Raw genomic sequence first — 72,089 nt, forward strand, 5'->3', positions numbered from 1 at the left:
CAGCCCCACACCTCCTTCCTTTTTAGCCACTGTCAACTTCTCCCATTTGAAGATGAACAAGTGTCCCTATTACTACAGAGAAGACAAATGATAGAGAGGGATGACTACGAAAAAGTCATCCATTGTGATCCCTCTCTGTCATCTGTCTTTGGGGCTACTATTTTGTATGAAGTTTTTCAAGCATTAACAGAAGGTTCCTTTCTTTGCAAAAAGAAAAGAAAAGAGGAGATGGATGACTAAAACAATCAGCAACATCTAAATGCTTGCAGAGGAGTAGAACTGCTCTAGGGGAGAAAAGAGCCAGGTGAAGAAAGATTGCAAGTCTGAAGAGGGACATGGTCGCTACATTGTTCATTGAGAGGAGTATGTGTGGTGCTAAAGATAACCATAAGTCTTTGACCCTTATCCTATTTTTGGTGTTGCATCAGTAGTTTAGACTTGCTTGAAAAAAAACCCCTTGCAAAACCTATTCACCATGGTACTACATGTTACATTCTCAATTATCCACAATGTAAGCTAATCACCACTGGCACCATATGATGTAGCCACGATAGCAAAGTCTTATGAGCCATCCACACTGACTAGAGGACCATCAACCCTACATTGATTAGAGGACCCATGAGAGACATCCTACCAAATAAAGGGGGGGCCACGAGAGTTACCTCCATAGGGGGGACCAAATCAATCATGCCATGATCCTCTATCCTTGTCACACCATAGGCTAATGAGCCTGATAGGGGACTAAGGGGGGGACAACCAATGTAAAGGCCTAACCATCTTGTGTAGCCAAGAGAATAAGGCACCAAGGGGGGGGTGTTGAGAGAATGGTGCCTACAAGAGCATGTGAACAAGGAGAGGTGAGAAAGGTCTGGCAAGGGCTACCACTCGAGAGTAAGTAGAATAGCAATACTGACAAAATATGAAGAGGGGAGAGGAGAAGAGTGGAGATGAGGAGAGAGGGCACAGCTAGAGAGCACACCACAAATGACTAACTGTACACTAGATTTAGTTAAAAATGTAGAATATATACAAACCCATTTAGGGTTAGGGCTAGGGCATCTAACCCTTTCCTTTATAGCACTCTATATGTGTTAGCGCTATGCACATGTAATCACAAGATGTTGAGCGTGGTCTCTCAACACCTTCCCTCAAGATCAACATCATGAAGTAGGCCTTCCCTCAAGATGATGATTCTGGGGAATCGAAGAAGGACTGAGCATTACATTCCATCACACCCCTGTAATGGCAATGTCCTTTCTCTTAGTCAACCCAAGAGCTTGTTGGTGTTTCTCGAAAAGCTCTTTACCGAGTGGTTTGGTAAAGATGCCTGCAACATTCTCTTTGCTGGTCACAAATGCTACAGTGTGATGTATATATATGTATGTATGTATGTATGTATGTAGGTATATATAAAGATAGATATATCACAACACAATTGCAATTATCATGCCATCACAAAGTGCATCGTCTTGCACCAAGGACTGGCACATTATAGCACCTATAACCATAGCATATCAAAATCTTATAGAGAGATACAGGTGCACAATTCATAAATCTCGATGCAATAATGTTGCACCACAGTATATTGTTGTTGGCTTTGATTCATCAAAGTAATCTACTTCTGACAATCGTCTTCTAAGCCATATAGCCTCAATGCACCTGTAGTGAGGCTCTATATTCTGCTTCAGTTGAAGACAAAGAAACTGCTGGCTATTTATTTCACAACCATGATATAGCACCTTGACCAAGGAAAAATGCATATCCCTATGTTGATCTCCTGGCCTCATGATCTCCAACATAGTCATTGTCACACTAGGCAACCTTGGATGACTTCCTCTATATTCTATCCCAAACTGTCTCGTACCTTTGATGTATCTCAAGACTCTTTTGGCTGCATTCCAATGAGACTATAAACTGTGCAATTGAGCTTACTGTGCATAACAAATATCTGGCCGCGTGACAGTTAGATATATAAGAGATCCAATGAGCTACCCATAGTACCTATCATTGACGGTAGGCTTTTCTGAATCTTTAGTAAGTTTCAAACTCTGTTCCATGGGAGTGGCTACAATCTTGCAATCTGCCATATGAAACTTCTTCAGGAGACAGTCAACATATTTTAGCCGACTCATGAAGGTGCTATTTGAATCTCTCTTGAACTCAATTCCAAGACAATAGTGGCAAGTGCATAAGTCCAAGATCTTTCATGTCGAACTCTATAGATAAGTCTTGTTTTAGCTTTTTGATGAAGCTATTCTTGCTTCCGATCACAATTAGATCATCTACGTACAAAAGTGCAATAGTGATGTCTTCCCCTTGAACTTTGTAGTAGAGAGTATAATCTGCATTGGATTTCATGTATCCCAGATCAGGAAAATACTTTTCAATTCTGTTGTACCAACTTCTGGGTGCTTGTTGCTTTAAGCCATAGAGACTTTTCTTAAGATGGCAAACTCGATTCTCCTTTCCTCGTTCAACATAACCTGCTGGTTGTGGCATGTAGACTTTCTTGTCTAGGTAACCATTGAGAAATGCATTCTTGACATCGAGCTCATACACATCCTAGATGTTGAGTGTCGCTAGTGATATCAAGAACCATATGGAATCCATCTTTGCTTTTGGAGCATAAGTCTCATCATAGTCTTGACCATACTGCTCTGCAAATCCTTTTGCAACTAGTCTGGCTTTGTATCTTTTGATGCTTCCATCTGGATTCTACTTTAATTAGTATATCCATTTGTTTGCTATGGCCTTCTTTCCTAGTGGAAGGTTGCATAATTTCCAAGTATTATTCTTGTACGAAGAATCCATTTCTTCATTCGTAGCAGCTTGCCATTCTGGCTTGTCAACTGTGTCTTCAAAGTACATTGGCTCTTCTGTAGCCATGATGGTAGTCATAAGAGCATAGTTGGTGGTTTCAACCTGAATTGCTTTGCCTTTTTGAGCATATGTCAATTTGGTTGGAGGTTTGTTTTCCCTAGTAGACCTTCTGAGTTTTTGTGGTTCTTCTTGGGGTGTTTATGGCAATTCTTGCTCTTCTTCATCAACCTTTTCTGTGGATGATCGGCGCGTCTATCTCTTGTGTATTTGAGGATTTTCATTCTGATTCCTCATCAAAGATTACATCACTGGAGATAATGACCTTTCGGTTGATGGGATCATACAACTTGTATGCTTTTCTTTCTTCACTATAGCCAACCATGATGAATTTACGTGACTTTGCATCCAATTTCCTACGATGGTCGTCATGTATGTGGGCATATGCTATGCAACCAAATATGCAAAGATGCCCAATGCATGGCTTGTGTCCAGTGAATGATTCATACGGTGTCATACCTTGAATTGGTTTTGTCAAAAGCCAATAAAGCAAGTATTTTGCGGTGGCTATTGCTTCTGTCCAATAAGATGCTTCTCACTAAGCATTGTTCTAGCACTGTCTACTATTCTTCCTTTTAGCTCTTGCATTCTGCTGAGGAGTATATGCACAAGTGAATTTTCTTTGAATGCCATGACTTTTGCAAAAGTTCATGAATGCTAAAGACGTGTACTCACCTCCTCTGTCTGATCTCATGAATTTGATCTTTTGGCCTATCTATTTTTCTACCATGGCTTTGAATTCTTGAAATCTAGAAAACACTTCAGATTTCTCTCTCAGAAGTAGACCCAATGATATTTGCTGTAGTCGTCGATGAAAGTCAAGTAGTAAAGTGAACCCTTGATGCTACGGGTCTGGGCATAACCCCATACATCTATATGAATCAAATCAAGAATACCTCTTGCTCGAGAGGCGCTTCTGCCAAATTTGGTTCACTTTTGTTTGCTGAAGCAGCATGCTTTGCAAACTTTACCAAGAACTGTAGCTTAGGAATTCCAATTGCCATATATTGATTCCTGAGCTCTATCAAGCTTTTGAAATTGTCACATCCACATCTCTTGTGCCATTTTGTGGATAGTGGCATCTATTGTGGTCGAGCTGACATGCCATGCATATCTGGTACTACAGCTAGCATTCTGAACAAGTGTCCTTCCTTGACTACTTTTCCTACTAGCTGAAATCCTCTGGATTTGTCTCTGATAGTGCATTCATCTCCATCGAAGGTGACTCGATAGTTGTGTTCCATCATTTGACATACTGATAAGAGGTTCTTGCTAAGCTTTGGAACATAGAGTACATCTTTCACCAATCCTTTCGTACCAATGAAATTGTTCATAGGGACGATGCCTGTCCCTTGAACTAGATTCGATGTATTATCTACTGTGTAGATGGCATTCTTTGGACCGTCTAATGGTTTCATCTCTATGAACCATTCCTAATGCTTTGTCATATGAGATGATGCACCACTGTCGATGTAGCAAGGATCCTGATTTGCTTGGTCCAGTTGATAGCTAAAATACTTTGTTGAATTGCAATCAGTGTCTAGATACACTATTTCAGTCTTTTGAATTTCCTTATTTGCAAGGAACATATTTCATGTGCCATAATTGAGTTTTCTAGATTAGCAAATGCCTCTAGATTGAGGTTGCTAGTCGTAGACATAGTGCAAAATGAACTCAAACTATCTATATCAACTAGCAAAACAATGACTGTAGCAAGTGAAATCTGAACTATCGGTGAAGGTAGAACTGTAATATAGAATCCAATCTAAATTAGAAGGCTTGTGGCAAATGATGCCAAAAATATCCAAGAGGCTTTACAAGGCTCAAAATGATGTGCACAAATGCCAAAAAATAGCCTGATTAAAGGCTTTACAATGCTGGAAATGTAAAGAGCAAATGTGTAATAGTCTGCAATCTACCCATTGATACAATGTGCCAATACCACTGAAGACTACTCATTGATCCAAAGATGGTAGAGTTTCAGAAAATGTAATGAGTGTGAAACCGCATGTAGCGTAGGGACTGACTCTGAGTAGGAACTAGTCGAGAATTTTGGGCATGGCTTATATTGGCAACTTGGAGAAATTCAAGTCGTCTCCACTATGGCAATCTAGTCTACTCTGATCTAGATATAGACCAACCATCGATCAAAGAAAAAAACATCAAATAATTTCTTTTTCTTTGGTTCTTTTTATGTGGTGGGTCACACGCGTCGATGTAGAGGCTGATATGCGTGAAGGAAGTGGATTTGTCAGTGAGGCTCAAAAGTGAGTGATACTTGTGTCAAAATGTGTGTCTGATGTAATGAGCATGTAGAGCATAAAAAATTGAGCATTTTTTCTTTTTTGAGACCCTCAAATTCTTCCTAGATCAAGAGATACAACTTGATCTAGGTGGAGGGGCAAAAAGGGTGCAAAGTGATGATGCGGCCACTGTGTTCACATGTAGGGGTGTGCCTACCAAGGGGTGTTCCTTTGGGGCACTATGTGATGAGGTGCTACGTGTGGTCACATGCAGTGTGTGCACAATTTGCTTGACAGGGTCCAGTGTGCCTGGCAAGAGGTAGTGGTGCCTAGCTAGAATTGCTGACTGGGTAGTTGAAGTGGCAGGTGACTGGTCCTACTCAGGTGGTAGATAAGATGTTGTGGCAGTCGGCTACCATGTGTCATAATGTTGACCAAACCTTACTGAGGTGAAACAACTAAGGGTTAAATTGACTCGAGTTTAACTTGACCAATCTTATCCTCACCTGACTATACCCGGGTTATCTTGACCCAAGGTGGCTTATCTGCCATGTGACAAGATAAGGTGCCACATGTTAGTTGAATGGTAGTGCCTGTTTTGAGGTTTGGATATAAGAGTCAAAGAAATCTTTGAGATTCTGTCACTGTGGAATTCCGTCGTTCGCTACGTTGTGGGGCTGCGGTAAGCTATGGAGCTACAGGAGCCATCTTAGAGCTCTATTACTTTGCTTGGATGGAGCTGCTTCTTCAGGGAGCTATCGGTGGAGCATGCTAGCTTGACATTGAGAGGCTAGTTGAGCTGTTGCTGCAGGTCCGATGAGTCAGATGGAAGGCTAATCAAGAGGAGCCACTAGACATGAGGAGCCGCTATGGAGTCCGTAGAGAGGTCATTGGAGCACCCGTGTAGTTTGCTCATAGAAGACAGCTGTGCTAGAGCTCCTTGCTATTGGAGGCACCCTTGGCTCATCAAGTAGAGGCACCGCTCATTTGGAGCTTCCTTCAGCTAGTCATTGCATTGGAGCTTCCTTCAATCAGAAGGCTTAGGTACTAGAGACCTTGTAGGAGCTCATTAGTAGACTAGGATCTAGAGCCATCTCATGTGTTGCTACCTCATTGGAGAGGGAGCGAGGTAGTTGATGGTGCAATAGACAGTGGCATGCGGGCAGTTGTGAGAGTCTACTGGGCTAGAGAGGCATAGACAGGGCTGGAGCACAGCTACCAAAAGCATGAGGCTTGGAGGATGCGCATATGTGAGATGTTAGTGCTGTTGTGATGGACACTAGTTGCACATCCATGAGTGACTACGCTTGAGGTCGTGGGAGCCAGATTTTCTTACATAGCTGGACTTAGAGGAGCTACTTTGGAATGATATGCAGAAGGAGTTGGCTAACGAGCTGTTGATGGCAACGGCTAGAGTCAAGGGAGCCTCATAGTAGCTGTAGGCTATGGCGATTAGGTTGATGGAGAGGCCTTCAGAGTATCTCCCTTTAGTTGCTTGCTGTGTTGTAGGTAGTATTCTTGTCCGACATGCTAAAACCGATTGCTAGATGGATGGCCTCATTCAAAAAGAAGTTGTATGTACCCCAAAGCTTGTTTTTGTGGCCTCTTCTTGCTTTGTTTTGTTGGAGCCCGATTGTGCTTGAATGGGTGTAGTAGAAAACTCTTGTAACAAGGATCCGAGAGGGAGTAGGATCTCTAAGTCCTCTCTCAATCCAATAGATAGAGATCTATCTCTCTCCCAAACTCAATGAATCTCTCTCACAAAGGACTCTCACAAACTCTTAAATGAGATAAATAGAAATAATAGATGGAAATTCTCTTCAAATGAATGGATGGAATTCTCTCACCAATCGACAAAAATTCTCTCAACAGAAGTGAACGGATGGAACTCATGATCACTCAAGAGAACTCTCAATCTCTCAAGGATCACATTGCCTCAGCGGAAGGCAAGGGTGCTCTGATACCATGACAAAATATGAAGGGGAGAGAGGAGAAGAGTGGAGATGAGGAGAGACATTTTCTTTGGAATTGATATTAAATTGAATAGTTGGTAGATTTGCATCATCCTCAAAATCTATAGAAACTTCAAACATATATGATTGAGTTTGACAAGGGCATTTTAGAACATTCTACATTTAAATTCCTATGAACTTTCCAGCAAGATTTGGTCATTTTTCAAAAGTATACTAGATAGTTTGCATGAATTATTATTTGACATTTCATACACTTTCAAAATGTCATAAATTTATTTTGACAAAGGCATTTCAACAATTTTTGACTGGGAAGTTGATCCCTTTGTTGATAATTCATATGCATAGTTGTAAATGAGACTATACAGAAAGAAATCATAACAAAAGAGAAATCCACAAGGACTATGCGCTTTGTTCATCATTTGAGAATATTTGGTTCTCTAGCATATTCACATTTCTAGATAAACTTATTGTGAAGATAATTAAAATTGTTTTCACATAATAACAGACAAGTCAAATGCATGCACATGATACCAAACAAGTCAAAAGCATACATGTTGTATAATCCACTCAAGTAAAGATTAATACTCTCTAGAGATGCGATTATAATGAAACTTTTTCTTGTTTTGATTGTCATAAAATGAATTTACTGCCTATTTCATCTTTTACCCAACATTTTTAAGGATTATTTATTAGCACATTAAGAGAGTGATCATTATATGGGGCCAACACAAAGTAAAGGGAAGAAGATAGTACTCAATAGTGATGGTGCAATAACTACAATCATAGAAGAACTCTAGAAACTTGCATTGCACTACTCAAAAGGTCTTTCCATGAGAGGAAAAAACTAGAACTTTGGGGATTCCATCCTTGACAAATAGCTTGCATTGTGGTGAGTATTTCCTTGTAGACATACATGAGCAAATTTGGATTTATGGAAAAGGTTATGAAAGTAGAAGAACATAATGGAAAAAGAAATACAAGTACTAAAATGGCAAGATTCCATGAATGAGTACAAGTCTCACTTAAAAAAGCCTCCATCATTAATTTTCCTGATCTTGTAATAGAGAAAAAGCCTATAGGATGCAATTGGGTTTATAGAGTTAAATTTCAATGAAGATGCTATAGTTGACAAGTACAAGGCCAAATTGGTTGCCAAAGGCTATGCACAATATTATGGCATGAATTATGCATGATATTATGATAGGAATTATGATGAAACATTTGTATTGGTGCAACTATCATTTACATAGTTATTACCTTTAGCTTCTCATTTTAATCAAATAATATATCAAGTGGATGTGCTCTATATGCAATAGCCAAGACAAGGACCAATTTGCATGTTGTTTAACCCTCATATGAATAAAAACTTTCACCATCTGATTGAAAAATTCAGTCATTTTTTTCATATGCGGTTCAATCATCCACTTTTGATCCCTCACTTTATATATGGAATTCAATCATTCAATTTTGATCCCTAAATCTACATAAAAAAGACAAAGGAATTGTTGTTCTTGTTCTCTATTGGATGAATTATGTCATCATAAATTCAAATGTGAGACATCCTTTAAAAGCCAAATTTTATTTCATATTTGAGTTTGACTAATTAAGGATGTGGGAGTGTTGGTCCATGGGGAACCCTTCAAGCTTGACCAGTGGTCACTATGTACAACATGTAAATAGTAGATTCATTAATGGAATAGTTTTTTTAGAATTTGGGAGATTTATGGCCATTTATAGATAGGATGATGTTGAAAAAATACTGATGTAATATAATTAAGATGTATACATATATGGAGGGGATTTTAAAATTCAAATTTAGAACATCTATACAAATGGAAGAGGGGGGGAAATTATACCAAAGATGTAAATTTAAGGGTATGTTAAATGTGTTCTTGCTTGCACATGTTACATCATATTTTATAGAGTGACTACCTTGGACCTCAAGTTACTACCTTTGGGCCTTGAAGTTAGACCAATGGTCATGGGAGAGGCAAATCAAGGCAACACATGATACGTTAAATGTCAACAATCATTTTAGATGCATGAAGTTACTACCTTGGACCTCAAGTTACTACCTTTGGGCCTTGAAGTTAGACCAATGGTCATGGGAGAGGCAAATCAAGGCAACACATGATACATCAAATGTCAACAATCATTTTAGATGATCATTCTAGCACATTCATTCCCATCATTTTGATAGCCATATTCAAGGCATGGATTCAAGGATCTATTTGTCTAGAGATAGAGATAGAACTCAATCTATTGGGTTCAACCATAAGTGTGCAGATCAAGACGTCTACCATGCTAAACCCCTCATATCAGAGCTACACAACCAACATCAATATTTCCCTCAAGCTAAGTGAGAAAAGGAGGTTCAAGGAAAGAGTTCAAGATGCTGATTTTGGAAGATTACCCTTTCATACCTCACTCCTTGTTCTCAGGAAGCATATTGAAATGTTCCCAAGGATTCTTCATAGACAAGTTAATCTAAGTCATGGGAGGAAGATCAAAACACAAAGGGGCTAAAACTTATCTCAAAATCCTTTTGGATCACTTTGGTGCTCAATTTATCTAACTCCTTTTAGATCACTTTAGTGCTTAATTGTTCTAACTCCTTCTAGATCACTTTGGTACTCAAGAGAAGAAATTGAGAGGGCTCAACAGGAACCTTCAAGGTTGTGCTCATAGACAACCTTCATCATCATTATAGCATTAGTCCTAATCTCCAATTAGGACCAAGTTCTCTAATAGCTCATGGAGCACCATCCTCAGCATTGTTGGCTCTATATTTCAAACTTTAAGTGATCAAAGCTCAATATTCAAAAGTTGTTTAGTCAATAGTGTTAAATCTCAATGTTTGAGCATTGTGTAGTCAATTGTTTTGTAGATCATTCTAATGTTCAAAGTTGTGGTGTGAACATATTTTAAAGATAGAAGCTCAAAAGAGCCTAGACATTATCATCATAATACAAAACTATATTGAGACATCAATCACTAAGAGCTACTTAAGAAACAACATGATTGTTGGCAAAAACATGTGCCACCCATAATCAAGAGATTCAAATTAGATTCAATGAAAAACGTTTGTAGAAGGCATACCCAGAGTGAAGCAGATCTTGAAAACAACTTTGATGGCCTTCACATAGGCATAAAGCAAGGTTTTCAAAGACAAATTGGTACCGCATTCGTCAACCAAATCCAATGGCCAACTTTGGTGCTTATATTTTTTGCTCAAAGTTAATGATCAAAATTTAGCCTCCCAATCCCATTTTCCATCAAAAGTATAGATTAACACTCATAAGGACCTAACTTAGCAATAATTCTCTCAAGAGTCTCAAGAGGTCTCCACCTTAACCACACATATCCAAAGGCCGCAACTGTCAATGGCCATAGTGTAGCCATCAAGTTGAAGTCTAGGAACAATGAATCAAGACTCATAAGGTATATCCTCATGATGATCCATTGAAGGATCACATTAAATGACAATGGAGTCATGCTAGAATTACTTTGATATGGTTTGTAATGATGGGAAGGACCTTGTGGTAGACTGGATCAAGCAATATTGTCAATGATTGATCTATACCTTGGTAGCTTTTCCCTTGAAACTCCTTTGATTGAGGGTTGCTAGGTGGGAAACAGGTGCTTGAAGGTCGACTAGAGGCTTCTTTGAGGGTCAATGACCATAGAGTCTAGCCTAATAGTCCCCTAGAAAAGGGAAATTTTAAGCTCAAGACTTTCTAGCCTAAATTATTGTTGTGGCTGCTTTGTTGTAATTCCATCATGTGGGGGATCCCCCTCAGGTGGGTATTGAATCAAGAAACCACATAAGTCTTTGGCAAAGAAGAAATGGCTTAATTAATTTATCCATGGATCATGCTTTTTGAATTTTAAACTTGCTTAGGGCACATTGGATTGAAATTGGGTCCCACTTAATTGAACCAATTTTTAGTTTTTCCCACATTTGCTAAATGCACAACTTAGCAACCCAAACCCTAATTTAAAAGAGCCCAATAATTTCTTTGGCCTCATTGATCTAGATTTGGTATTGTATTTGGCTCATGCATTCAAACAATAGGAGTGTCACACCCAGAAAAAGAAGGTAACACACTCAAGCTTGATCACAACACACTATAGGAGGTGATGTATAGTCAATCAACATTCAATTTTAGATGGATGGGTTTTCCATATTTGTATGCCATTCAGGTTTCAATTAATGGGCATTTTCTATGACATGGATTCCCAATTTACCACATAATCCAAGAGGGTAAGGTGAAGGACCATTCAGAGAGAGAGAGAGAGAGAGAGAGAGAGAGAGAGTTGAGAGAGAGAGAGAGAGAGAGAGAGAGAGAGAGCTCAGAGAGTTGAGAGAGAGAGAGAGAGAGAGAGAGAGAGAGAGAGAGAGAGAGAGAGAGAGAGAGACATGGTTAAGTTTTATCTTTGCCACATGTCCTAAGGTTTAGGACCTTAGAGATGAAAGAGAGAAAGCTAAGCTTCTTTGCTGTAGCAACGACGGCGGTGTGGCACTATGAGGATGGCTATGGTGGCACGGTGGTTTGTAGGCGAGGTGCTGAGGAGCCCGAGGGTCATCATCATTTTGAGGGTGCATGGTTGGGTTTTTCCTCATGCAAGAGTCGGACTCGATTTGTTATAGGAGTTGCATTGCCCATGATGCCGTTTGGAGCTTCTAGGCTCACTGTGCATGTAGGGTGAGAGCTTAGAGCTCTCATGTAGGTCGTTGGTGCAGTTGGAGGCATTACTCCATGGAAGGAGCTTGCAAATCCTTCATTGCTGCCTCGATTTGGCAGCCAGTCTGCAAGAGCTCTCGTTTGGCGTTGGAGGCTATGAGCAGTCATTAAAGACCCGTGGGCTAATCATCATGCTAGGCGTGTGCTGGTGGTGGATGGGCTTGCAGTCGATGGCATTATGTTTGGAGATTCATTCGTTGAGTCATCCAATGGTGAGCTTCATGGGAGCCTTTAGGAACCCATCTACACTGTTGGCTATGGGGTTGTAGAAGGAGGTGGAGGCTGTAGTTCATTGTTGTTCCTTGAGTTGCCTACTCGTTGAAGAAGGCGTTGGCGTTGCCTTATTGCTGGTGGAGTAGCCCTTAGGCATTCCTTGCACTGACGGAGATCATTGGAACTCTGAAAAGCTGCTTCAGGAAGCTTTCACCTAAGGGTCGTAGGTAGAGCCTCCTTTGTTGCTGTGCAGGTCTACAGCCGAGATTTGGCAATAAGGTTGCTTGGAAGTCGGGTTGTGGTTGCTACTCTGAAGGTTGTGGAAGTCTTGGAGCTGAGAGCAATTTTGAGGGAGTTGTCATGTTGAAGTGGAGCTACTGGCACTACCGCTCATTTGTGAGCTCATTGGAGAGGTTTACAAAGTGTTGGAGATCCCCTACTACATTGTTGGCCGATGGAGATAGCACCACTGGAGTTCATGTCTCTACTTGGAAGGTTAATAGTTGTTGGGTTGGAGATGGCACTATTCTCAAACTCAGTCATCTTTGGCTGCTCTATGCTTTGTCTCGCTCTCTTGGAATAGGTGTTATAGAGACTATCAATCTCCACCAAAGGTCTAGATTATCAAGACATGGCCAATAACCTCTCTCACTCTTTCAATTTCTAAAACAAATATCTCTCTCAATCTACCTTTCTTTCTCTTCTATCTCTTTCTCACACTCAAAGAAAGAACAATGGACTGAAAATTTTTCAATCAAAATGAGAATTATACACAACTATGTCTAAAACTAATCTAAGAGAGCTAGACCTAAGCTCTGATACCATGTGAAATCAGAGGATCGAGCTCTCCTAGTCATGAGACAACATCCTAATACAACACTAATCTAAGGAGGATGCAACCTAAGTGCAAACATGATGAAGAGAGTGCTCATGACATGTACCTCAAGTCAATTAGGTTCCAAGATAGATTAGCTTGGACTCATAAAGAGAATCTTGAGATAGTGCAAAGTGCTTGATTGATATTACTTCTATTCCATACACTAGTTGGAATGGTGTAAACCCAATAGCTAGCTTGTGTGTGGTTCTGTAAGCCCATAAACTTCTGCCAAGTGCCTATCCCAATGCCTTTTCTTGGTGTCTACAAGCTTTCCCATTGAATTGCACAACAATCCATTTGTTTTCTCAGCCAAGCCATTACATTAGGGATAATATGGCATGGACATGCTATGATTTATCTTTAGCTTATGCACCACATCTTCAATTAGTTCATTTCTAAAAGAGGTTCCTCCATCAGTGAGAATTTCCAAAGGACAACCAAAGCATGAACAAATTTGATCAAAGAGAAATTTTGCAACTGTGCTTGCCTTGCTATTGACTCTAGCCTTGGCCTCTACCCACCAAGTCGCATAATCTGTGGCCACTAATAAATAATGCTTGCCCTGAGATGAGTGAGGGAGTGGTCCCACAAAGTCCAACCCCCACCTCTCAAATGGTCCATATGCTGGAACATTTTGCCTGTTGAATTGGAGATACATAGTCTTCGCACTACTGTTGCAAGAATAGAAGGATAGGAGGATGCCTATGCTCAATGCTTGGTACAGCTAGAAGCCTTGGATGAATGTAGATTACAGGCCTCGCAAAACTTGGAAGCTTCTCAAAAAATGCGCAAGGCCCATTTTGACACCAAATTACGCAAGAAAAAAGATATTGTAGAAGGATATTTGGTCATGAGATTTGATAGCCGTCTTGACAAGCGGCTAGACAAAAAGTTTATCACCGATGGGATGGACCATATCAAGTCAAGAAGAAGTTCACCAATGGAACCTATCAGCTTAAGGATGTTGATGGCATGGTGATACCCGGATGCACCAATGAGTATCGCCTTAAATTCTTCTATGCTTGACCACCTTGAGGGCCAGTAGACCCTCTCTGTCATTAGAGAGGATCTGCTGGGGGGGAAAGATGTGACGCAAAAAATTGATATTTTTTATTTGGCATTGGTATTGTTTCCTTCTATGTTTGATAAGAGTTTGAGTATCAAGTGATAGCCTAGCAGCTCTCACTTATTTCTATTTTCTAAGATATTGTATGGGATTGAGAGGATGAGTGGAATGGATCATTGTAAATACCATGTGTATGAATGATAAATACCTTGGTATGGGGTGAGAGTTATTTGTGTATGGGATATTATGGGGTTTTTAGAAAATAGGAAGAGTGACTCATATAAAGAGGTGGGCTCATGTTCATGTGTTCCAATAATATGAGAGAGGCCACATGCCAAGTGTGTGGAAGGCATGTGGAGGAGTGTGGAGTCAAGAGGAATCCTTCTAGAATTCCTATGTGGAATAAGGAGGATGTGGACATATCGAAAAGAGAGGGTCCCTATGGGCTTCATGTGGGGAGACTCTTGACTTTCTCAATATTTTAAGAGTCTTGAGCATCTTTTGATAGGGCACGTGGCTAGAGTAGCCACCAGTGACCCAAAAGCAATTTCTTTGGTTTTTGGAACGGGATTTATTTCTAACTAAATATGACTATATGTCGAAAGAGAATTATTTTGTTGATTTTTTCTAATGAAAAAGGCTAAGAGTACAATTGGCTAGCATTGTACATGCCCGGATTATGGGAGAAATATTGGGAAAATAAAAACATGTAAGTGTCATGAAATCTAAGTTGAGGCAGATGCTAGTTCAGGTGTATGAGTATGTATGTGATAGCATAACAAGAAATTCCTATTGTAGCAACAAGGGTTTTGACATTTTTGCAAATTTATTTTATGTGAGTTTTTCATTTAAATACAACTACAAACAACATAGGTAGTGGCTAGCTATGTTTAACATGTAATACGAAAACAAATATGTACTCCCAATGGAGTCCCAATGCAATCATCTCACCAAATTGCAAGAGCATTGCCTCGAGTATATCAATGGACCATTTATTCCAATCAGGCAAACCATCAAAACCCCTCAATTGCCATGCCATGGGCATGTATAATAGAATTACATCCGCAGTATAAGAGGTTTGAACTCCCTTCCTTGATCTCCGATCATGATTGGCATGCAACACCAAGAAATTTTAAATAGCCTCAAGTCTCTTTTGATTTATCTTTTTTCCTTAATGCATTAAACAACCCCACAACATCAACACAAATTATAGAAGATCCAATGATTGTATTTTGTACGATGACCTTCCCCTTCCTGTAATCCAAATCCTCCCTTCTCCCCTAAGGTTGGAATCTCCCAACTCCACAACCTCTCTATCCACACTTGAGGTTCGCTTATTTTTCCACTTAACCAATGCAGCTGGCTGCACCTCAACCTCCCTAGGACTCATTGTGAAAGGGGTAGTAGCTATCTTTCTTGCTTTCGTATTCCAAGTTATGAGAAAGCAAGCACTTTTCATGACACTCATAGTGCAATCTCTCAAAAGTAGGAAATTTACCCAAAGGAATATAAAACCACCAAGGACAATACTTTTCCTCCCACTCAGACAGCACAACCCCTATCTTTTCAATGTTGGTTTCCCATGAGTACATGCTTCTTTCACAATCCTCGTTTGATTCCACATATCCACAACACTCAGCATATAGTGAATCTTTCCACTAGCAGCCTGAAGTCAAGCATAAAGGTATAACCATAACTCGCATGACAAGTAAAATCATATCATCCACCTAAAACACCGAGTCATAAAAAACAACAACGAAATCATGCAAATGACAAGTTGACTCCAGAGAAAAGCCCCAAAAATGTGCATTTTTTCAAAATCGGAGGGACAAAATATACACTTCATGTCAAACATTTTTAAAAACTATTACTTTTATGAAAAAGAATGCATAAAATATTACTTACATTTTACGCCAAATCATAAAAATGTCTAGTATTATCAATTGAAAAAAGTGTTCTCTTCTTTAATTTAAAAAACACGAAAAATTACAAAGGAGAAGAAACTGCTTCATTCAACTAAGAGAGTCGTTAGAGCTTTTGCTTTAAAATGCCAAATGTTTTTCATGCAAGTGCCCATATATTTTTAATGCAAATCTATATACAAGTATTTCTACATCCTAAAAATCAAGCATGCCCACACATCGATGAATTCCATTTTTAAAATTTTATCACATTGTTTAAGCACCTCTAGATGATATGTTCCCTTAAGTCCATTGGTTGAAAGAATTTTTTATGAATTGACTTCCATATAGGTAACAACATTGCCCTCATGGATAAGTATACATTTCTAGAATACTTGTTGTACATAGCGTGCTATCCGAAAATTGATAATTGGCAAAATGATGTTACTTTAAGATCTAATACAATTTGATGAAACACTTCTAGTGCATTGTCTAACAAAACAACTTTTCTTTTTTATACACAATTGATAAAATGGTTGAATTTTAATATATTTGACACTAAGATGGGTAGGTATAAATGGATTCCATGACCATAGAGGAGATTTATCTGAAGCAAGCATATCTCTAGATTTAGATAGAAGCCCAATGACTCAAATGGTCAAATTGTAAAAGATCGTGATTAGTACAATTTATTATTTACTCTATTTCGGTCTATTGGTTCGATTGAGAGCTTTAGTCTTTGCAAAAATATAGCTTTTAGTTTAAAACGGCTAGATTTGGAAGCATGAGTATGTTAGCAATGACATATGAGCATAGATCTCTTCAAGTTGGAGAAGGGTTGGAATGTGCTACAATAGCCCAAATAGTAGAGGGTCTTGGACGTGCTATGAGTAGGGTGTTTGTCTTGCAAAGTGGATATAGAGGTGAAGAAAGATCAAGGGCTTTTAGGCATGCGAGGTGCAAAGGGTGGCAAGGGACCTATATTTTAATGAATAAATATTCATTGTGGAGTATGTCTTTTAGGCCAGTGAATTGGCATTGCCTCCCTAGGTATTCACTTCGAGTTGGAGGAGGAATGTTCATAGTCACTTGCACATCGAAGATCCAGAGATTGGTCGATAGGAGAGGGAATAGGAAGAATTATGTCAGCGTGTGGGCTACATTTAATAAATTCAAATAATATTTTCCCCCCTCTTAGCATATTCACCCGACGGCGAGGTATATTGGTAGAGGTCAAAATTTTTAATGAATTTAGTAAATGTTTCCCCCTCTCAACATAGCTCACCAACGAGGTATGTTGGCAAAGGTCAAAAACAGTTGCCCCCTCCTATAAAAACTTTGATGGATTCAATTTGCCTCTCTGAAATTTGGGTGGATGACCTCTATGAAGCTATGTTGCATGGGCAAGTTATAGTTTAGATCTATCATGGTCTTCAAGTTGTTCTTAGAACTAAGCAAGGTCTTCTTAGCATGGTGTTTTTGGTTGATATTTAAAACACATTATTCTGTCATGTAGTTGGGTTTTGGGCATATAATTTTGGACCACCTCTAGCATAGCTCTCCGGCAAGCTATGTTAGAGGGCGATGTAAAAATATGTTCATTAAAAACATTTGATCCTCTCCAGCTTACCTCTACAGTAATCTAAGTGGAAGGGGGATGGAAAAAGGTATCCATTATAAAAAAGTTGACCCCCTCTTGCATAGCTTTCCAACAAGCTACATTGGGGGACAATGGAAAAATGTATCTATTATAAAAATGGTGACCCTCCTCCAGGATAGCTCACTAGCAAGGTATGTCAGAGGGGATGTCAAATTTTCTCTACCATAGAAATTTTGATCCTCATCGACATAGCTCACTAGTGAGCTATGTCTTGTGGGGGAAAATTTTTTAGGAGTGGAAATTTTTAAATAGTAAAAAATGTTTGGATAAGCTACACACTCAATTGTGGGGAGGAGAAGTTCAAAATTATTCCATTTGCATTATCTTCATGTGAGCATGTTAATAGGGAGGGATGGAAAGAGAGGGAGAGAGGAGGAGAAGTTCAAACTTATTCTATTTGCATTATCTTCATGTGAGCATGTTAATAGGGAGAGATGGAAAGAGAGGGAGAGGGGAGGGAAAGGAAAGAGAGAGAATAAGAGGGAGGTTACTAAATTTAAAGGTCTCTTTTGCTAGTCTAGATGGACTTTCTCATGCTTTGATCAAACTAGTCTTACTAAGAATACTAAAGTTATTTTTTGAATTGGACGGATGCTTCCAAAATTTATCTTTAATTTGATTCAAGCATTAAATTAAGAGTTCTATTTGGACTGTTTGAGCAGTATTAAAAAGAATTTAAGAATGGTGATGACCAGATCATTAGATAAGCTTGCTATGGAAACTACAGCAGCAACAAATAATTTGCATTATGTTGAGACCAATAATGGAGAGAAACGGGTGCAGGAGACTAATGATGATTGTAAAGAGGTACAACTAGAGAATGTTACAGTTGGGGTGATCATTTCCTTCACTTGGTCTATGAATATTTCTTTGACTAAGGGTTCAATAAATGTAGTCAATGTTTTGATTTTTTTTTTCAATACTACTCTAACAAATAATAATTTGTTGTAGCCAAATATTTCAAAAACTACATCATCTGAGATGATGACTTTGTTGATGATGATTTGCATGATGTAAGTTCAAAATAAGAAATCCCAGCTAAAGAAGATGCGAAGGGTAAGAAGGAGAGGGAAAAAAAACTAATTGAGGAAGACACTTTTACTGAGATACCAACTCACTAAAATCTATGTATTCAGGATACTTTAGATTAGAGGACAAAGATTTCTTTGCTCTAATGTTTTATTTCAAGTTGTGGTACATGCATGCTTCTCTTTGAAATCCGTGCTCTTGGTATAACAGTTTTCAAGAAAAGTTATTGTGAAATGTAATTGAAATTTCACATACGTATCAGGATTTACATTGCCTGAGAACACTTGTATTTGGTGTTCATGACCACATTGGTTCTACATTATAGAGATAATTTATTTCATGAGATATTGGTTCAGATGGAGCATACTTTGACCCCAACATTGCAGCAAGAGATTATGTTGGCAAGAAAACGAGTGGTTTGGAGGTAAACACTTCCTTACCTTGTTCTTTCTTAGATTCATACATGTCTATGTAAAGTATAATACATTGCTTAGAATTACAAAACTGTGTTTTTTCTTCTACGAAAACTTCATTCAAATCATTGAAGTTCATCCTTGCAGTGTCAAGATAAGTAGGTATATGTCATCCATAGACAAAGAAGAGGCTTGTTAAAAGAAAATATTTCGATAGATGTACAAAAAAAATCAACTATCTGAAAGGTCAAATTTTAGACGATTGTGAGTAGAAAAATTTAATGGTTTACTTTATTTTGATCGAAATATGAATAATGAAGATGAAAACTGTTGTCCTTTTCAAAAATGATGTAAATGTAGATTCTAGAATCCACCTTATTGTTGTGATAAAGTTGAATGGATAGAAATTTTCGTCAATGAAACAAACTTTTTATCCAAAAAAAGAAAATTTCTAACATGAATGAAGGCAAATGTCATTCCATTAGAGGAAAAACATTTATCAGGTAAAACTTTCATCGATGGAAAATTTCCATCAACAGATTTTTTTCTGTCGATGGAAAAAGGTCGTGAGGGAGCTTGAGAGCATAGAGAGTCATGAGGGAGCTTGAGAGTGTAGAGAACTTGAGAGAGTCATAGTGAGGGAGAGAGCTTGAGAGATCTTGAGAGCATAGAGAGCTTGAGAGAGTCATGAGGGAGCTTGAGGAAGCGTAGTGAGCTTGAGAGAATCATGAGAGAAGGTCGTGAGAGAAGGTCGTGAGGGAGCTTGAGAGTGTAGAGAGTCGTGAGGGATATTGATGAGGGAGTGTAGTGAGCTTGAGGGAGTATAGAGTCAGCCGTGAAGGAGCTTGAGAGCATGAGAGACATTAATCATAAGAGATAGGGAGATGTTGAGAGTAAGGGAGAGACATAAGAGAGATTAAACTAGATTTGTGGTAGGTAGCCTTTGCGGTGTGGAGCACATAACTACTACTAAGTCAAAATTGAACCCGAATCCTAGCATTTTATGAAACTTTTAAAGGGAAAAAATGACGAGTAAAAATATGGACATGAAACACGACACAGGGTCATTTACAACCCGATACTCCTTGCGAATCCCTAAGATTTTGAGCATCGTCTCTAAGCTCTTTGTATTAGAAAAAGACTCCTTGAGCTTTTGAGCATTGTCTCTAAGCTCTTTGTATTCCACAACCCTTGAGCCCTTGGCTATGATTGCAATGATCATAGCCTCACAGAGGTTTCTAGCATTGAAGTACCTGCAGAGACAAAGTAACATGTTCAGACTTTCATTGTCTTTAAATCAAGTCTCTACAAATCATTCATGGAATCAGCCCAACAAAGACATTGGCCAAAGACTAAAAAACAAAAGCAAACTCAGTTGGCATAGTTCAGGGATGGAAAATCTCCCCAAAGCATAGGCTTGCAATGGTACCTGCTTTACTTCTACTTTTGTTAGGGACCGGTACATCTCAACCCGAGAAATGAAGTGGCCAAACTAGCCTAGATCATGGTGCTAATTATCATCACATTGATAACACTTTTATATGTCACGATGCTCATCTTACATTTCTCCCACTAAAGTGTAGGGGACGTGTTGAAATTTTGAGTTTCTTATGGCAGCATTGTTTTAGAGACTTGAACTGATATCTTGACGGGGCTCATCTTGGAAGGAATCAATCCCACCTCATGTAAATAGGATGTTGTTCCGTCAATCATCAAGGTGCTGGAAGACTTGCAAAGTATGGCACATGGTCTTAAAGCCCAAGAGCAGGATGGAGAGGAGTTTGAGGAGCCAGTTACAAGAGGGGCAGGTATGGTTTTGTCATGGAATATTTGGGTTTTACGGTCCTAGTGAATTTCCTGGTGCGCAGACAATATTAGCCTCGTGAAGTCTGTAGTAGGGGTGGTGATTTGATAGATTTCTTGCAAAAACCTACGCAAGGGATGGTGGCTTAGGAGCCCCATGTTAACTACCTTTAACAGCAGCCTTCTCTCATCTAAAGACTTTTGCAAGAAAGTCAGGAGTGACAAAAGAAGCACACGCTACCCTTCTAGTGGATGCGGATGCTGCTACTGATAGCATGTGATCAAATCGAATGAGGGAGAAGATAGATAAGGTTATGGGATGTCATGGGCTACCAACACATGGCAAAAGGCATAGTTTCCAAAGGCTAAAACATAGGCACAACTTTGGTGAATGGCAATGCGATTGGGTGCTCCAAACAACATAGGCGAATTTGTTCTCACTACATTCTTCATGTCTATGTGAGTCCACAAAGGTTACTTTTTTGGGTGGGGGTGCTAGCTAATTGAATGATTTGCAAGCATTTAGCACAGACCATAGATGAAGGAAGATCAGGCTAGCTAGCCATGGCAATGTGACAAGTGCATCAATTGACATTTGTACTTGAATTCTATAAATCTATGTCTTAGTTCTAGCTTACCTTCATCGTGCTCTTCACCAAGTTCACATATAGTCCCTTCTCCTCAAATCTCCTTGCTTCAATTCTCCTCATGATAGGCTTAGAAGCTTCCCTTGCTCATGCCTTTTGTATCTCTTTAGATCGCCCTCCTTCTCATCTCTTTTGACATTGCATCAACCATAAAGGTTCTGTTTATATGGTTTTCTAAAACACTACATGGTCTATGATGTTGCACTTTTGCATCTTATTGTGTTTCTCAACGAAAGCTCAGAGCGTATGCATAGGTAGCGTGTCACCTTAAAAATCATGTGCACTGTAAATTTTTCGCAATCAGGTATCAGGCTTTGGCCTCTAGGCTCTCTCTATTGTGATTCATATAAAGAGTCCATCAAAGCTGATATGTAATCAAATTTTAGGCCGCTTCCGCTGCAGGGAACTGTTCTGTTCTGGCAACCTCAAAGGCCAAGCTCAACAGAGGGAAGATGTGCCTATGTGCCCCTACCAAGCACACAAACCATTAAAAAAGCATTCAAGAATAAAGCAAAATTTACACCATTAGATCTTTATGAAGATCAAGGATCAAGACTGTGACACATGGCTCAAGGAGAGCTCACAAAACCAAAACATGCCTCTAGGCTCCCTGCCATAAATATAGAGCCTAAGAGATAGAGATAGAGATATTGAATGCAAAGATAGAGCATAAGAGTTAGAGAGTGAAAGAGAGCATAGAAGATGGAAAGAGAGCATAAGAGCTAGGGAGTGTAAGAGAGAAAGAGAAATAAAAAAAGATAGGGAGATAGGGAGAGATAGGGAGATTGAGAGAAAGACTGAAAGATAGATATGGAGAGATAGGGAGATACAATGAAAGAGAGATAGGGAGATTCAGAGATAGGGAGGTTGAGAGATAGGGAGATAGAGCATAAGAGTGTGATAAGAGGTAGAAGTAGGGAGATAGAGCATAAGAGATAGGTAAATAGAGCTAAACAGAGAGAGAAGAGGTTGAGATCAGCAAGAGGAAGTGAGAGAGAGGAGAGAATAATGAGTGAGAGGATAGAGATATGGGAAAGACGTTGAGATAGATGGGGGAAGGGAGAAAAACATAACATGTAGGGATGAGGAAAGGGAATAGAGAGAGAGATAGAGAGATGGGTTAGGGTTAGTCACAATTATGGTTTATTTGTTTTGCACTAATATTTTCCCTCTCTGAGTATCCATGATTATGCTCCTTGTTTTGTTAGTGCAACTCCTGCTTTAGACTCCTGCTTTCATACACTTCCTAAGCTTGTTATTGCTAACTAGTTCTTTATTACCTACACCCCTTCATTATCGCTATGGAGCACATATGGTATGTGTGTGGCAAAAAGGAATTGTTTGTAGATGTTGGAGAAGAAACACATACCAAAGTGTTTGAGAGTGTAATATGCTTGCCATTTTGTTTGATAATGGGTAGTGAATAGGTGGCTCACAACATTACTCAGCCAAGCTGCAGTATTCCTCTTATGATACCATGTGAGAAGATAACATTTCAGGGCTCAAAGTGCTTTGTTGTGGAGCATTCTTTGTCCTTGCAAGTGTAAGTAGAAGGTAAAAAGGAGGTGGGTCTTGGTAAACAAAAGATTTATGACTTAGAAGATGATTTAGATCATGAGGTAAAGGGCCATTTTGAGCAACCTAGGTGCCTTGAAGTCATACAATTGGAAGAGAAATAGCATGGCAAGTTGGGCACTCTAGTTCTACATTTAGAGACCTTAATTAAGGAATTTCCATTAAAGAACAAGTTACAAAAGTTTGTGGATAGGATACAGAACATAGTGCCTGTACAAGATCTTCCACCTCTCTATGATGGTGATTGTATTTTTGAGTTCTTATGGATGTAAATATTGGTTCTATGATTGGAATGGAGTAGAGCAAAGATGGTCATCCATGGGTCTGATATAAGACTACAAGTATATTTGGATTCAATGGAGATGTGAGGTTATCAGTTTATGGGGGCACATTTGTTTGTGACAATGTAGATTGTAGTTTTTTAAAGTTGAGGCAAAAACAGAATACAATACATTGGAAAGTGAGATTGAATACTCCTTGCCTTGAGCGTTGGGTGAAAAAGGAACATGGAGGATTTCATTGCTTTCATTGCAACCAAAGGCCACTATGTGAATTGGAATGTGCATCTAGGATATATTATGTTATTCCATCTGATGTGAGGTACATAAGGTTTATTGTTCGTTTGGGTAGCCATAGTCATGAAGTTGAAAAGGAGAATGCATTAAGCATGTCAACATCGTGAGAAACTTGGTGGAGGATTATGTCGAAAAGATCCCTAGAGCAGGACAAAGAAGGGTTGAGAAAGAGGTGGCTAGGGATTGACAAAATATGAAGAGGGGAGAGGAGAAGAGTGGAGATGAGGAGAGAGGGCACAGCTAGAGAGCACACCACAAATGACTAACTATACACTAGAATTAGTTGAAAAAATAGAATATATACAAACCCTTTTAGGATTAGGGTTAGGGGATCTAACCCTTTCCTTTATAGCACTCTATAAGGTTAGTGCTATGCACATATGATCACGTGATGGTGCTATGCACACATGATCACATGATGTTGAGCGTGAACTCTCAACACCTTCCCTCAAGATCAACATCATGAAGTAGGCCTTCCCTCAAGATGATGATTCTGGGGAATAGAAGAAGGACTGAGCATTACATTCAATCACACCCCTTTAATGGGAATGTCCTTCCTCTGCATCAAACCAAGAGCTAGTCGGTGTTTCTCGAATAGCTCTTTACCGAGTGGTTTGGTAAAGATGTCTACAACATTTTCTTTGCTATCACAATGCTGCAGTGTGATGTCACCAAGTAACACTCTTTCTCTGATGAAGTGCTCTCTGACATCAATGTGCTTTGTCCTGGAGTGATATACTAGATTTTTGGCCAATGCTTGAGCCGATTGATTATCACAGTATATTGTTGTTGGCTTTGACTCATCAAAGTAATCTATTTCTGACAATAGTCTTCTGAGCCATATAGCCTCACATGCACCTGTAGTGAGTGCTCTATATTCTGCTTCAGTCGAAGACAAAGAAACAGTTGGCTGTTTGTTTGACAACCATGATATAGCACCTTGACCAAGGAAAAATGCATATCCCTATGTCGATCTCCTGGTCTCATGATCTCCAGCATAGTCACTATCACAGTATCCATGCAACCGTGGATGACTTCCTCTGTATTCTATCCCAAATTGTCTTGTACCTCTGATGTATCTCAAGACTCTTTTGGCTGCATTCCAGTGAAACTTGGATTTGCCATAAATTGTGCTAGTGAGCTTACTGCATAACAAATATCTGGCTGTGTGATTGTCAAATATATAAGAGATCCAATGAGTTGCCTGTAGTATCTGTCATTGACTGTAGGCTTTTCTGAATCTTTAGTAAGTTTCAAACTCTGTTCCATGGGAGTGGCTGCAATCTTGCAATCTGCCATATGAAACTTCTTCAGGAGACTGTCAACATATTTGAGCTGACTCATGAATGTGCTATCTGAATCTCTCTAGAACTCAATTCCAAGACAATATTGCATAAGTCCAAGATCTTTCATGTCGAACTCTGCAGATAAGTCTTGTTTTAATTTTCTGATGAAGCTATCCTTGCTTCCTGTCACAATCAGATCATCTACGTACAAAAGTGCAATAGTAATATCTTCCCCTTGAACTTTGTAGTAGAGAGTATGATCTGCATTGGACTTCATGTATCCCAGATCAGCAAAATACTTGTCAATTCTGCTGTACCAACTTCTGGGTGCTTGCTTTAAGCCATAGAGACTTTTCTTGAGATGGCAAACCTTGTTCTCCTTTCCTGGTTCAACATAACCGGCTGGTTGTTGCATGTAGACTTCCTCGTCTAGATAACCATTGAGAAATGCATTCTTGACATCGAGCTGATACACATTCCATTTACTGAGTGTCGCTAGTGATATCAAGAACCGTATGGAATCCATCTTTGCTACTGGAGCATAAGTCTCATCATAATCTTGGCCATATTGTTGTGCAAATCCTTTTGCAACTAATCTGGCTTTGTATCTCTGAATACTGCCATCTGGATTGTACTTCACTTTGTATACCCATTTGTTGGCTATGGCCTTCTTTCCTGGTGGAAGGTCGCATAATTCCCAAGTGTTATTTTTATACAAAGCATCCATTTCTTCATTCATAGCAGTTTGCCATTCTGGCTTATCTACTGCGTCTTCGAAGTACACTGGCTCTTCTGTAGCCATGATGGTAGTCATAAGAGCATAGTTGGTGGTTTCCACCTGAATTGCTTTGCCTTTCTGAGCATATGTCAATCTGGCTGGTGGTCTACTTTCCCTAGTAGACCGTCTGAGCTGCTGTGGCACTGCTTGGGGTGTTGCTGGCAATTCTTGCTCTTCTTCATCAACCTGTTCTGTAGATGACTGTGAAGTCGATGCTTCTATCTCCTGTGTAGGTGAGGTTTTCCATTCTGATTCCTCATCAAAGATTACATCTCTGGAGATAATGACTTTGCGATTGATGGGATCATACAATTTGTATGCTTTGCTTTCTTCACTGTAGCCAACCATGATGCATTTGCGTGACTTTGCATCCAATTTCCTGCGATGATCATCATGTATGTGGGCATATGCTATGCAACCAAATATGCGGAGATGCCCAATGCATGGCTTGTGTCCAGTGAATGCTTCATAAGGAGTCATACCTTGTATCGGTTCGGTAGGAAGCCGATTAAGCAAGTAGTTAGCTGTAGCTATTGCTTCTGCCCAATACTGATTCGGAAGATGCTTTTCACTAAGCATTGCTCTAGCACTGTCTGCTAAAGTCCCATTTTTCCTTTCAGCTCTTGCATTTTGCTGAGGAGTATCTGCACATGTGAATTGTCTTCGAATGCCGTGATTTTTGCAAAAGTTCATGAATGTTGAAGACATGTATTCACCTCCTCTGTCTAATCTCATGACCTTGATCTTTCTGCCTGTTTGGTTTTCTACCATGGCTTTGAATTCTTGAAATCTGGCAAACACTTCAGATTTCTCTTTCAGAAAGTAGACCCAACAATATCTGCTGTAGTCGTTGATGAAGGTCAAGTAATAAAGTGAACCATTGATGTTGCGGGTCTGGGCATAACCCCATACATCTGTATGAATCAAATCAAGAATACCTCGTGCACGAGAGGTACTTCTGACAAAGTTGGTTCGCTTTTGTTTGCCGAAGCAGCATGCTTCACAAACCTGTCCAAGAAACTGTAGCTTCGGAATCCCAATTGCCATATTTTGATTCCTGAGATCTAACAAGTACTTGAAGTTGACATGACCATATCTCTTGTGCCATTTTGCAGATAGTGGCATCTGCTGCATTTGAGCTGACATGGCATGCTTATCTAGTACTGTAGCTAGCATCCTGTATAAGCGTCCTTCCTTGACACCTTTTGCTACTAGCTGACCTCTTTTGGATTTGTCTCTGATAGTGCATTCATCACCATCGAAGATGACTTTTTAGTTGTGTTCCGTCATTTGACCTACTGACAAAAGGTTCTTGCTGAGCTTCGGAACATAGAGCACATCTTTGACTAATCCTTTTGTACCAGTGAAATTGTTCATAGGGATAACACCTGTCCCTTGAACCGGATTCGGTGTATTGTCTGCTGTGTAGATGACATTCTTTTGACCTTCTAATGGCTTCATTTCTGTGAACCATTCCTGATGATTTGTCATATGAGATGATGCACCGCTGTCGATGTACCAAGGATCCTGTTCCACTTGGTCGACTTGATAGCTGAAATCCTCTTTGGGATTGAAATCAGTGTCTAGGTGCATTGTATCAGTCTGATGCAATTCCTCACTTACAAGAAACATATTTCCATGTTCATTTGCAAAATGACTGTGACTAGAATGTCCACCACCATGATTTCCTCTTCCTCGGGAATTCCCTCGATTACTGCTGGATTGACCGCCTTGGTCGTACTGCTTCTTGCGGCATTCTCTTTCATAGTGTCCAAACTTGTGACAGTAGTTGCATTGAATGTTTGACACATTGGTGGATGCATTCCCTCATCCTTGGAATCTTCCTCGGTTGGAATGATTTCCTCTTTGCTGATTCTGATGTTGCTGAGGATGATGCTGACGCTGATGCTGATTCTGACTTTGATTTTGTTGATGATGACCACTTTTCTGATATGATCTACCTCTGTTTCTGCCTTTGCCTCTGCTTCTGTCTGAAGCTGTGAATGCCTGATCATTAGAATGACCTTTACATGCTTGAATGGCCTGAGTCCTGAGTTCTTCACCAAGTAGAACTGACTGAAGTTCTTCTAGTGTTGGAATTTGCCGTTGAATGGCAATACTTTGGACTAGATTCTCATATCCTTTGCCTAGTCCATTCAGGATTACTTGAACCATTTCTGCAGGATTCATAGTCTCTCCTGCTGCTGCAAGTTGATTGTTGTAGTCTTTGATGCGGAGTACATAAGCATGACCGGTTTCATTGCTATTGCGGAAACTCTGGTTGATCTGGTTTCTCAGGGTGAGAATCCTGGATGTGTTCTTGGACTCGTAGAGAGCTGCGAACATATCCCATGCTTCTTTTGATGTCTTAACTGTGTTGAGCTGTCCTAGCATGACATCTTGCACATTCTGCTTGATCAGGTGATAGGCATACTTGTCTTTCTTATCCCATTCTGCTTGAGCTCGGGCAATGGCAGGATCTGCTACTGGTGCAGAAACTGTTTGTGTAGATGTAGATCCCGATGTAGATCCCGTTGCTGGTACTGTGACAACAGATGGAGTAGAGCTACTGGTGGCTGGATCGGCCAATGGTCTAGGTATAGATCCATCGACATACTCCCATTTGTCCTGAAGCACAAGAATGGTCTCCATTCGGTATTTCCATGTACCGTAATTGGAGTTGTCTAACTTAGCAGATGCCTCCAGATTGAGGTTGCTAGTCGACATGGCACAAACAATGTACTCAAAAAGTGTCCTGAAAAACTCTGTATGAATCAACTGCAAATACACTGAAGATGCTAAGTGAAATCTCTGTACCGTCGGTGAAGATAGAACTGCAGTATATAAGATCTGATCTGTGTTACAAGGCTTGTGGCAATGATGCCGGGAATAGCCAAGAGGCTTTACAAGGCTGAAAAATGATGTGCACAATGCCGTGAGATAGCCAAATAGGCTTTACAATGGTGGCATGTGTGTGTGAAATCAAGTGCTATCTGCCCACTGAACCAATCTGCAATGCCTCTGAACTCTGAAGTCTGCTCACTGAACTGATGAACGTAAGGTTTCAGGTAATGTAATGATGTGAAATCGGATGTGAGCGTATGGACTGACTCTGAGTAGGTACTAGTCGGGAATTTCGGGCATGGCTTAGATTGGCAACTTGGGGAATTTAAAGCGTCCCCTCTATGGTGATCTAGTCTACTCTGATCTAGATCTAAACCAACCGTCGATCAATGAAAGAGCAGCAAATAATTCCTTTTCTTTTGTTCTTTTTAAGTGCTGGGTCAGATGCGTCGATGTAGAGGCAAATGTGTGTGAAGGAAGTGGTTTTGCCGGCGAGGCCCAAATGTGAGTGTAACTTGCGCCAAAATGTGCGCGTGATGTAACGAGCGCGTAGAGCACAAAAAATCGAGCGACTTTCCTTTTTGGAGCACCCTCAAATTCTTCCTGGATCAAGAGATACGACTTGATCTAGGTGGAGGGGCAAAAGGAGTGCAAATGGTGCTCAATGATGATGTGTCACTGTGAGTCACATGCAGTGATGATGTGGCACTGTGCTTAACAAGAGGTGTGCTAGTGAAGCTCTGTGCTGAGGTGGTAGGAGTGTGCACATGCAGTGTGTGCACAGTGTGCCTGGCAAGGCACTGTGCCTGCAGAGGGTCAGTGCTGACTGGACTGCTGAGGTGGCAGTGCTGAGGTGGCACAGATGATGTCAGCAGGGTGATGTGGCAATGCTGAGGTGGCACTGATGACGTGGCATAGGTGATGTGGCACTGATGACATGGCACAGGTGACATGGCATAGGTGACGTGGCACAGGTGACGTGGCACTGATGACATGGCACAGGTGACGTGGCTGATGACGTGGCATAGGTGATGTGGCACTGATGATGTGGCACAGTGGATAAGGGTGTGACACGTGTCCAACTGTGGGTCAGCCAGTTAACCCAAGGTGATCTTCACCGGACCCTGGTGCTATCCTATCTACCACGTGTCGACCAATGGGTGTGTGCCTTATCCTCCACGTGTCAGGGCGTGGGTAGTCAGAATCTTTGGAAGATTCACCAAAATCTGTGTGGATTCCGTTGCCGTCGGGCGTTTCTCTGTCGATGGAGCTTGCTGGTGAAGCCGTCGGGTGGCTGTAGAAGGAGTCACTGCGTGCTCTTTTGTTTGGGCAGTTGAAGTCGCCATACCTCTGCTTCGACTCAGCCATGGCTGCTGTCGAATCTGTTCAGTGCTTTGGCCGTAAGAAGACTGCTGTTGCTGTTGCTATTGTAAGCGTGGCCATGGCCTCATCAAGATCAATGGTTGCCCCATCGAACTCGTTGAGCCCGAAATCCTTCGCTACAAAGCCTTCGAGCCCGTCCTCCTCCTAGGCCGCACCCGTTTTGCCGCCGTCGACATGCGTATCCGTGTTCGTGGCGGTGGTCACACCTCCCAAATCTATGCCATCCGCCAAAGTATCGCCAAGGCCCTCGTTTCACTGCGTGCTCTTTGCTGGCGGTTGGAGGAGCCTTTGGTAGGCTACGTCGAAAATGGCGATGGAGGTAGCCCGTCGCTACTGCTGAAGTTGATGGAGAGCGCTAGATGGAGTAGTCGCGTATGGAGAGAGCAGCCAGGAGATCGATCGATGGAATAGCCTCTCGTCACCTTGAGCCGCCTCAAGTGTTGTAGTTGTTCTAGTCCGTTGATCGTGAAGGGCTGGTCGAGTTGGTGGATGCAAGGCGAGCTGCTGGTCGATGGCGCTCAGCTTGGCGGTGGCTTTGGCGGCAGCTTGTGAGCCAACACCTTGTAGGAGTGCTTTGAGTTGCTGATGGAGCTTCCGGTGGTTGTTGCAGCTTGTTTTAGGAGCCGCTGTAAACCTTTGGGAAGCTGGCATCGCGTTAATGGCCCGTAGCGGTTGTTGAAGGGAGCCTTGGCCACTATGCGTCCGCTGCAAAAGGCTTGGAGTCGAGGCTCAATAGCCAATCGTTGAGGATAGTTGGGGCTCTATTGAGGTGTCGTTGATGGAGTGGCGCTTCGTTGGAGAGTTTGCTGAAGGAGTCACGATGGGAGGTTGATGAAGCTTAGGCCGTTTGCTGAGACTATGTAGCCGGTCGGTCTGTGTGCTAAAGCATGCTATTGGAGAGGCCGCAAGTTGTTGAAGGAAACTCTCTTTTTGTGAACCATGAGAGAAAGAAACTCTCTTAACGAATACTCTCTCAATAGATTTCTCTCAGAATGAATAGATTTCAATCTCTTTCTCTCACAGAAAGAAGACACTCCCTATCTTTCTCACGAAACCTTTGAAGACCTCTCTATCCATGGAAGTCTCTCTCTCTCACATGGACGGAATTGTATGACGGAAATTCTCTCTATCACTCTACGAAAGTGAAAGGAACACTCAATCTCTCTCACACTCTCAAGAAACTCAATGTCTCAGCGGAAGACAAGGAAGCTCTGATACCATGACAAAATATGAAGAGGGGAGAGGAGAAGAGTGGAGATGAGGAGAGAGGGCACAGCTAGAGAGCACACCACAAATGACTAACTGTACACTAGAATTAGTTGAAAAAATAGAATATATACAAACCCTTTTAGGGTTAGGGTTAGGGATCTAACCCTTTCCTTTATAGCACTCTATAAGGTTAGTGCTATGCACATATGATCACGTGATGGTGCTATGCACACATGATCACATGATGTTGAGCGTGAACTCTCAACAGGGATGTAATATTGAATAGCATAGCATCTACGCCACAAATTTGATGGACAATGGCACCTTTGGTGAGTTGCTATCGCATTTGGAGCCATTGATGAATCAAAGTGGTATTTGATCTCCTTGCAAAATTTCGTTAACAATATCACATAAATTTGATTGATAACAATTTTCTTTGCGCAGACTTAAGAGATGGATAGAGACATTTAGAGTGCCTTCAAATCCAGTTGATGATTCAATTGATTCTATTCTAAATCTGAAAGCAAAGTGTTAGTATGAATACTTCCATGCTTCCCCATTTCCTAAGAAACTCATGAATACTACCAAGAGAGATGTTGCATTTTTAAAATGTCTACCACTGGACTAGCATTGGGCGTTGATTTGGTGAGGAGGATGCAAAAAGAAGGGGATTTTCAGCATTTGTGGGTGTGCTTTGATCATGTGCGAAGGGTGCATGGTTGGTCTACAATGGCAGCACATGTGTATGATCTAAGGTATGCAAAGTGAGCACCTTTCATTTCATTTGAAAATTTACTATTTTGATGATGTTAAATGACTTTTTGTTGCTACAGATTCAAAGTCTACAAACAATAGCCATTTGTGAAATGAAAGTAGAAGATGTAGTATCACATACAAAATTTGAAGAGACATTAAATCTTGTGATGAGAAACCATGGTGTGATGGATGTTCAGCTCCATGGCTTTATGGCAGATGAGGCCATGGCAAATTGGAATTCCATTCGGCGAGTTTATGGAAAATATCAATGTACTCTACTGGTGGGTAGGGAAAGAAGCTGCTTGTTTCATGTTAAAGATAGTTTGATAAAGCATACCAAACAATATATAGTGGTGGAATAGAGACATAGGAACGTAGAACTATGTGAGCCATGGATAAATGCAACGCATGAAGAAGATGCGAAGGCAAAATACAATATTATCAAAGCCTTTTGGCAAATTGGTGCCGCATACCCTGAATAGTTGCCTGCCTTGGATAGCTGGCTGTCATGGTGGCATGTGAGATATTCTCCTTGGGCATCATAAATGAATGTTGTAAGTATCAACTCATGCAGTACATATCTTGAGGATTTCTAATATTAGCTTAGTTTGAAATGAGTTACCATGCAAATGTTTCTTTACCAAAGATGGCAATTTGTTTTTGTTTGCAAACCTTGGGAGAAGAGGAGCATGCAAACATGCCTAACGGTAAACATGTCAAAATCCAGGAGTTGGTTGGTTGATATGTCAAACATGAAGCTTGCGTTGGTAATATGGTCAGTTCAATTCTACAAAGTGCCCATTATGCATATTACATAAAAGGTAGGCATATTGGGATGGGACCGAGCTTGCAGGAACTTGTAAGGCGAGTAGTGTCTGGAAAACCTAATGCAATTCGAGAACAAGGATTTGTAAATATTGTTCATGATGTTGTTGATGAAGGTTTATTGGGTGCAAAAGACAAAGGATTGGATGGTCACTATAGGGAGAAAAAGACCAGTCCAAGATTGGCTTAAAGCTTCTCCGAATGTGTCACATAGTCTAGGCATTGAGTACATAAATGTGGAAAGGACACTAGAATCGAACATTGGGCATCCTCGGAGATCTACATTGCCAATTAATCGTATCAACTGGTGCAATCTATGAGAGAAAAGTGGATCCAAACATTTTGGGCAATCATGCACATTCCTAGTGGTAGTAAAGTCATATGCATGGGCACAAGTAGTGGCAAGAAAAAATGGGGAAAGGTTGTCACCTTGGGTAAGGCAACAGAGAACATTGTGGCCCTAGGATTCTTTAGAAAGCGAGCTTAAAGTGGGGGTGAGACAATGCAATTCATGTGGTTTTTCCCTAATGATGTGATTCATACGTGGCATCTAAACAAGAACATTGTGAATCCACCCACCGCACCACTACAACAATGGCCAGTTGAAAATGGAACTAACATGAGCCAAGATGAAGTGGATGCATTGAACAAAGGAGGGTACATGTTGCAAGCCCACAATGTGCAAGCCAATCATGTTGTGTCAGATAGTGCTCCCGACACATGTGAGGTTGCAATAAGGGGAATAAAAAGACAAAGAAGAATGATTTCTACTGCAGCAAATGATAGCATCAAGAAGGCAATCGACTTGAAAGCAATGGTCATGCGAGGAAGCGATTAACCAGAATAGGAAGGTTGTCTTTCAAATTGAAAGCTATGCAACAACTCCTTCTAGTAGTACTTGCAATGTGACTATAAGTGATACTCCACAATGCACGCGTGCAGACTTTGTCCAAATGTTTGAGAAAGGGAAGTTCACAGCTTGCAAGCATATGTATTTTGTTTACATAGTGATCCATGTGTGTCCATCAACCACAGCTCTCTCCAATGGAACTCTTCCAGATTTTATCTCGTTCTGGAAACCACAAAGTTGTTTGAGCTATTGTGGTGGGAAGTTGGTGAATAAGTTTTTTGGGGTGGAGACAGTTTGAATCATTTTTCTATCACTTTTTCTTCATGTGATAGAGGATAATGCAATTCTAAAATTTTGGCTAGTTTGGCATCACATATGTGGAAGATCTAGGCTCTGAAAAATGAAATTTATGTTCATGTTCCAACTTAAAGTATCCTTTCAAATATCTTTGGACATCAATCAATCTTTTGGCATCACATTTGTGGAAGCTTTTGGCTCTAAAAATATGAAATTGTTGTTCATATTCTAAGTGTCCTTTCAAACATGTTTGGACATCAATCAAATTTTTGGACTGAGGAGAGCATGCTTTAATGAGATTCAAAATTTGTCTTTTCAAGTGTATTGAAGTTTGACATGTGCTACTATGTATTGGAAATAATTAATGCCAGAATCACAATAAAAATTTATGAAATCTCGCTATTTGTTAAGTTGAAGCACTAAAGAGTGAGCAAGGGTAGATTATATTTATGGTGAATGTATAGCTAGCCACTAGCTATATATTTGTAGGGTTGAAAACTCACAAAAGTCATAGAAAAGAAATTCGCAAAATGCCAAGTCCCCAGCAACACGAGGGTCAGAGGGTCCTCTAAAGGTACCTTTAAAAAAGGAAGAAAATGGAGCAGAACTTAGAAGAGTCCTACAAAGCTACAATTAAAGTAGAGGATATCTTACCATCACCACCTCGTCCTGCTCTTAATACCAGAAAGATTATGAAGTTGAGATTTAAGCAGCAAGGACCCAAGACAGAGACATCAGCTGAAAAAGAGTTGGATATGAACGAGCCACTTGCTCATGATGGAGGACTTACTTTGACATAGCAGGAACATAAAGTGGAGACAACAGATGTGAAGACAGATGATGCCTAGGAAATCCCTATAAAAAAGGTGGTGGGTGCTACTCACACACCTATAGATAACAAACCAAAAGAAAAACCACAAGAACCCATCATACTACCATCATCAAAAACACCAACTCGTAAGCAAGCTATTCGTCAAACAGAAAGGACTATGCTAGTTTAGCCATATGTGCCTTCAACATCAGGGGAAATTACTGAAGTGTCAGAGGAGCAAGCTGATAAAGCTATCTTCCAATTAGTTTCTTCCTTTAACATTTTGTCAAGCTATCACCAGCAACAGACGGGAAAACTGCATAAAGTACAATTTTTAATAGAGGAGTTAGAGACTATAAGGCACTTGCGCAAAGCCTTTAGATCCTCTTTGAGACTTGCCACCTGATGTTCCAAAATGTCATTATCCTGTTTCAAAATTTTCCATTCATCATACTAAAACAACAATGGTGCAAGATGTTCAACAGTGGTTGACAGAGGTGAAGGTATTTTTAGCAGAGCAATTAAATCAACTAATGGAAGGGAATGTAAAATTGATGACAGAAAACACCCTACTGCAAGAAAAAGTGAATGCATTAGTTGGTGTGGAGACTCAGATTAAGTCCACGTCAGATGAAGATACCTTGGAAGTCGAAGGAGTTTTCATTGAGTGGCCAAAGTTTTGGAGAGTTGCAAAAATAGTTGCATAACTATATGGACATGTGGTCCCAAGTTAAAGAAAAGTTGATGATAACACTAGCTCACCCTTTTTCTAATCACCTGAAGACTGAAGGGCATGTGAGCATATGTGATGAGAGATGTGATTTTGCTGTAAGCAGAAACTAAAGTATTTTATTGAGTCATGATGACTATTTCCTTGGATATCTATGTTCATGTATTCACTTTTTTTTTCTTTATGATTCTATAATTCCTACAATGATCTGCTACTCCCTCTTGCCTTGGAGCTTGAGCTCTTGGTTTTCCATTTGACCCAAAACCAAACCAAATTGTACCCTCATGATTTTATCCTACGCTTGCATCTTGAGATACCAAACCCTCTGAAGTCTTTTCAGTATTCTTTTTGGTGCTATAGGGTCTTTCCATAGAGCTTCTTAGTGTCCTCTTTACAAAAGCAATATATCTAGTAGTGATTATATGTACACGCTTTCAAATAGATACGATATTCGTCAAGTGTATTTCATGATCACGAATTTGCTAGCACATGGGATACTTTCACTTATGCATACTCTCGAATACCTTCAACTTTCTTAATTCATCCCTTGATGTACTATGTCTTCCACTCATTTGTATGCAACCCCATTAATGTAAGTGGCTTTGGTTGCTACAGGCGGTGTTTGCACACGCATAGGTTATTGTGCGTAGGGATGTTTTTATTGAATCTATGCTTGTTTAAACATTAATATAAAATCTTGGCAAAATTTTTTAATATCATTTTTTTGTTTCATAATATTAATAGAACGTAGTACTTTTTTATATTTTTTCTTTTGAATTTTGAAGGAAAAAATGTAAATTATGGCGAAACTTTAAATTTTTTTGCATAAAAGTTTCAAATCTTGGTGAATGTTTCAAACATTTATTTTAATTAGGGCATATAAACTTTCGACGCCATTATAAAAGTCGAACTTCTTAACGAAATAACTTGAAAAAATCATCCATGGTTGTGCTGGTGTAGATGTTTTGTAAGATTGCATGAGAGACATTAGATCAATTACTGCAATCATCTAAGACTCAACTAAATTATAAATTGGTATACCCTCTAGATCAACAATCTCTTACTTTGTCATTGGTGGATTCTATACTCTTGCATGCAAGTTTGCTACCATGGAGAGCACTAGACCTTTGTTTGCTTTCTAAAGGGACTTGGTCTTTTGTATAAACCATTACATTTATATTTAGGATAATTCTTTATCTACATTTTCCAATGATAATTTGTCCCTCAAGTTGGAGATTGCAATCAGCAATACTGTGTCACAAGAAACTGAAATTCCTTTATCCCTCTCTATTATGCTTGCATGTCTTCATCCTAAAACTCAAATGGGAATAGCATGCCACTTAAGCTTGCATCTAGTTGCTTTTCTACTTACATGAAGGCATCAATTGCCTTTTTTTCTTCTTCTCTATTACTTGGACTATTTGCTGGAGACCCATTAGAAGATAGTCAATGGACTTGTATCCATCCAAATGTATAGTTCTTTAGGTCTACAATATTTATGATTTTCCCTTCACAAGTCATCTTGTGACCTTGGAGATAATGCATTGTTTGAAGTTGTGCCGGCTCTCAAATCCTGTGACATTGTGCATGCATCCAAATCTTGTAACTACACCCTTGCCCTTGTCTGTACTAATTGCCATCACCTTTATTGTTGTTTTAGAAGAGATTCTCGCAAAAGTTGAATCCTTCTCCTTGTGCCACCACAATATGAATAAGCCTTATTGGTATCATGATTCCCCATGTTAGGTCTAGGGTCCTCATCCTTCATGCTTTTTCAACTCGTTATGGTTGAAATAAGTCATTAAGTTACTCGTTCGAGGTATCTCTATGTGGTTGAATTCCCTATCTACGCCCTTCACTTTGGACTTGGAGAGAGATACTTTTCTTCTTTGTCTACAATTTGTGATCCGAGCATATTACATCAACTTGCCAATGTATCCTCTCTCAACCAATGCTGTCATATTGCACTAGAAAATCTTTAAACAACTTTGACTTCGTGTTTTAAACATTTGCCACCTAATTTGCCTCCTTCAAGCTATGCACTTGGGGTTTCTAACTATTCTTTTACTTTTGTCAAGCACTTGACTTGTCTTTATCATGAGCTCTTTCACCTTGTTATGTGTATTTCTTGTTAATACATTGACATTTTGTAATCTTTTTGCCCACCTATCCTTGAAAAATAGTACTCAATCAAAATCCATTGCTAACATACATATGCGTAGAGATTCATGGTTCCCCTTTCGATTACAATTACTTCATTCTTGTACATGGTGATTTTATATTTAGTAGAATTTGGTAGCAAAGATGACCACTCGGGGTTTCCTTCCTCCACAAAACAATAATACACATGAGCTTGGGTTTGTTTTGGTTCTTGCACATAATTCTTGGGTTCAACATGTGACTTGCACTAGAAGCCATGCATTGGGTCCTCTTCATTGTCATTATTGTTCTTGTCTTTTTTCTCCTGTCTTGACTTCTAGAGTTGTTGGTTGACTTTCATCTCCGTTCTTATATTTTCACTATTATTATTGGCAAGTTGAAGAATTTGTTTATCATTGGAGCTTTGTCATTCCTCAAATCTTCTACTAACGTTGCCACCAACAAGAAGATGCCATCAGCTACATCATAAACGTGGAACTCGTTACCACCTTCTCATTGCTAACTAGCACCTTATCACCATTGACTACAAAAGATTTCTTGTTGGTGTCAAACGAGCCAATGGCCTCTTTTGTAATGACTTCTATGAAGATGCCCAATGGTTAATTCACAACAGTCCTTGAGTTTCCCATTTTGAGCCATTCATTGCTTTCATTGGTATGTTAGCCTAGAGTGATCGTTGTTGGACAAAACTTGGTGAGACTCTAGAAAAGGATGTTTCATTTGTGCTTTAAGTGACCATTGATGATCATGTCAGGTAACATCCTCTACTTTAAGTTTAATGTCTACTTCTCCTTCTTCCATTTTTGGGATCTCATTTGTGTGATGGGAAGCCTAAAGTGGATGTGGTTTATGCATGGACTGAGTGATGAACAGGTAAAAAAATGTGTCTAGTGTAACTATAGGCATTGCATAATGAATATAGATTAATGAAGGTGAAGGTGATTGATAAGGCTCAAGAGGAGACTGTAAGGAGATATGACAGAAAGGTCTTAACTGGTAAATGTGAATATTGCTGATTAGTATTTGGGAGCCGTCGATCTACACTCAAACACTGGAAAGCACAACTGAAACGGGTCACACATGCGCCTCATCGATGTGATGGAGATTAAGCCACTCACGGTTGGACCCTTTGAGGGGCTTGCATCTGAAGTTGATTTTGCTTAACTATGACATTTAAATGATACAGATATTATGTATATCCATCCGCACAACAAGATTCCTTTTAAACTGTCTGAACTGTGCTATCTGTAAAGTAGCTGATAAAAGTACCTGCATTCTCTCGACATAAAGATATGAAATATATACAGAAGTGAGCATGCACTGCATGTACCTGCATTTGCATTTGCATACTTTCCATATGTGTCCAGAATGGAGAGATCAAGGAAGGGATCTGCTTAACCAAACGTTGAAGAGAGCTTAATTTAGACTTCGTAGCATCATTTTGAAGCTGCTCTCCCTTCAATCCATTGTGAACTACCTGGATCAGTAGATGGAGCAGTCTAAGCTGCACAAATTGACCTGCATTGCCTGCTATTTGAAGCCAGGGATAACTTGCAGCCACTTAAAATGCCGGACTGATCGTTAAGCTCACCAGCTCATATGTCAGGTGCAATTCCTCACCAAAGAAAACAGACCAACTAGAATGGAAAACAATTTTCAAGAAATCTGGTTCGCCATCAAGGATTTTGTTGTGTCTGATGTACATAACACACCATTATTTCTCCAAATTCAAAGTAGAATTCTGCAACAGGGGACTAGTATACAGATGTTAAGTTACATCAGTTTACTTTTAGGGATTCAAGAAGGACCAGAGATGTCAAGGAGCTTTACAGTCTATGACTGGAGATGTCCGCCGGTGACTGTGAGTTGGTACTTTGAAATGTACCATATGCAACGGCAATGTTGAGAAAATCATATTGTATACATGGCTGGCTGGTATTGAGGGTCCTGCTTGTGCTATGTTCGGTGAAATTGCTAAGAAAGCTCTTGTGAGAGGCATTTATCGAGTAGCCTGTAATTTGTTTTCTCAAAAGACCACCCCCAACAGATATTGCACGGACATAGAATTTGATACAACACCCAAGACTACATTGTATTTTCGATTGGCATGGTTTGCCCCCGGGGTCTAGCCACATGACGCAGGTGGAAAGTGCTAGTTTAAAGCTCAACTTTCATTTTCCCAGGACACCTTCGATCTATGACAAAGAAACTCAATGCATGTGAGAATCCTGACTTGAGCCCTCAAACCAAAATTTAAACACCTTCAATGCATAAATCTAAAGTTCTGATCCTTCAGGAATACATAAGAAAATCCCAAAATTGACATACACGGCTGCTGAAGTAAACCAAATATACCTTGAAGGTCAGGAGACAGAAGTGGGTTTTGCCTAGTATGTAGGAAGCCCATCTGCAAAAGGCTTTGTAGTCCATTGTCCCAAGCTTGTGAAATATGCTGCAGGAGTGAAAAGTGGCCAAGGTTAGGTTATTACTTCATATCACACTTTCAGCCAATAGAAGAACTACTCCAGGTCATCGTAGGAGTTAATGTTGAGTGCAGCCATTCTAAAATGCCACCACGTCTACCTGCGAGGCTGTATCTCCATATGATTCCATGGAAGGTGCAACAGTGCTCTGCGTTCTCCTCAATACAGGGTCCGACTCGAGATTGTGAAATTTGACAGGAGGACAGGAGCCACCCACTTGCAAAGGACTTTGTGTTTGCTGATGAAGGGGACGGTAGGAACTACTGTTCCCAGGGTGAAAGAGCAGAGTCTGGGGAACTACCCTGGGCTGTGCCACCTGAATTAGGGAGGAAGGCAATTTAGTATTCATCATGCAAACCTTGCGTCTTTGACAGTCACCAGTCAATCAAGCCTTGCCGTTGAGAATCTTTACCTCTTTGCCAAAAAGATTAGCAATGTTAACTTCCCGTCTTGGATTTACTGCAGCTAGCTTCATGGACAAAAACTGCACTTAAAGGGAAAGAGTGGTGTGAGACGAACTCAAAATCTTATCCGGGAAAACGAATTATCAACCATAGTGAAAGCAATTGCAAATCTGCAGGTTGTTTCAAATTATCAACAATATTGACCTCACCTCCACTTGGCGTTGGAGGGATTGAACATAATTGATTATCTCATCAAGCATTACAGCTTTTCCTGTCACCTGAGAACCAAAGTTTGTTATTATCTCAGAGCCAATAGTGTAAGATAGACAAGTAGAAATGTAGTGGCATAATTAGTATAGAGCTAATGGTCACACCCTGTTGCAACCAGGCACGAGATCTTGCAAGAATTTCATTCGCTCGCTGATCTTTTCCCTTCGAACCTGTCCAACCAATCAAAATGTCAGCCGTTGTTTCAGGGCAAATATACAATGTCTAAAAAGAGGAGATAGTGAATGTAAAGACCTCATAAAGAATTGGGAATCAAAAGTTCAATCCTACCCTCTCGGCCAAACTGTGGCTGTCTGTAGCTTGACCTCTTCTAGCACGCACGTGAATATAGTCCCTCTTTGGAGCGTCTGACGGCTTCAAACTTTCTTTTACAGACTTCGGTGAAGAGTCACCCGAACTTGCACTATGGCTTTGCTCTACTTTTGGCCTGCGTTCCTCTTCATCCACAATATTATCACCGCTTTTGTGGCGTTTTCCGGTTTCTTCATCCCTATCAAGATCCTGGAAGCACGTACATTGCAGATAAGCGAGACATTACAGCAACGCTGTCACAAATCCTTTATGTATTAAAAATTTCATTTTGCATCCCCACTCTCGTATAGGCAAGGGCGTTCTAGGCGCACTCAAGTTAAATCAATCACCTTGCCTTCCTCAGGATTTGTGTCAGGAGCAGCACCGTTGCGCGTCTTCTTGGATCTTGTCCTTCGCTTCGTCCCACGATTTTCCGTTAATTCCACTGAAGCGCTCTCGCAAGCATACCTTTCGGAGCTTGAAGACTGCTCTTGAGCAAGGCTTCCATCGGCCTCATCCACCTCGTTCACTGATGCGTGAATTCCTTCGCTTCCGTCAATTCGAGAAACTGCACCTGATCGCCTCGTTCCATAAGTGCCGCTGGAAGGAATTACCCCCCAGTTGTTAATGGGCGCCGAGCATTTCGGAGTCCGAAGTTTTGTTGGAGCGCTGTGGTCAGCAGCTGGAGCTGCTATTCGGTTAATCTCTGCATCGCCCACGGAGTAAGGCTGCGGGAGCTCCGAGAAATTCTGGCTGCCAAAGCAGGAGAATTTGGCAGCTCGTTCTGCAAAAGAGGGGTCTGGCAAAAGATTGCCGAAGCAATGCAGAGCGGAAGGATTGCGACCTTGCAAAGGCGATCCTACTTTGCATGAAGGATCGATCTCGTTCTCTGCAGTGGGCTTGCCGAAATGCAGAAGCGTCTCAATCTCAGAGACAGAGAGGGGGCAAGAAGGAGCATCTGGGAGGCGATCAGCTGGCAAGCCATGTGCGAGCTCGTTGAAGAAGGAAGAATCGTGGTAGAGGGGAGGAAGAAGCTGCATGGGAATGCAAGGAGGAAGAGCAAGGTGAGAAGTGGGGTTGTAGGATTGCAGTTGAGGCCATGGAAGAGGAAGCTCCAGGTTGTGGTGCAGGGGAAGAAGATGAAGATGACCTTCGAGCTCAAACATGGACTTCTCAAAATAAGACGCAGCTGGGGAAGAAGTAGGGGACACATCCATATTTGCCAATATACACACACCTTAGGAGACAACATAAGTAGGGGTCCCTTCAACCCCACCCCCCCCCTTCTCTCTCTCTCTCTCTCTCTCTCTCTCTCTCTCTCTCTCTCCTCTCCTCACATCCTCATCAACAATTTGGCCTCATTCATGCCAAGAAAATCATGAACAGTGTCCTCAGTCTATTCATGCTTTCTGCCACGACATCCTTCCGCTCCATTATTTCTTCCTTGTGCTATGACATCCGTCTCCTCCGTTGTTTCTTCCTTGCTCTCACTCAACGTTCCATAGTCTACAGCAATCCCAAAATGACCTCCTGGATTTTAAGGGTAGAGAGAGAGAGAGAGAGAGAGCTACACTTGACCAAATAGAACAAATAGAACAAATAGTAGCAAATGACCACAAACTATAAATTTCCTTCAAGCATCTACTAATTCAAGATCTTTACGTCTAATTGCAATCCCCCTTAATGCCAATAGTTGGATTGCCAAGGTTGTCTCAAAACCTCACAAAATTCTTGAAGATGTTGTGTAATATTTATTCAAGACCTTGAGTCCCTCAAGATCCAATTCAATCCCGCTTTATGTTAATAGCTGAACCCAAGGTTTTGTCTCAAAACCTCACAAAAGAACTTGAAGATTTTGTGTAATGTGTTGTAGCTCACCTTAAACTCGCAAGCCGTGTGGCACTCCAGGCACATATTTTTTTCGTCTTTATGCTATTTTTGTAGTGTAGAATAAATGTGGCTTTGGATACCTTTATGTTAGTTTAATGATATTTAATGGTCTCATACTGTGTTGATTGCACGAACGTTGAGGCATTTGTTGCTACCATCAAGCAATAAATTGCTTTCTCTATTTTCACCCACAAAAGCATAATGTCAAAAGCTCTCTACAAAAGTGGTTCATGCACTTTTTCCTCAAAGTGCCGACCAACTATGTTTCAGATTAAAGAAACCGTAAAAAGTGGGGCATGGGATGGATGCATGCACTTCTAACAGCCTAAAACCCCTCTGATCCTTTGTGTGGATCATGTTGAATTTGTTTAAGGCTTTTTGTTATGTAGTCTCAAATATCAAGGAGCACCTCATTTTCGAAGTCAATGGGATCATGTTGATCTCATATCCTTCTTTGGCAATGCAAGGCTAAACTTTAATTGTAGGTGGCTCTCTCCTTAGAGGCTTGTTGCACTTGCCACATAGTCTTCCTCACCCTTCAAAGATTTATTTTGCATGTAGTGTTAGGATATGTTAAATGGAATAATAGCTTTTAAGCATGCTTGTTATGCTTTAAGGAATTTAGAGGCCATTAAGTCACGTTTCTATTCCGTAAGTGTAGGTGATTGAACACATTCATCCCTACATAATATTAATTTATATGCTTCTTATATATTCATTGAGGGCTTTGTGAGCTCTTGTTCATTTTTTAGAATGTTAAGGTTGTATTGATGAGTACCCTTTGTACTTTCATGGTGAGGGAAGCAATGTCCAAGCCTTTCTTATATGCCACCTCTCATGGAAGCTCCATCCTATTATCCCCTTCATGCCCACTCCTAGTCCCTTGGTCTCCCCACTTATGACCGACGTATCGCATGCTTGGTGAAATGTTCCTTAAAATAAGTAGTCCACAAATGGAAGCTTTCCTCCAAATACCCATCAAATAATGCATGAAAGTCAAAATTTGAATGCTTTCATGAACCAATTTGTGCGTGAAGAACAATCTATTTCTTAACTATTAAGCTTATTTTGTGGTGACTTCCCTTTATACGAAAACTACTTCCACCCAAAAGAATTATGAAGCACCTTACAAGTTTGCATTGAAGAATCCATCTTTTTTTGTATGTGCTCACCTGATTTACTACATAAAATTATGCCTTTCCTTTTGGCTATCTAAGTCATGCTCCTTTCAACACCTAAATTCATCCTTTTCCCTTGAAGTTTCTACCTAAAATGAAAGAAATACATCTATTATTTGTTTATTGGTTTTAAACCTCTTCTAGGTTCTGTATCTCTTAAGGATTCTATGACAAGGTCTACTTCAGTCCTTCCAATAAGTTTATTCTCTCTCAATGGCTTGTATGCTTCCTCAATTGCTTTGAAATAATAAGAAATTTGGTCTAAGATGGTTGTCTTACATGCTAACAACTCATTGGTCCATTCACAAGGCAATATGCTTGTTTTTATGACCATACAAGACTCTTCCTAATCATAGACCCTTGGACGGTTGAATGTTAGTGGATTATTTGAGCAATTAGTGATCTATTACCCAGATTTGTTGGTATCCCTTTCCAAGCGAGATTACATAGTTTAAAACTACTTGATCTCACCACCTACTAAGTGCAATCTTATTTAGACTATTACAAACTTTATATCTTGAATTGAGGAGGCATCTTCTCCAAATGAGGATTATAATAGTCACAAGATTCTCCTCCTAAAAGCATGAAGTCAAGTCTTTTTTAAAGTGTATGGGGAATTGCAACTCCTCAAACTTCAAGGAAATCTTTGCAATCTTGAAGTTGATTATTTATTGCCATCTCAAACGTGGACTCCTTATGTCACTCTTTAATCATACAAGGAAGTAAAAGAAATGAAAAGCCATTTTAATTCTGTTCAAAACTGTAAGCTAATAAAATATGTAACGTTCTTTTCACGTAAACAATGCAAAATTTTGAACATCGATGCAATGCATGATGTGCTTTGCTTGGGTTCCGATCACAATGATGAGTGTATTGCCGGTACTTGTTGTAATATCATTTCTATACAACTTCTAGTCATGAACCTAGGCCTCGACTTTTGCGTGAATTGTCCAATACCCCTATTGAAATCAAGTAAGAGCTTATTGAAAATATGCATTGCCTCCAATAGGTATGGTACATGGATGATGAGCTCTTAGTGTGCTTCAAGTTGATATTAAGTAATGCTCATGAATCAAGGCTTCAATTTATGAGTGAAGTTGATTGAACTAGCCCTATCCAAAGCCAGAGAGTGCCAAGTTCAAGACAATAGATTATAGCATTGCTTTCTATAAAGATCTCGTACATGAGGAATGAGCTCTTTGGGAAAAGATAAATGTTGTGTCAATATGTACAATGAGCACCATCATGCCTCCACTATTCTAGTAAGACGTTTTTGACATTCAACAATAAACTATGAAGAGATTCGAGATCATTTTAATAAGATGGGACCTGGACACAATCTCAGTGCATTGCCATTATGGAAGTGCGTATATGTGCATTATGCATGCCTATGTGGGTGGGTGTGAGTGTGTATGTTTATGCATGTGTGCGTTGTGAATTTTTGTGTGATGGGTTGCTAGGAAAAAGTTTTTTCCCCAATCAACCGAAATAAAGACTCTCCAAGTTAGCCAATTTTTGCATCGCAAAGCATACAAACATTTGCTAGCTTTTATACTAAATTACTCAAAATTACTCTGGCTGCTTGTTGGCAATTTATATGTGCGGTTGTTCTACTGGTATATGGACTGTTCGAAATAGTCAAGTGTTTTCCCAAGGGGTGAGGGTGGGTTTTAGAGGACAACTTGTGCTTGGTTTTCTTAAGAGTATCTTGTCTGATTTACGGGTGTGTGTTTGGAGAAGGGGTTCCTTGGTGGGGTGATCATTTGGGTGAGTTGAGTCTATGTCTTGTTTGATATGCTATTAGCGCTTAGTGTGTCTTTTTTTGGTGTAGGCCATAGGTAGTTTGCCAAGTTAAGATTGTCATCTCTTGTATAGTTTTTTTGTCAATGAAAGCCAACACTTTTTTTGGGAAAAAAAAACTCAAAATCTTTACTAGAATTCTAAAGACATGGAGAAATTGAAGCGAATTTTTCTCAATTTTAGCCGATTCTAATTTCACTAGAGGGCTAACTCTAGCATCTGAGCACGAGAGAGAGAGAGAGAGAGAGAGAGAGAGAGAGAATGTACACCTAAAAGAGGCATACACTCCAATGTGAAATGTGCATGTGTGTGGTTGAGAGAAATTGAGAGAGAGAGAGAGAGAGAGAGAGAATATGCACCTAATGTGCAATGTGCAATTGGTTCTCCGAGAGAGAGAGAGAGAGAGAGAGTCGAGAGAGAGAGCGAAAGAGACAGAGAGAGAGAGAACGCGGCCCGCCTTCAAAGTTCAGAGATACTAATGATCCTGACGACGACAGTCCTTTAGCTGGGCCGTTCCACGTGGCTCATGATGATTAGGTTCTAGAAACCCGCACACTGCACTTCAGTCTGCACTCTGCACTCTATTTGTTATCGCCAACAGACAATCCCTGCCGTAATGCCACGCGCACCTTTAACACGTGTCGAGCGTTGGCTGGATTTTTCGTTCGAAAACAATAGTGTCTATTAGCCAATGGTACTTGACACGCGTTAACAACGTCAAGCGTCCAAGGAGATGCATCTACGTGGCGTTACGTCCACATACACACTAGCCTTTCACAAGTATATTATTTTTCCAGGGTGTCACTGCTTAAACGTTTCGAGTAACAATTCATGTGACCTCTACGAGTGAGCTCACTCAGTAACATTCAGCAGTCCCCTCGAAACTTGAGGGGCATGGGCTTTGTTCCATATGACACCCAATTTTCCCCCTCAATGTTCTAAAATTTACATAGGTGATATCAAGCATATTAGATTCGTTCATGGACTAGATTTTCTAAGGAGAGTCATCCACCAGACACCTCATTTAAGTTTTCCCCCTCAATGTTCTAAAATTTACATAGGTGATATCAAGCATATTAGATTCCTTCATGGACTAGATTTTCTAAGGAGAGTCATCAAAATTTTAGGCACTAGACACCTCATTTAAGCTAACTCCAAAGGATAGGTTTAAAATGTCATGCAAAGGGGGCAACTGGAACTCAAGACATCTATATTTCCTTTTTTCTAAGGTACCACGTGGCACTCAAAGGCTATTCCATGTGGCACCTATTCCTTGACTCCTTTGCCTCCCTTGCACTCTTAGCCATCCGCCCTTCCATGGATTATCAATGTGCGTTCCATGGATCTGCTTGCCTTCAATTCGCATGAGAACCTTGGCTAACTACAAGAAAATCTCTGCTGTAGCCACCCCTCTGCCCAACCTTCTAGGTGACTATTTCTTTATTGTTTGTTTTGGTTGGAGAGATGTAGCAACAACTCACTGCTTCTTTCATCTTATTGTTGCTTCTTCCCCCCCTCCCTTCGCCTCCCTCCTTGGATCCTGCTTAGACAAAGAGGAAGATCGTATGCTTAGCCAAAGAGGAAGATATGCTCAAAACTATGGGGAATGACAGTCTTGAGCTTGAGAAGTATCCACATTTGTCTATTCAAGGAATGAGCATTAGGAGAGAGTTTGTAGGCACCACAGAAGTTGTGTGAATTTTTCAAAGCGATGAGGGCAGGCGTAACACAATCGTTCATTCCTAATTATGGCCTGATGTTTTTATATGTTCATAGACATGGTGGTTGCTAATTAGAACAGTTTCTACCTTTCGTTCATGGGAATGCAATGCCCAAACTCTATTCAGAAATTGCAGGTCCCTGCTGCTCGCAAAGTAGGTAGCCACCACTACGAATAAGTGGCCTTCTGCCAGTAGATAGCGTCATCCAAATTGCGAGTTGATGGCTATGTTGCTATTTTCTCGCATTTCATTGGTAGTTGCAATTAGAGGGATTTCTCTGAAGCTCTTAGAGAAGGCACATGCATAAATAGGGGCACAGAGAGAGACAAAGAGCGCTATATATTCTACTATGAATAGGGGCGAGATAGGGCCCATGGAGACAAGAAAGAGTTGGGGAGACAGCAATGAGAAAAAGTGCAAGGATCTCTCTTTCATGGCCAGAGGAGCTGTTTGGAAGCAACCTGCCATGACTAGCAGAGAAGGAGGCGATACATCCATCACACTTTTTGTCTGGATTAAGAGATGAATCGGCTGATTGGATGATGTGGTAGAGGTGTGAAAGAGGCCAATTGTGATTTCATTCTTCATGTAAGAACACTCGAATGTATTTAAGAAGCAATGTATACACTTTTTGTAGAGTCCCATCGATGGATCATGGGAACTAGTGCTTCACGAACTTGCTGATGAGGGCTGGATAGGATTCGTGATGCTGCAATTTTCATAATTCTTTTTGAAGCACCGATTTTTCCAAAAGTCATGTGCAAGAAAACTTGGAGCATCAATTTTCATAATTCTTTTTGAAGCACCGATTTTTCCAAAAGTCATATGCAAGAAAACTTGGAGCATTACTACTTCAGGAGCTGTCGTCGCTGGCTTGGACCGTGGCATAGATGTTTTTGCAGACTTCCCACAAGCCTATTTGCAGGTCAAAGAGATCTGGTGCAACAGCTCCACAAACTTGAGAGCACTCCCTCCCATCCTCTTTGCACTCACTCAACGAGTTTACACTCCGTCTACTTATCATAGTGTGCCTCTTTGTCTTCTATATGTGAACTTCCTTGACATGGTTTCCTTGATCAAAAAATCTCAAAGTTGTCCCTTGCCTGAAATATCTCATGATATTGCTCATAGATCATCCCTTACTACTTCATGTGGTAGCAGAATCGATAAGCATCTTCTTTTTTGCATGACTATTCATTTGCATTCCTCTCTTAACATGCACAATAATTGTAGGTAGGGCAAGCTTATGATGGCTTGCATAGTATTAAAACTCCTACACAATACGTTCTCTACACCATTGGTGTTCAAAGTGGCAAGACAAGACTTGAAGGAATCTCTTGGTGACATTCCAAAAAATGCTATTGAAATTTGCATATAAGCATCATTCCAAGGCTCAAAGCTATGACATACCAGAGAGATGGCGGCCTCTATTGTATGTTGCTCCTTTGAACATCGGGCAAGGTATATGTCAAAAGGGATTATTTACAATGAGCTCACATTTGCAAATCTTTTCCTTCTCCACAACACATCCTCCACATGGAATTGAACATAGGTTTTATTTTTTAGTGGCATCTGAGTTACATCTTTGTGGTATGGGTGAGGAGGAAATGATGATTGCATCCTGAATTGCCTTTTTTATGTGTATGTGTGTGCTTGTGTGTGTGTGTGCATTGTGTGCGTGTGTGTGTGCGCGTGTGTGTGAGTGTGTGCCTCATGTGTGCGTGCATGCATGCATGCATGCGTGCGTGCGTGCGTGCGTGCGTGCGTGTGTGTGTGTGTGTGTGTGTGTGAGTGAGAGAGAGAGAGAGAGAGAGAGAGAGAGAGAGAGAGAGAGAGAGAGAGAGAGAGAGAGAGAGTGAGAGTGAGAGAATGTGTGTGTGTGTGTTAGAGAGAGAGATTGATTTATCTATATTTACTTAATTCAAAGAGACCAAATTGGATCATCCCTTAGGGTATAATCCATGGCGTAATACTAAGTTTGATACTTAAAGGATACTCCGTGGTGCCATACTAAGTTTGGTCTCTTTTTCTCATGACTGCTCATTTTCATTCCACAACTCTCACTTTCGGCTTTTGTAGGCATTCATGTGTCTTTCTTTCTTCCTCATGTTTTCTCTCAACACACACATGAATTGCAAACAAACTACTAAGCTAGAAATGTTGAGGAAATCTTATGATGACTTGCATACTATTTTTGGTAAAATGAGGATCGATAGCATATTCATAAATTAAAACTCCCACACAATGCTTAAGATAGTGATCAAGTAAAAGGAGGCATGCTAGCCAATGATGTCGAAAATTGTAGTGCTATCCAAAAGAATATAGCATATTCTTTTGAGAATTTCTCTAATGTTTCCAATAAGTTTCAAGTCCTTGATTGCATGCTTCCATAGTATCTAAAAATCTCCAATGCAAGATCAATCCCACTAGTTGCCGTCAATATTACTCGCAATATCACGCACGACAAATCCGTTTAGTTTGCAGGACAACATAGTAGACAATAAATCCATTCATTTTGGAACATATTCCAAGGGCCAATCAATTTACTTGCACAAAAGTGGAGGAAGTTCCCATGAAAAGTTATGCAATGGACCAATGTGCAGGCAAACCATTCTACTTAGAGCTACTTGCAATTGTAATTGATGGTGAATTCAAATGTGTGTGCAAAGCTAGGTACTACAGATGGCAGGCTTTGCAAGGCATATGTATTTATGGTACATAATTCAACAATGACAAAGGGTGGAATTTTTAGGACTTTCATTTCATTAGAGAACCCACTCTCCCCCTTGAGATATTCCCTTTTGGCAAATAGATTGTGGAAGTTGCACCACAATTGTTTTTGTGGCAAGCAAAATGATTCATGATTTTTTATTCTTTGCATCTAACCGTTAAAATTTTATAGTTTCAAACTCATGATTTCCATTCCTTACTCGAATTTCAAAGAAAAGATTGTAGAACCAACATTAAGTTAGAGCTCAAAATATAGGGAACAATGTTCTACGACACCGGGTTGGTAGCAACAGTCAGTCATGAACATGGTCTTTAGGAGGAGGGTGACAAAGTTTGCAAGTGAAGACGGAGAAATCATCCAAGGTAGCAACCGAATCTCCAGGAGTGAGGAATTGGAGTTGGAGAAATTGGGTGTTGAAAATTCTAAAACCAAAGAAGCAATCTCACATTTGGCTAGGTTTGAGATTGGTCATGGCTAAGCCAAAGTAACAATTCATAGAGAATCCATCTCGATAAAAATAGATCAAGGGAAAGTTATGGCAAGGCAATTATATATGACGATGCACATAAAGTTCATGGCATGTCATAACAAAATTTCAAGAAAGTAGAAATCATGGTAGTTATAGTAACTTGGGTAATGGCATTATGGCATTGTTTGTAGGTTAATGTAATGGCATTGTGTGGGATGTCATGCTCGGAACAAAGGGGGTTCTAAAATGTCATCCTACAGGCCTCATCCTTGGCCATCCATCGCCTAATCACTAGATGCCCATGAATAGCTTAGCTAGGGTACACTTGGCTAGCTTGGACCAACTCAACCATGGAGACGGTCAACCCCTTCCTTATTACATCCATTCCTACTTATACAGTGGATTTTTTGTTATAGCATGTTGGCATTTATATATTCTTTTGTTGATGTTGAGAGATTGATACGTTGTCTTAAAACCATACAAATGTTGAAATATAGCCAATTCCTTTCAGATGAAGAGAGAGAGAGAGAGAGAGAGAGAGAGAGAGAGAGAGAGAGAGTTGTGTATGCAATGCTAAGGCTCAACCAAGATCCAAATTGAAATTTTTGTTGAAATATTGAGATTTATAAATAAACTTCAAATTTAAGTTCTTGAATTAAGATCCCATACTCTAGCACGTCGTAGACGGGTCATGCTACTCGTCTTACCAATAACCTACATAAAGATGTGATGAGAGAAGAAGAAGAATATAAGGGCATAAATAGAGGGATGTCCTCATTAATGTTGAGATATCGAGCTCCACTCGTGATATGCCAGGGTGACCATTGTGCATTTATGTCACCGACTTGTTATCTACAGATGCGGTTGGTACACTGCCCATGAATAATAGCTAGATGACAGCTATCTTTATGTACTCTAGTTAGTGGCTCAGTTAGTATGCCACCTTAGTTAGCTGAGTTTGGTTTGAGACCCACATATAGGGTTCACCTATTCTTTTGTACTTAGAGTTCTTTTGGCTTTCACAACTAAGAAGAGGAAAACTGTTTTCAGCCTCCACCTTTGTGTATATTCCCCCATTGTGTATGTGAGAAAGCTACAAGTGAGACTCCTTCCTTCTCTCCCACTCTCTTCACATGGTATTAGAGCTCGGTTCGTGTAAGGAGCTCAAGAAAGCAAACCAAGTTCGCGGTGTCCTGGTCGCTAAAAAGTTGTCGCACAAATTACATCGTATGCCTGTGCGCAAAGATATTAGGAGTGACAGAATCATTCGTATTGCCTGTTGATGCAAAATCATCACTAAGAAGTGACTGTGTGGTCAAATACCACTTTCGTCAATTTTGCAGATTTGCCCTTGTGAGGCAGAAGTTGTGTTTTTTGCAGTGACAGAATATTTTTGTAGTGTTCTATAATGGCGTCTGATGCTCTTTCGTAGATAGTCACTGAAAAGCTTGACAAGAACAACTTCCAAGCATGGAAGTTTAGAATGATGAACTTCCTTATGGGAAAAGGCTATTGGGAGTTCATTACTAAAGCTGAACAAGAACCAGTTATTCCTAATGTTCCCAATCAACAAGAGTTGTAGGCATTTAAAGGCTGGCATGAGAGCTAGAAAAGTTATGTACTGGCTATCTATCAATATTTCAGATTCTATGGTTGTGCATATTCAGGATGCAAGCATGCCGAAGGAGGCGTGGGATACTTTGACAAAAATGTATAGCACAAATACACAAGCCAGGAAAATGCAGCTCAAGTAGGAGTTGCATAATGTGCAGAAAGAAAATATGAGCATCAACGACTACCACATGAAGGTGAAGAAGATTGTAGATGCACTTGCTTCCATTGGTTCGCTAGTGGAAGATGATGATTTAGTTTCTGTGACCTTGAATGGTTTAGGAAAGGATTATGCACAGTTCTGGACATCCATTGCTATCCGTGAGAATTTTCCTGATTTTGAGGAGTTGATTGCTCTTCTAATTTCTGAAGAGCAGAGAAATGGTGGTGCATCTTCTTCAGGAAGAACTTCAAAAGAAACTGTCTTCTACTCAAATGCTGGAAGAGGTAGAGGCAGAGGTAGAGCATGCCGATTTGGAGGCCGTGGCAGAAATCAGAATATGCATCAAATTCAAGAAAACCAGTCCTATGGAGGAGGACGTGCTAACTTTAGAGGCAGGGGGAGCCAAAGAGGTTGTGGTGGATGGCTGAGAGGCCAAAATGCAAACAACAATGTTGAATGCCACTAATGTGGTAAAATGGGTCATATGCTTTTATTGATGACTATAGCAAAAAAATTTGGGTGTATTTTATGAAAAAGAAAAGTGAAGTGTTTGGGCATTTCAAAGCTTTTAAAGCTATGGTTGAGAAAGAAACAGGCCTGCAAATAAAATGCCTAAGGTCAGATGGAGGGGGAGAGTACCTCTCAAATGAGTTTGCAAGGTTCCTGCATGAGCATGGCATAAAGCAGTAATATTCATGCAGTCATACCCCATAGCAAAATGGACTTGGAGAAAGGAAAAACAGGCATATTGGAGAGGGATCTCATGTCATGCTCAACGAAAAAGACCTACCAGATTATTATTGGGCTGAAGCAGTTGCTACAATAGTCTACATAATGTACAGGACTCCCACTGCAACAATACATGGCATGACGTGATAAAGTGAGGGGTCAAGGAGGATCGTAACACCATGAGAGAGACATAGGATAGGAAACAATTGATCTATTGAAATCTCTACATTCAACAATACATAATAGGCTTCTTATATAGAGAGAGCCTTTAGAATAGTCAAACCATGTGGGACCCTCTCATCCACATCTCTTCTTGTGGATATCCTCAATCCACATCTCCACATCATGTAGTCCACATCCTAGGGTGGCTACTTTAATTCTTTCCTATACCATAACTTAGTTCTTTAATCTATGTGCTCATGGCACCATATCTCAACACCTCCCCTTGGTGCCATGATCCTTTGGCTACTGCAAGGTGGTCAGATGTGAGTTACATTCCATCACCTCCCCTTAGTGCTTGCATTGCTACTTAAGGTGGTAAAGTGTGGTTTACATGTCAATACCTCCCCTGGGTGCTTTCATAGCTACTCTCAGGTGGTCAGGTTTGATTACAAAACATAGGCAAGGTTGGCAAGGTTTTTGCTTTTCAATACATTCCATTGATGTCACCTTTTGGCTCATGGCTTGATGATGACTCCACGTAGTTGACTTGTTGGTGCTTCAATCTGCAATCTTCTTCCTTGTGTCCCAGCTTCTTGCAATGGTGACACTTTGGTTTGTTCTTCAATCTGCAGTCACTTTGATAGTGACCCATCCTTCCGCAATGGTAGCATTTCACTGATGTTTTACTGAATAGTGCTTGTTCTTCATTATAGCTGTTGAGTGTTGATGTCGATGTTGATGTCGATGCCTTCAACTCTCTTTCTTTTTCAAGAAGAGAGGATACACATTCTTCAAACTTTGGATCTGGCAAATTCTTCAAAGTGGTTGTCAATGCACTATACTCTGCAGGCATGCTTTTAAGGAGAATTGCAAGTGCATCTTTCTCTCCTAGTTTTGCATTTATGCCCTCTAGTTGAGTCATAATGCTTTTGATTTTGTTGACAAATTGTGCCATGGATTCATTGAAGCCCATGTGCATACCATAGAATTCAATTTTAAGATGGATTTCTTGGTTTTTGGCTTTTGCACCAAACACTGTGTTCAACTCATCCCATGCATCCTTGGCATGATCTTTAGAGTCTATATGATGAATTATGTTTGGACCTAAGTGCAATCCAATGAGTGATAGTGCTGCTTCATCTTTTTCCTTCCAAGCATCATTTTGTGCAGTGGGTATGTCTTCTTTTACAGTCTTCCAAAGCTTTTGGTGCATCAGGAGATATCTCATTTGTGTAGACCATGTGTGAAATCCTTCCCCGGTGAACTTCTCAACAGTTGGTGTGCGGATTGCCATAGCAAAGGTCTTACCAGTTGATGATACTTTCAAATCTGGTAGTGTCTAATTGCATACAATGATTCTGACATGACAAGCGCGTAGAGCTCGAAAAGACGATCATTTTTCCTTTTTGGAGCGTGTGCAAATTCTTTTTGGATTGAGAGTTACGCCTAGTCAAAGATTTTGTGGAGAAGAGATGGCCTTTGCTAATGTGGCATAGGGATTCACATGCAGAATTTCATATTGTGCTTAGCAAGGTTGTTGTGCTTAGGTGGCATTGTGGTGGCCTATTACCCCAGCTTACTTAACCCAAGGTTACTCAAACTGTATCATGGCTCAACTGACCCAACAGTTAACTTAACCAACGTTAAAGGTTACCACCTTATCTGCCACGTGGCAAGGTGTGAACCAACCTTGGGCTATGAAGGTTTTGGAGAAGAAAAACAGAGGCGCGTTGATGAAGAATCCTGAGGAGTCAACAACTATCACGAACTAGAGATTGGAGACTGCAGTAAAGGATTTTAGAGCCTTTCGGATGCAGTGGAATAGACAGATTCCAAAACCGTAGCCTCTAGCTATGGTTTCCACCAACACACGGCTAGCTTGAAATCGTTTGTTGAGGTCTTCTTATGAGATGCCGTTTGCCTTGCTTTGGAGCCGGGAGCCATATGCTGGCCCATGAACTATAGGAGTAGTCAATGGGCACTAGGAGCTAGCGGTTCAGGCTGGTTGCAGAGGCTCAAAGAAGCCATGCTTGATGGAGGCGCTGAAGTGTCATTGGCTACGCTGTAGAGCCTTCGATGGAGGTTTCTCACATGCACGAGTTTTGGCAGCGACTATGCGGCGAGACTACGCAAATGGAAGAGCTATCTTTGAGAAGCAGGAGTTGATTCTTCGTCTTGGACTGAACAAGGCCTTAGCCAACACGCTGATCCTCGGGCTTTAGGTAGGACGGGAGGTGATTCATACACTGTGGCACTTTAAAAGGAAGATGATAAAGGTCGTGGGAGTCGATGCTGAGTCGCATTGTAGATGCTTCATTGGAGACGCCCGTAGGTATCCGCCATCACCACCTTCATCACCTAACTGCATCGACGCCGGAAACAGGATTCTATCCCTCTTGGATTTTTAAGCTTAGGCTTTAGAAGGCTGTAGAGGCTAGTTGAAGGTGGGCATAGGTAGCTGCTGTAGAGGTCCGTCGGCTTGTAATAAGGATAGGACTTTGAAGATAGTCTACCTCTCTCTCTCTAAGAATACTCTCATAAGACAGCATGCACGGAATGAAGAGCTCAAGTGAAGATCACTCTTTCTCAGTCTAAAATCTAACAACTAATCTAGGAGAGCTAGACCTAAGCTCTGATACCATGACAAAGTGAGGGGTCAAGGAGGATCGTAACACCATGAGAGAGACATAGGATAGGAAACAATTGATCTATTGAAATCTCTACATTCAACAATACATAATAGGCTTCTTATATAGAGAGAGCCTTTAGAATAGTCAAACCATGTGGGATCCTCTCATCCACATCTCTTCTTGTGGATATCCTCAATCCACATCTCCACATCATGTAGTCCACATCCTAGGGTGGCTACTTTAATTCTTTCCTATACCATACCTTAGTCCTTTAATCTATGTGCTCATGGCACCATATCTCAACATGACGCCAGAGGAGAGGTATACTGGTAGGAAACCAAATATTTCTCATTTGGAAGTTTTTGGTTGCATTGCCTATGTTCATGTGCCAGATGAGTTGAGATCCAAGTTGGATCCAAAGGCTGAGAAGTGCATCTTTATTGGTTATTCTCTGCAGCAGAAAGGGTATAGATGCTATAACCCTTCTACTCATAAGTTTACTGTGAGCAGAGATGTTTTTTATGAGATGAGCAGCTGGTATAAACCAGTAAATGTGATTGATGATGTAGATGCACAAAATGGTAATGCTGCACAGAATTCATAGCAGCAGTCACAAAATATTAGTGGACCTGTAGTGTCCTCTAGCAGTGGTTCACATACTTCACCATGGACAGGCAGATTGAGATCAAGAGAATCTCCTCAAAGCAATACAGATAGTGGTATGCAAGTATCACGAAAGGGAAAAGAGAAAGTAGATCAGCCCATGGTTGATGTGAATGCAGGTCACTCTTATGTGGATGGTGAATCCAGTGGCTCAGAACAGAGCCTTGATGATGAGTTGGGTATTCCTTCTATTGTTACACCTAGAGTAAGGAAGACAAGGGATGTTTTGAGAGCACTTGGTAGTGAGCCTATTTTGTGCAGGTCTACCAGAGTTAAGTATTCTGTGGATAGGCTGAAATATGATGGATTTATAGCCATTCACTGTGCCTATATGGTCAAAGTGATACATGAACCAGAACCCACTTCTTTTGAGCAAGCCATGGGAAAAGAAAAATGGGAAAAGCCATGGATGAAGAAATGGATGCCTTGGAAGCAAATGCTACATGGGAATTGGTGGCTTTGCCCAAAGACAAGAATGCAATTGGCTGGAAGTGGGTTTATAAGGTGAAGCACAATGCAGATGGTTTTGTGAACAAATACAAGGCAAGATTAGTTGTCAAGGGGTATGCACAGACATATGGCATTGATTATGAATAAACATTCAGTTCGGTTGCAAGGATGGCAACCGTAAGAGCAATCATTGTTAGTTCTTGCATGGTGATTTGCAAGAAGAGGTCTATATGGAGCAGCCACCAAGTTATGTTCCTGCTGCTCATCCTGAGTTTGTTTGTAGGTTGAAGAAAGCCTTGTATGGCTTGAAGCAAGCACCCAGAGCATGGTCTGACAAGATAGGATAGTATCTTGTCACTATTGGCTTTCAGATTTCCAAGGTAGATTTCTCACTTATGTGAGAAAAACAGAGAAAGGTATTATGCTGCTTGTCATTTACGTTGATGATTTGATCATCACAGGTGATAGTGATGAAGATATCCTTCATGTGAAAATGCTATTGAAGTAGAAGTTTGAGATGAAGGATTTGGGAGAGCTGTGTTACTTCTTGGGCATTGAGGTGATTAGATCCACAAGTGGGATATGGCTCTTGCAGAGGCAGTATGGATGGGACATACTGTCCAAATATGGGATGATAGGCTGTAAGCCTATTTCAGTTCCTTTGGAGCAGAATGTGAAGCTAAGTGCAGATGGACGTGAGCTTCTGGAAGACCCTACTATGTACAGACGCATAGTAGGAAGTTTGATTTATATGACTATTACTAGGCCAGATTTGAGCTATGCTGTTGGTTTGGTAAGTCAGTTTACGCAGGCTCCAAGGAAACCGCATTTGGATGCGGCTAGATGCATACTGATGTATGTGAAGTCCACATTGCAATATGGACTATTTTATGAGACTGGGGTTTAGATACAGTTGCATGGATACATTGATGTTGATTGGGTTGGTAGTATTTCTGATAGACGATCTACCAGTGGATATATGTTCTCTTTTGGGAGTGTTGCAGTCACTTGGAGCAGCAAGAAACAGCCTACAGTTGCCTTGTTAAGCACAGAGGCTAAGTACAGGGGTGCAGCAATGGCTGGATGTAAGGTAGCTTGGTTGCATAAGCTACTTTATGATATGCATCACCTATAGATGGGCCAGTTGTCATTTATTGTGACAACATGAGCAGTATACACTTGGCAAATAACCTAGTCTATCATGCTAGAACAAAGCACATTGAGGTGCATTATTACTATGTGCGGGAGAAGGTTCTAGTAGGTTTTATTGATCTAGTTTATGTCAGCACAGAGGATTAGGTAGTTGACATATTCACGAAGGCACTGTGCACAGAGAAGCTGTGCAAGTTCAGAGACCTGCCTGGTGTGCAGGAATTGGGATTGAGCTCGAGGAGGAGTGTTGAGATATCGAGCTCCACTCGTGATATGCTAGGGTGACCATTGTGCATTTATGTCACTGACTTGTTAGCTACAGATGCAGTTGGTACACTGCCCATGAATAATAGCTGGATGACAACTATCTTTATGTACTCTAGTTAGTGGCTCAGTTAGTATGCCACCTTAGTTAGCTAAGTTTGGTTTGAGACCCACATATAGGGTTCACCAATTCTTTTGTACTTAGAGTTTCTTTGGCTTTCACAACTAAGAAGATGAAAACTGTTTTCAGCCTCCACCTTTGTGTATATTCCTGCATTGTGTATGTGAGAAAGCCACAAGTGAGACTCCTTCCTTCTCTTCCACTCTCTTCACAATTAATCACTCTCATAATCTTGCCTTTTCACCCCTTTCCATTTTTCAACTAATTAAAAATATTTTAAAGTTCTTTTAATTAAGGGAACCTCTCTCACGAGGTCATACCATTGAGCTACATAAAGAAGTTATAAAAGAAGAGAACCTTCATCTTTTCCAACCTTTCAGTTATGTCATGTTAGTAAACATTACATTATTACTTTAGCTCATTAAATAATCTTAACAACACAAGTACATTTCCATTGGTACCCATTAGACTATGCATAAACATGTCTTAATAAGAAATTTCTAATCGTTTTTTGCACAGATTGTTACACCCTTATATATACTATGCATAAAGATGTCTTAACAAGAAATTTCTAATCTTTTTTTGCACAAAATGTTACACCCTTACACTATGGTAGTTGTTCTATGAGCTTACACTCACAATGGCTTCTTTTCAAGGGCATTCAAATGAGTACCAATATTTCATAGTTTTTATGTTCTCATGACCTTAAAAAATACTTAACAAAAAGAACCCTTATTTTCTATATTTCAACTTGTATCCTTGCACAAAAGGTCCTTACAAGACCTATTTTCTAGGTGTTAAATCTTTAAGCATTCTTAACATGCTCTTAAGAGATTAATAAAACTAGACCCTCCTTGAATCTAAGTTTAAATGCACACTTCTCTTAAAATCCTTAACAAGTCCTTTTTAATTGGTATTGGGAATAGGCCCTAAGGGATTTAAATTCTTACTTTCATAAATAAGAGGGGAGGGGACCCCTCGTGTCCATAAATAGAGGATGTCCTCATTGACCACTCTCCTCCTCACCCCCCTAGCCTTTCCACACCTCCCCTTCTAAAAATTTTGCACTAATTAATACAATTTTTGTTGGAATTAATTTTGTTAGGGTACATTGTCATGGGGTGGTCTTAGTGTATTAATGCTTTAGGCACGTAGTATGATTGGCGGGTGGCATCTATATGTGGTGGTTGATTGGACCATGCAAGGAATGTCAATGATTGGTTAATTGGTATGGTTAGCGAGTGCATGGTCTACAGGTGGTAGCATGATGTCGAAGAGCTCGTGATTTCTAAAATTTGAGGCGGCAGCTGAGATTAGGGTAGGAAAAAGGAGTGTCTTTGAATATAGGCTATGGCTTAATTGCTGCCTTCTTCTTGTCCATGCCCTTGAGGCATTTAGAGTCTCCATATGATGTGTCAAGTAGCTACTTCTTAGTCTATCAGGTAGGGTTCTTAAATTGAGTCTTGTAATGTAAAAACAAACTCTGTAGAGGTGTGTCATTGCATAGGGGCATCGCATGTCCTTGAATTCAGCTCAAGAAAAGGTGTTTGGTTTATTCTCTGTGTCGCAATATTTCTCCATCGCGCAAGCATTTGAATGATTATGAAATTTCATGTGGAGTTTCTTCATTTCATGCAAACATTCGATGAACTAAACATTGAGTTAAAGCATCAATTACAACAATTGGTATCAAAGCCAGATGGTGAGGGCCTAGGAAAGCTTGTATGGCTCATGCCTATCAAAAAGATCAAGTCATAGGCATTCGACTCTATTTGTTTTACCCCTAGCGCTAAGAAGATGGAGAAGCAATTGTTAACATAGAAAAATATTATCCCTAGATGTTCTAGCAGAAACTTGTTTTTGGGCATTATTGATTGCACTTGAGTTCAATGTGACTTCAAAGTAGTAGCCATGAAGAAGACCAAAGGTTTTAATAGTGACATCATCAAATTTAATGGTAAGAACTTCCCATCTTGGCAACTCACTACTCGACTCATGTACTTAATGCAAAAAGAATTGTGGGGATTGGTGAATGGAACAGTCAAGAAGCCGGATGGTGATCGAGATGCTGCTGTAGTTGGCTGTTTGTTGGACAGCCATGATATAGCACCTTGACCAAGGAAAAATGCATATCCCTATGTGGATCTCCTGGCCTCATGATCTCCGGCATAGTCACTGTCATAGTATCGATGCAACCTTGGATGACTTCCTATGTATTTTGTCCCAAAGTGACTTGTACCTCTGATGTATCTCAAGACTCTTTTGGATGCATTCCAATGAGACTGTTTTGGATTTTCCATAAACTGTGCTAGTGAACTTACTGAATAACAAATATCTGCTTGTGTGATAGTCAGATATATAAGAGATCCGATGAGTTGCCTATAGCACCTGTCATTGACTGTAGGCTTTTTTGAATCTTTTGTAAGTTTCAAACTCTCTTCCATGGGAGTGGCTGCAATCTTGCAATCTGCCATATGAAACTTCTTCAGGAGACTGTCAACATATTTGAGCTGTAGGCTTTTCTTAATCTTTTGTAAGTTTCAAATTGTGTTCCATGGGAATGACTGCAATATTGCAATCTACCATATGAAACTTCTTCAAGAGACTATCAACATATTTGAGCTGACTCATAAAGGTGCTGCCTGAATCTCTCTAGAACTCAATTCCAAGACAATAGTGCATAAGTCCAAGATCTTTCATGTCGAACTCTGCAGATAAGTCTTGTTTTAGCTTTTTTATGAAACTATCCTTGCTTCCTATCACATATCATCTACGTACAAAAGTGCAATAGTGATGTATTCCCCTTGAACTTTGTAGTAAAGAGTATGATCTGCATTCAATTTCATGTATCCTAGATCATCAAAATACTTGTCGATTCGACTGTACCAACTTCTGGGTGCTTGCTTTAAGCCGTAGAGACTTTTCTTGAGATGGAAAACTTGATTCTCCTTTCCTAGTTCAACATAACCTGCTGGTTGTTGCATGTAGACCTCCTCATCTAGGTAACCAATATCCATGGATGGTGTCAACGTCCTATAAATATTGATAGTATTCATGAGCTAAAAGGAACAACAGTCTCTGGTGTTATCTTGTGCCAAACATGTCCAAATCACACTTGCATGATGGTGCCTTGTCTACCTTTTCATAATTCCAACTTCCATTTTTCCTTCTCTAAATAGCCTCTAACAGTAGTTTGGAGAGAAGTTATGAGTGCTAGAGAGTGCAACGCAGCAACATGTGATGAAATGGATGCTCGACTCGTGCTTTGAACGATGCCCCACCCTATGGCTAGGAGAGGCTGCAATGAGGAACACAAAAGGTTGCTTTGGCTGCTATCCTTGGTAGTTACTCCCTCTCCCTTGAAGCCCCTGTAGCACCCATCCCCCTCCCCTTGAGACAGCTGCCCTACTTCATATGCTCATAGGAGGTCATCCTAGATCGTATCTCCCTTGCCTTTTGCATCTTCCTTGCCCTTTTGCCTACATGTAGAGTGTGAGAAGCTATTTCCAGTGACTTGCAAGGAGATCGTGGAGTGGGAAAGATGTTTCAAAAGAAGAATGTATTTAGAGAGTCATTACTGGGCTCAGATTGCTGATAGGAATCAATTGCAAAACTCTAAAAGATGAAATTTTGAGTCTCACAAGAATTGCACACCTCAAAAAATCACGATGACAGAAGGGTTGGAATGGAGTTCTTCACATACCGCACATCCCTTGATCTTTAGCAGTTGTTACCCACATCCCCTAATCTTTAGTAACTGTTACGGCTCCTTCCGCCCTCCAATCCATAGCCTTAGGAAGGTCGAAAGACATGGATGGCTTAGTTTCTAAAGTTTTGGGAAATGCTACATTCAGTGACAGCCCGATTGCTCCCTTTCACAGATAGCAACATAACAATAGGAAGCAAAATCCATCAATTCGTGATCATGGAAGATTTTCAAAACGGGATCGATTCACGTTTAATATATGGAAACTAATTTTGAAAGAGGCACGATCAAAAACCGTGAGACAGACCAAGAAAAGGCTCCATCGTAGGAGCCAAGACTTTTGGGGCATTGAACTATAGGATCCATCTTTGCTATTGGATCATAAGTCTCATCAAATCCTAGCCATATTGCTATGCAAATCCTTTTGCAACTAGTCTAGCGTTGTATCTTTGAATGCTTCCATCTAGATTGTACTTCACTTTGTATACCCATTTGTTTGCTATGGTCTTCTTTCCTAGTGGAAGGTCGCATAATTCCCAAGTATTATTCTTGTACAAAGCATCCATTTCTTCATTTATAGTAGCTTGCCATTCTGGCTTATGTACTGCATCTTTGAAGTACACTGGCTCTTATGTAGCCATCATGGTAGTCATAAGATCATAGTTGGTGGTTTCATCCTGAATTCCTTTTCTTTTCTGAGCATATGTCAATCTGGCTGGAGGTCTGCTTTCCCTAGTAGACCTTATGAGTTGCTGTGATTCTTCTCGGGGTGCTTTTGGCAATTCTTGCTCTTCTTCATCAACTTTTTCTATGGAGGACTGAGTAATTGGTGCATCTATCTCCTATGTAATGCAATGTCGATATCCTCGTCTTTGATTGTAACCCAACATCTCTTCCTTTTGTTTCTTTGTCGGCATCGATCAGGTGGATGGTGCTGATAGTAACCCAATGTCTCTATCCCCAATGTCGATCGGGTGGATGGTACTTATAGTAATCCAGCATCTTTATCCCCATCTTTGATAGTAACCCAACATCTCTTCCTTTTATTTCTTTGTCGGCGTCAATCGGGTGAATGGATTGATAGTAACCCAACGTTGATGGGGTGGATGGTAGTGATAGTAACCCAACTTCTCTATCCCCATCACCATATTATTCTAGAATGGGGTTATCAGAAAGGTGATGATGATGGGCATCAAGAACATGGGGCTACTGATCTTTTTGCCATACTATGCTAATTATCTCCTGATAAATGAAATCCACCTAGTTGATGGGCTTCAACTTTTACAATCACAGCAGTAAGTTGGGGAGGACCACTGAATGATTCTCTATCATATGTATTTGTGTGAGCAACATGATGACTTGAGTCACTTTTGCCAATCACAGATCCTTTATCAGATTGAGTGGTACCCTTTACAGAAGTTGGTCTCTTGTCACAAGGTACTTGGGATGCCTGTTGTTGTAGTTGGCCACTGATGCCAACCTTTTCTCCATGACTCTTAAGGTCTGGTGTACATCTAGGAGATTATAGGCAAGTCAAATGCTCTCTGAATCATCTCTACCATGAGATGGTATTAGTGAAGCTAGCCATTTTCATGCACCCAGCTTGTGGTGCATGTTGCTTTGTTGTAGTTGGTCATGAGCTCCACAACCTATCCAAGATTGAGGTGGCAGGGGAACTTTGCAGCCAATGATATATGGAACCATCGTCTATAGCCTAATTGCACTGATATATGGCACCACTTCAAGGTTCTAGACGGCTATGTAGGTTGCTTCGTTGTGCTATTACAGCTTCTAATCCTTGACATTGTGCCTAAATTGCAAGTGCAAGACTATTCCCTACAGCAACTACTCTAGCCAACAATCTTGCCCTAGTGGTGAAAATCTTGTCACTTCTATTCCATGTTCCCAGAGGTTTTGTACTTCTACAATGTCTTGAATCCTTTGCTTTCAAAGGGTCCATGTGGTAGGATTTTGGACGGAGGACTACAGTTCTTGAAATTGCTCTTGTTCCATTTGTCCTGGCAGTGGGACAGATATGGTATGGGAGGAGGAAGTTGTAATTGGTTGATAGGACCCACTGAAATAAGACTCTTGGTCAGCTTAGGCACATGTCTCACATGTTTCAAAACAAATGCAGACCCATTTGCAAAAGAAAACTTTATGTCACCTGCTCCCACTATGTCACATGCATAGTCATTTCCAAGATGCACACAACCTGTCTTTCCACTATCATAAGTGGAGAACCATTCCCTATGGGGAGTAACATGGAATGAAGCACCAGAATCCAAAATCCAATCCTGGGAATATGCATCATCTGAAGTGGTAAGCAACTCTACAGATTAACTAGACATGAAGAGAACATCATTGTCACTATCACGTGTGACTGCATTGATTTCCTCGATCTTCACTTTTCCTTTGTCCTCCCTTGGACTCTCTTCCTTTTGATTTGCACCCCAATTTGCATTCTTTTCTTATCCTTTTGCTCTCTTTTCAGCTTGTAGCAATCCTTTTTCATATGGCCCTTCTTGCCACAATGGTAACACTCAATGTTTCGTGCCCTGGATTTGTTACGTGACTTCACTCTTTCTTGGGACTTCCCCCTGAACTGTGATCTGCCCCTTTGCACATTTAAGGCTGCATCCTGCTTGTTGCCATCCATAGACTTCCGTCTAATCTCCTCGGCCAACAAGCTACCCACAACATCATCAAATTTCAGTACTCCACCAGGTGCAGAGTTACTGACAGCTGTACGGAAAGTATCCCATGAGGATGGCAATGAACATAAGAGAAATATTGCCTTAGTCTCCGCATCAAAATTCATCTTCTGAGCCTGAAGCTGGCTGAAAATAATATTGAATTCATTCAAGTGAGAAGCAATGGAAACCCCTTCCTTCATTTGCAGCTCAAACAACCTCTTCATGAGGTAAACTTTATTAGAGGCAGTTTCCTTCTCATAAGTGGCACATAGTTTCTTCCACAAATCTTCCGTAGTCTGCTCATTCACTACTGTGAAATAAACTGACTCTGCAAGATGAAGTCTAATAGTAGACTTTGCTAATGCATCCAACTCATTCCAATCATCCTCAGACATATTTGCAGGCTTAGCTTCAATCCCTGCCAAGGGTTTAATCTGCTTCTTTTGAATAAGCACATCCCTTATTTATTCTTTCCACAAAGAAAAGTTTGTCCCATCAAACTTTTTAATGCTGAAAAACTCCTTTTCAGACGTGGAAGAGGATGCCATGATGCAAATAAAGCAAAATCCCAAATGCTAGTACCTGCAAGAGAGAATCACACCAAATACTAGGTGCACCCAAATGTGTATGCCACAATAGAGTGAAATGTCACCAAAACTCAAAGCTCAAAGCATCAAAAGATGCATCTGGCTCATGTGCATATACTATGCATCCATATGAGCAAATCTGGCCCAAAAGAAAATGCCAATAAGTGCCAAATGACTCAAGCATAAACACTGTCCACTGGCCAGCATAAAATAGCATCCATGTGCAAAGCGTCCATAAAAATAGCATCCCACAAGGCAATTTGGGCCTATCAGCGCATCCAACAAGGACCGCAATGCATCCAAATGGCCTATAAATCATCCACTGCAACCCAATGCATACCACGAATGAGCGCACACTGCTCAAACTGCAACCAGAGTGATCTGCATAAGGTATGCTCAAGAAATCATAGTCCCACGGTAATGAGCGCTACTGAAAATAGAACCTGAGATGCTTCAAAACATGGGCGCCATTGCATAATCGGACTCAGCAAGAAAATCTGCAAATATCTCTCTTCTGCCAGAACTCCAAAATCCCAACCGATGAGTGAGAAATGGGAGTCAACACTTATCCACTGCCATGTGGCATAAATCTAAGGTTTCAAAACCTTAGTATGAAAAATGCATAACAGAGAGACGAAATTGAATACACAGAGATTTATAACTCTGAAAATCCTCCACCGAATCACGCAAGAACTGATAGGTAGGGGTTTTTGGGCATCCGGAACGCAATGGGATAGACGGTTTTGGAAACCGTGGTCTCAATCACTGGGTCCAACACACGGACTGAAAAACGTTTTTGGAAACAGAGCTATCTGTAAACTCCACCGGAGTGTGAATGATGAGCAACATAGAACTTTTAGGACCTCCTGAGTCCACCGGAACTGACAGATCTGCAAATGGTTGCTCCAAACTTGAGTTCCAACACCCGGGCAAAAAACGCAGGAATTGACACAGTGAGTCAGAAATCCACTGAAATGATCTCAGATTCAAGAATGAAGGTGTTTCCAAGCTCCTGAAGTAATGTGGACACCAAAAGCAAGCAATAGTTGCCTCCACAAGTCAATACGGAGTCTCTGTCATCGAACGGAACAGGGAAAAGCTCAAAAAACGACTTTTTCTTTGAAAGCTCTTAACAGGCTCTCAAAACCACTTCGTAAAGCCAAAGTGACTTTTCCAAAGGTTCCTCCAAGGCTCTGCACACTCAGATGCAAGTAAAGTCACCCACAAAGCTTCCCACAAAGCTTCTCCTTCCTCCGACAGAGCTGCTGAGCTTCCAAGCATTCACGCACGCTCAGCTAGATCACCCGAGCTCTGATACCAGTTGAGAGTGCTCTCAACGGAAGCAAGAACGGAAGGAGAGAGAGAGATAGAGAGCCACACAAGTTTTGGTGGGTGCAAAACCACCCTAATCTTCTTTTTCATTCATTTATATATGTGTTTGAGTATTGTACATAACTGGGGTTAAGGCACAATGACCTTTAACCCCCACACCCATTATATCAATTTGGCCCAACACACGTTCCCATAAATTGATGACCTCAACCCTAGTAGTAGTCCATGGGAAACTTCATGGCTTGTCCACCTCTAGTGAAAACACTCATGATCCCAACCTGGCACTCACTCTAGTTGCATCAGTAGTAGACTTATTTGGGCATCCTCACCCCAACATAATCTCACTTTGAATTTGGTCTCTTGGTTTACAATTGGGAGACTGAACAATGACTATGAATGGGAAGTTCCCATAGGTCTGACAATGTAAATCTCACACATAAGACCAACTTCATTTAATGGGGACATCCTAGGATACAGAACCCTTATTAACTACACACAAAAAACTCTAATATTTTGGAGATGTGGGGAATATTCCCCCCTTGATAGCAATCCTTTTTCAGTGTCGTTTCCATGCTATCATTATGTTTGGTCCACAAATGTAGAATGATATATTCAATAGGGTGCATATTCTTGACCACCATGTTGATGTAGATGAAAAAATCCAAGTTGATGTCCAAATGACAATGCTTTGGAGAGGCTCATGAATCATATGTGGTTTATCCTTCATCTTGGCATTGCAAAACTTTCATCGTTCTTTGAGAGAGCATTTTGCATCCTTCTAGTGTCCATCTTACTTTTGGCTTGAGTGCCCATGAGGATAGATGAGAGGGTCTTACCCTTGATTTGGGTAGTGTCTACTCTCTTACAAGGCTAGAACCAACTAAAAACCATGAAAGGAACTGAGCAAAGTGAAAAGTCCTAATTTCATTGGTGACTAAGCAAGTATGAAAGAACAAAAAATTGTAAAAAATCTGACCCAAAGCAGTAGCAACTTGGAGGGCTGAATTCACATAGCTGGAAGAGCTATTGAAAGGGATTTTTATGCAAAAATGAAGAAAATATACCAGAGAGTATCCTCAACCAATGATGGGCAAAATGTTGTGCTAGGTCACTGGTACAAGCTGCTTCAATCCCGATTGGCTTTTCGTTGATTTCTCCTCAACCACTGCTCAAATTTGAATAGCAGCTTGCTCATAAGGTCGCCCAACTATACCTAGGATGGCTGCCAGACAGTCAAAATTTTACTCCTACAAGTTGTATACGGCAGAAGTTTGTCGAGCAGTAATCATGGTGACACGGGTAGAGGAAGGACAATAGTCCCCTACATTCATGGAATTTGAAGCTCCAAGATTAAGCCAAAAGAGGGGAGAATGGGAGAATATAAGAAGGTGGAGGGTGAAGGAAATGGTGAAGAAGGTGATCATGTGGCTCAAGGAGGGTGTGGTGGCTCTGATACTAAATGTTGGAGCAACAATGGAAACATGATCAAGACACGAGAAGGTGGAAGAAGCTTATTCATTCATGAGAGAGATAGCCAATATATAGGGAAGAGATACAATATACCAATGAGCTCAAGAGAGCATCTAGATCCTCAAATTTCTCCATTAATCTCTCAATCACACACCACACTCCTAGATTCACTCAATCACACCTACACAGTCACTCTTGTGAGCACACTCATAATCATAGGCCTTGTAACCTTTGGTATGAACCCATTACATCTATTTGTCCCAACACTCCATCCCTCCATAGACCCTTAGTAGGGCCAAAAAAACCATTGGGCCTGATTTAATGGCTTTAAAGGCCTCCAAAAAATAAGGAGCCACAAACCTAGTAAGGCACAATAGCTATCAAGTTGCTATCTGAGACTCAATACAGGCAATTAAACTCACATTTTGCACGAGCATTGATTAGCAGATTTTAGATCCTAGTAAAAGATGCTCTAACTTTCACGAATCATGTGATACATTTAAGGTCTATGGGCTATGCTGGAAATTGAGTCAAAGTCGCCAATTCTCTTCTGGGTAAACTTGCTAATACTTTTATACTTAAAAGGATTTGTATTAAATCAATAGGTTTTAATAGTTGATTACCTTTATAGACAATTTAGTATATACTATATTTTGCCCCTTGCATGGTCAACATGTGGTGCTTTTTTAAAAGGTGGTATATATGTTATAGAAACGGAGAGAGAATGGAAGAGAAAATCTATTGAGAATCCATTGATGATGTGCCCCTCAAGTCTTAGCCAAGCCTTCAATTACATTTCTAGGTTCTTTGAACTACATCCTCATAGGGATAAGGTTGGAAGTCGTGGCAAGAGCCCCCATGCCTTCTTCAACAACAAGTATTCCACACCAAGGACTCTTTGGGTCCATACTCCACACTAATTACTTCCTTCAATCAAAAGACACTCTGCTTACTCGTGCCTTCAATCCGTCCTACGTTACACTTCCGTCAAACGTTTAATTATAGACCAGTCGCTTGCCAAGCCAAAACGCCCCCGAGAAAGAGCGCTCCTCCACCATTTCCTAATCCGCGTGATCTTTCGCCAAGAGTGCGAAAGCGCCAATTTATAGTAGGGACCTGCAAAGATTACAGGCTCTGAACTCCCTCACCGCATTCCGTGAAAAAAAGAATTGTTAACCTTCAATTGACCACCCGCAAAAGAATCAATTCACACAGAATGGATTTCACTGCAACGCGACAAAAAATCCGATTCCACTCCAACAATGGTATCGACAAATTTTTTGTTTGGTAATGCCCAGAGGATTCGTCACCGGGCTGCTTATTATATCGGACACTTTTGTCGCTGCTTTTGCTCCATTGTGTACATTACGGATGTGGGCAGATGACAATGCCACACCTAGCAACAAACCAATCTTTTATGGTGGGCGAGACGTCGTTGATGCTTGCTTGCCAGCCGGCGTGCTCCTTTCTCTTTCTTTGGAGAGATTCTCACGTAAGAAAATTCTCCAACTCCTCGACGTATTAATCAATCTAAGGTCTTTAAATTTTTTACAAGAAGATTTGTAAATTTAAAAAAGATTTGCAGGTATTCAAGCTCAACTTCGCCTTCCTTATTTTGGTCGTTAGCACTTCCCCTCTCCACTTCTATTCTTCCTCCTTACTTTAATCACGCGTTTCTCTTCAATACCCTTCTAAGTTCAAGAGTTAATGTACAAAAGCATTGTACTTCTTTACTATGGATTGTTATATGCTAACACTAGTTTTTACACAAGTGATGATAGGTTATGATGCGCATTTAAGTGAATTTAGGGAATGAGAAGAATTGGGAACCTTTATTTTAGATAAAGTTATGGAAAATGGGCTTATTGACGGATTTAAGTTATTGGGGGGTTAGGGTTTCAATTGTTTATAAAAGCAAGGGTTCAAATCCAAATTATAGAAATACATATTTGATGATGGATTAATGCTCTAATAAAGGGAAATTCAAGCAGTTAGTGATGGCAAGTGGGTTTCGGGAGGAACAAAAGGGGTCTAGAGTTTTGCTTGCTTAGAAAGTAGTACAATGAGGTATGTTTGTATAAGCCGATGGTTGCTTACCTAGAAAGTAGTATAATAAGTTATGTTTCTATAATCCAATTGTCATCAAGACATAATGTGAATGTACTAAGGGGTTTAACCATATAAACCAAACTTAAACCACTATAATGATGCCTTATTGATGCCTCTATAGTTCATATTTCTATAAGCCAATTGTCAATCGAGATAGTACAATGTGAATGTACTAAGGGATTTAACCATGTAAACCAAATTTCAACCACTATATTAATGCTCATTGTTGGCAATCCCATTGTACTTTGTGGTTAGTGCACAAAAAACCCATCACATTAATTATGGATAAATAGTGACGGATAATATTAGTCTCATGTGTATTGTAGTAGTTAATGTCTAAAACATCAATATCCCAGTTAATGAGTCAAAACCTCATTATTATAACTACTTCAAAATAACATACAAAAAAATCTACCATTAACACCTATTGAAACAAAAGCACATCTAAAAACATTTGGAATTATAGTGACTCAATGCCATAAATGGACTTTACATCCATTCGTGGAATCATATGATAGGCACAAAGAGAGAGAGAGAGAGAGAGAGAGAGAGAGAGAGAGAGAGAGTCCTCCAAACGGGTGGAAGTTGCATGACGTGAGTGAACTTGTTGCTATGACAACCTATATGCTCAATCCATGTCTCACAATCCTCATATACATGCACTTATTCACATCCATGAAATATACGAGATGTTACATGGGCTTTCATGTCTTATTGGGTCGATACCCATTGGAATCCATGCAATATACAAGACGCTACACCCTCTCATGTCTTATTAGGTTGACACCCATTGGTATCCCTTATTATTCTACCTTTAAAACTAATGACACTTGATATCTAAAATTTATTAATGTAATACCCATGCATCCTACCCTTCCTAGGACCTATATGTGCGACTGCATATCTTTTATACATCAATTGGCCAAGATTGTTTATAAGTTCCATGTGGTAATCAACAAATTCCCTATATAGATCTTGCAAGATTACAATATTAAATAATCTTGTCATAAAATTCCCTCTTTCTAAGGGAACAAATGACCTCATCTATAGATCCTCAACAACCTTCATATGTTCTATGATAACTTCTTCATTTAACCAGTAGCCATCTTCAAGAAGATATCCTCTAAGCTTTATCAAGTATTGTAACCGCTCATTTGTCTAGTAGTATAGATTTTGGAACAAAATATGCTTGAAAACAAGTCATTCAATTCCATCTTCAAATGGAACTAGTATGTCTGGTGGTTCACCATAGAACCTAATTCAAAATGCTAACATGGCATCCAAAAGGTATCCATATGGAATCCATATGGTGCACCATGGAACGTGCATCAAAATGCTAACATGGAATCCATATGGTATCTTTGGAGTAGGTGGTAATGAAAATTTATAAGACATCACTGTCCTTTTGCATATTGCCTCAAAAATCTAGAAAGGTCTATAATACTTTACCAAAAGCTTCACAA

General features: G+C 40.4%; 1 protein-coding gene and 1 pseudogene across 1 annotated transcript; one reads left to right on the forward strand and one right to left on the reverse strand.

Moving 5' to 3' along the window:
- The first annotated feature begins 29,871 nt into the window (after positions 1 to 29,871).
- LOC147903676 (small ribosomal subunit protein uS9-like) lies at positions 29,872 to 30,567 on the forward strand (annotated as a pseudogene).
- Positions 30,568 to 38,893: 8,326 nt separating this feature from the next.
- Positions 38,894 to 42,209, reverse strand: LOC147903677 (uncharacterized). Its single transcript, XM_087372216.1, has 8 exons — positions 41,343 to 42,209; positions 40,972 to 41,202; positions 40,788 to 40,853; positions 40,623 to 40,691; positions 40,422 to 40,493; positions 40,110 to 40,325; positions 39,882 to 39,978; positions 38,894 to 39,721 (listed from the first exon to the last, which is right to left on the reverse strand). The coding sequence occupies exons 1-8, from the start codon at positions 42,207 to 42,209 to the stop codon at positions 39,684 to 39,686; spliced, it is 1,656 nt and encodes a 551-aa protein (XP_087228342.1). The 3' UTR covers positions 38,894 to 39,683.
- Positions 42,210 to 72,089: the final 29,880 nt, after the last annotated feature.

This window comes from Dipteris shenzhenensis, chromosome 3 (assembly GCF_047967505.1).
Source record: "Dipteris shenzhenensis isolate YYH24624 ecotype China chromosome 3, Dip_SZ_1.0, whole genome shotgun sequence".
Classification (NCBI taxonomy): Eukaryota; Viridiplantae; Streptophyta; class Polypodiopsida; order Gleicheniales; family Dipteridaceae; genus Dipteris; species Dipteris shenzhenensis.

Excerpts from the sequence above, each read along its gene's own strand:
- LOC147903677 (XM_087372216.1), bottom strand. The coding sequence starts at position 42,209 with ATGGATGTGTCCCCTACTTCTTCCCCAGCTGCGTCTTATTTTGAGAAG. Across the intron at positions 40,692-40,787 it reads TCGTGCCTGGTTGCAACAGG|GTGACAGGAAAAGCTGTAAT; the intron begins GTGTGACCATTA and ends TTTGGTTCTCAG. Across the intron at positions 39,979-40,109 it reads ATGGAGATACAGCCTCGCAG|CATATTTCACAAGCTTGGGA; the intron begins GTAGACGTGGTG and ends TCACTCCTGCAG.